This window comes from Centroberyx gerrardi, chromosome 4 (genome assembly GCF_048128805.1).
Source record: "Centroberyx gerrardi isolate f3 chromosome 4, fCenGer3.hap1.cur.20231027, whole genome shotgun sequence".
In the NCBI taxonomy this organism is placed as follows: domain Eukaryota; kingdom Metazoa; phylum Chordata; class Actinopteri; order Beryciformes; family Berycidae; genus Centroberyx; species Centroberyx gerrardi.
Genome location: NC_136000.1, coordinates 12,141,561 through 12,202,508, shown reverse-complemented (window position 1 = coordinate 12,202,508; position 60,948 = coordinate 12,141,561). Strand labels below are relative to the sequence as shown.

At 42.7% G+C, this 60,948-nt stretch overlaps 6 protein-coding genes across 12 annotated transcripts in view; 2 read left to right on the top strand and 4 right to left on the bottom strand.

Annotated features, from left to right (window-relative positions):
* Positions 1–510: 510 nt before the first annotated feature.
* bncr (bouncer) lies at positions 511–903 on the bottom strand. Its single transcript, XM_071897535.2, has one exon. It carries the CDS (start codon positions 901–903, stop codon positions 511–513), a length of 393 nt encoding a protein of 130 aa, XP_071753636.1.
* A 553-nt stretch (positions 904–1,456) lies between these two features.
* Positions 1,457–2,439, bottom strand: LOC139910283 (sperm acrosome membrane-associated protein 4-like). The gene is made up of 2 exons (XM_078283308.1): positions 2,369–2,439; positions 1,457–2,220 (listed from the first exon to the last, which is right to left on the bottom strand). Exons 1-2 carry the CDS (start codon positions 2,392–2,394, stop codon positions 1,725–1,727), a joined length of 522 nt encoding a protein of 173 aa, XP_078139434.1. The 5' UTR covers positions 2,395–2,439; the 3' UTR covers positions 1,457–1,724.
* A 105-nt stretch (positions 2,440–2,544) lies between these two features.
* LOC139910320 (small integral membrane protein 29-like) lies at positions 2,545–4,119 on the bottom strand. Its single transcript, XM_071897592.2, has 5 exons — positions 4,014–4,119; positions 3,545–3,795; positions 3,410–3,435; positions 3,185–3,290; positions 2,545–3,034 (listed from the first exon to the last, which is right to left on the bottom strand). Exons 2-5 carry the CDS (start codon positions 3,689–3,691, stop codon positions 2,981–2,983), a joined length of 333 nt encoding a protein of 110 aa, XP_071753693.1. The 5' UTR covers positions 3,692–3,795; positions 4,014–4,119; the 3' UTR covers positions 2,545–2,980.
* A 540-nt stretch (positions 4,120–4,659) lies between these two features.
* pik3c2g (phosphatidylinositol-4-phosphate 3-kinase catalytic subunit type 2 gamma) lies at positions 4,660–21,489 on the top strand. Of its 2 annotated transcripts, none has more exons than XM_078283071.1 (33): positions 4,660–4,707; positions 5,272–5,801; positions 5,938–6,017; positions 6,508–6,665; positions 7,033–7,147; positions 7,360–7,471; positions 7,914–7,984; positions 8,200–8,263; positions 8,693–8,818; positions 9,130–9,160; positions 9,688–9,871; positions 10,010–10,132; positions 10,473–10,601; positions 11,552–11,666; positions 11,777–11,910; positions 12,238–12,426; positions 13,353–13,446; positions 13,712–13,806; positions 14,217–14,397; positions 14,513–14,620; positions 14,745–14,837; positions 15,158–15,287; positions 15,455–15,591; positions 15,736–15,905; positions 16,049–16,205; positions 16,303–16,412; positions 16,544–16,712; positions 17,657–17,775; positions 17,931–18,027; positions 18,145–18,208; positions 18,472–18,551; positions 18,816–18,941; positions 19,936–21,489. In XM_078283071.1, the coding sequence occupies exons 2-33, from the start codon at positions 5,361–5,363 to the stop codon at positions 20,086–20,088; spliced, it is 4,155 nt and encodes a 1,384-aa protein (XP_078139197.1). In that variant the 5' UTR covers positions 4,660–4,707; positions 5,272–5,360; the 3' UTR covers positions 20,089–21,489. The 2 variants fall into 2 exon arrangements, with proteins under 2 accessions (XP_078139197.1, XP_071753676.2); XM_071897575.2 differs by having other exon boundaries at positions 5,935–6,017.
* A 111-nt stretch (positions 21,490–21,600) lies between these two features.
* Positions 21,601–35,805, bottom strand: LOC139910318 (1-phosphatidylinositol 4,5-bisphosphate phosphodiesterase zeta-1-like). Its single transcript, XM_071897590.2, has 11 exons — positions 35,616–35,805; positions 34,683–34,884; positions 32,576–32,720; positions 32,098–32,250; positions 29,941–30,120; positions 29,533–29,686; positions 28,148–28,264; positions 26,291–26,463; positions 24,107–24,233; positions 21,956–22,105; positions 21,601–21,683 (listed from the first exon to the last, which is right to left on the bottom strand). Exons 1-11 carry the CDS (start codon positions 35,803–35,805, stop codon positions 21,601–21,603), a joined length of 1,674 nt encoding a protein of 557 aa, XP_071753691.1.
* An 18,226-nt stretch (positions 35,806–54,031) lies between these two features.
* LOC139910316 (pleckstrin homology domain-containing family A member 5-like) overlaps positions 54,032–60,948 on the top strand; it is a 78,319-nt gene continuing 71,402 nt past the window's right edge. For all 6 annotated transcript variants that reach the window (XR_013504344.1, XR_013504343.1, XM_078282968.1 and 3 more), the window contains exons 1-3: positions 54,032–54,123; positions 54,215–54,291; positions 55,212–55,269. Coding sequence is in view for 4 of the 6 variants with exons in the window: in XM_078282968.1 (XP_078139094.1) it covers positions 54,032–54,123; positions 54,215–54,291; positions 55,212–55,269 (227 nt within the window). In the remaining 2 variants the exon portion in view is untranslated. The remainder of the gene's footprint in view (positions 54,124–54,214; positions 54,292–55,211; positions 55,270–60,948) is intronic.

The following is a 60,948-nucleotide window of genomic DNA, read 5'->3' as shown; positions in this document are numbered from 1 at the left end:
TAAAGAACTGTCCAAACCTCATACTGTACACACTGCTCGAGCTGCTCTCTTTCAGTGTGACTCGTCTGATGTGTGTGTGTGTGTGTGTGTGTGTGTGTTAGTGAGAGAGAGACAAGCAGACATGAGAATACCCAGAGAAGAGGATGGAATTTGATTTCACATTAAAATATTTATTTAATCATCATTTAAAAAATCTTTAAAAACAGGCTTAGTTGCTTAGATATTGTACACTATACAGTATGTTGAAACGGAAGAAATCCAGCCGTCACTTTGGTGCACACCTCAGTGTCTTTAGACTGGGCATGTCATTCAGTGAGTTAGTACAGCAGGCATCGACTACATACTTCTGCAGACATCAGCATAACTCCATGCTGAGCCTATATAGAGATTTAGGTCTCTCAGCACCGCTCACTGTGTGTTGGCCCACTCAATTCCTTCACATAAGCATGTTCCCCTCTGAAATGAACCCCTTTCTAATGATGCTCATGATAATGTACTAGGAGTCTTTAGTCACAAGCTGCCCAGTATCACAGCCAGAGTCAGTGTGAGTATGAGGGGGAGGGGTTTGGCTGTGACGCAGGGGCAGGAGTTACAGTAAGGCCAGTCACAGCAGGCGTAGCTCATGGTGTAGACGGTTCCTTTGAGGGGGAGGCTGTGCGCCTGGCCGCATTCCCTCTCCGCCATGCAGCCCCGGGCCGACAGGGCGCTGTGGTTGCCATAGCGACCGTCCGCCTTGAAACACAGCGCATCAGGAGGGCACTCCGTCAGGATGAGCCGGAAGGTGCTCTCCTTCTCCTTCTCCTTCTCCAGGATGGGGCTGTAGTAGCAGAGCAGGTTGTCACAGCGCAGCGAGGGGAGGAGGAGGACGAGCCACACGGCAGCAGCATACAGGAGCTGAGACATGTTAGGCCTAGTGGAGAGAGAGGCATCTGGCATTTAACTGAGTGAGGGTTTAACCTGATATTTTGCCCTTAAAATCAAGAAATTGATCTTTTATAACCTATTATCCTTCTCTTTTTCATGTTTAACTTCATTCAGCAAACCACACTTCACTCAATTTTTAGCAGAGTTTTACCAAGTGTCATTACTGATACCAAAGAAACTCAGTGAGTTAAAGCCCTGAGAAGTGATTGAGCTTTCTTAGTGTTACTACTAACGCACAGGTGTGAAGAATTTCTACTGATTGTCAGTTTCAAAATGCTCACTGCGTTTGACTGGAGATGAGATGACAAAAATATGATTTCAGTGTGCGGCATTATAAACAGTATCGACAAGACTCACCTGCACATTCTAAAGATGTTCGACCCCAGTCACTTCTCCTGATAAACACTGATAAATCTCTCTGCTGTTTGACTCGTAGCTCATCCCGCACAGGCCACACCTTCTCAACACACCTGCTCGTAAAACCTGCACAGACCAACCAGTCCGAATGGGAGATTCATCATGATGCCTTTATTTTACTGCATTCATCAGTTACCACACAGGGAATGTCAGCATTTACTGTTCTAAATATACCAGGAGGGTGGCTGGCAAGTCCACCTTTTCCTCTCTGGAGCAAAAATACAATCACAAAACACACTGACCATGATATTTTATTTCATTAACCTAACATCAATAAATAGTTTAATCATCATATATACATTGTGTCATTTTTAGGAGACTCAGGTAAGTGCCTATGGCTAACAGGCCTCTCCCCAGTCCTCACTATTGTAACTATAACTCTCCTATGATGCAGTGGCAGGTAGTGTGGAGGGCCTTGATGATGTGTAGTTCACACATGAATCCCAAGGCTCCTCAGTGATGACATTAGTGAAGTTTCCAAAGTTGGTGTAATCCGGCTTGTCTTTGGTCATTCCCAGCAGCTTCTTCAGGTAGGTGTCAGGCTTGGGCGGGCGGTTACACTGGTCTTTGCAGCAGCAGGTGTGGGTGACGTTGTACCCGACTCCCCGGTAAGAGACGACCTCATGGGAGCCGCAGAGCTGAGCGGCCACGCAGCCCTGGGCGGACAGGACGTGGACGGGGCCGTAGCGGCCCCTGGAGCTGGAACAGCGCTCGTCAGGCAGACACTGGCTGGTGATGTTGGGGCAGGGCCTGCCTTTGTGCTGCAGGGGACAGTAGTTACACAGCAGGCTGTCCAGGCTCAGGCCCGGGAGGACCAGAGCTGTGGCCAGCAGGGTGGAGGTCAGGAACCAGCTTGGACCCCATGGATGGATGTTCAGACTAATGTAAATGCACACACAGTTAAATCATAGTTAAATAGGAATATTAAAGTTTGGAATCATGCTCTCGTATCATAATCGTATATTCTTCAGTTGCAATGAAGGTGTCTTTGGCTTTTAATATACAGGTTTGTGTAAGTGTAGTTCACCTTGGCTTTCTTTGTGATCCCATCATCCCGTATGTGAATGTTTGGAGCTGTTTCAACCTGAGGAACCTTCCAGTAAACCAGCAAAGCCATTGATTACCAAGCAGAAACAGGTGTGTCTTTGAAGCTCTTTCAGCTTAATTAATGAATACTTTTAGATAGAATACACAATACTCTAATAGGTTTTCAAATTTTTGAGTTTATTGCCCCCCCAAAAATAAAGTCTTGCTTTATCCTGCAACACATTTGTACACTTTCAAAAAAAATCTCTCATCTGAGGCAAAAACAGGATTGCAGTGCCACCTCCTGTCTGCTGCACTGCATGGAACGGAAAACACACACGAAGGCAGATAAAGAAGACATATTGAAATATTTGATACACGCTGGTACCAGTTTAATATACATTAAGTGAAACCCAGTTGTTGTTAGTAATCCTCATAAAGAGGCCAGTCTGTAGCATCATTGCATTTGCTGTACAGAATACACCGGCAGAGATCTTTCCCCTCATTGGCCAATGATAATATAAGCAATGATGACTGTGTCCTGGCGTCCTATGATGAAATGACAGGGCAGTGTCTCCAAAATCTTCCCCCTCTTTCTTCCTTGACTTTCTGTTCATGTTCCATAGGCAGAGCTAAAGGAGAGCTTTCCTTCCTTGTACAAAGGCTCCTGTTAGGAAAAATAAAGACATACAATTTGTGGACATCTGCATTACTACCAAAAGTACATGAGAGAAAATGGACATATTGTATATAGGATAGTATTATATCATCATCTATAAAAATGTAACTTTTATGTCAAATCATAGCAGCTACTTACATTCAGCTCCTCCTCCTCCTCCCTGCCTGCATCCCCCCAGTCGTCCTCCTGCTCTTTGGCGTCGTAGTTGTACAGAGGAATCAGCCTGTGGCGCAACTCATCTAGTCTGAAGCACAATATACATAAGAAACCAAACTGCAACACAGAAGAAACTGAACGTTTTGTGCTTAAAATACAGCCAGGTCAATATTGTATACATTAAACATTCCTTGGGAGAGAACCTACCTTGTTTTCCTCCTGATATAAACAACCTGGGGGGAAATGCACCAACAAATACTTAAGAAACAAAGATGCAGATCACTCTAAAATGTAAAATGAAATATGCAAAAGGAAAAAGGTATAAATGAGAGGAATTCTTACCATTGCTACCACACATCCAATGAGTGTGCATAGTACAAAGGGGATGAGGACGTAGTACAGAGGAAGTCCGGCTGTGGGGTTTAGGGGTGAAAAGTGGGGAGTTGTAGTGTTGAAATGCGTTGTTCTCTGCTCCATCCCCTTCTCCATATACTCCCCTCGACTCCACACCTCAGTTGACACCTTTGTGACACATTTAGTGGAGCGCTGTTGTCTTCATTTCCACTTCAAGGGCATGGTGGATATTCTGAACCCTGGGAAGACACATGGTTATTAGTATTATAGAGAGAGCCCAGCAGAGCACACAGTTTACCAAGTCAATTTTAATCTTGAGGGAATCCAGCTCTTGAAGTGTTCTGCAAGTTCAAACGATCTAACTGGAAAGTTGCAGATACTACAGAGAATGCCTGATAAAATGTCCCAAACATTCGAAGCCAGCGGGTGTTAAAAAGTCATGAGTGATGAACCTTACCTGAATGTGAATCAGATGTATGGAGCTGGCGTGTAAAATTGGGTGAGTGTATCTGACTCTATACATGAGACACGCTGACAGAAACCCAGCACTAAAATACCTCAACCTGCTCAATGACATTCCTGAGCAAGGAGGGGGTGTGATGCAGTCTGTCAGTCAGCTTGGTTGAACAGGATAGTTGTGCTTACTTTAAAGAGAGGAAAACAATTATTGTGACATTTAATTTAAGGGCAAACATATTTAATCACAATAAATATTGAAATCCTAGAGGTGTGCCAACATGAGTACTTTGTGCATGATGGTATATTATGGTGACTGCCTTTATAAAGGCCAACATCTAAAAAAATGTTTTAACTTGTATCATGTACATGTATCATGATTTAAAAAAAAAAATCTTTATGACATTACAATTTACTACTCTAATCTCTACAACCTGAGCATGCACATGTATTATTCTCTCCTGTATATATTTCCTCCAGTAGAGGGGATGTTGTTGAAAGCCACAGGGAAAGAGGGGAGGGGAGGGAGAGAGGGAGGGAGGGAGGGAGGGAGGGAGGGAGGGAGGGAGGGGGGAAGAAAGAGGGATGGGAACTTGTCCAAAGCCACCATGATACTAGTCTAACCCGCTGAGCATGGCTACAGTATTCTCACTCTGTCGCTACAAGACGGGACATCTGCTGCCACAGCTTTGATGGTAAGTTCCCAACAAGTAAACAGAATAGTTAGTGAGAAGATTCATTTTCACTTTCAGACCTAGTGGGATTTAGAGTTATTCTAAAATGAAAGCTGTACATATAGAAGTTATATCGGTGTGAGATCCTAAATAATAGATAATGCTTTTGTTATTTTATTTATTAATAGCTTACCAATCTCATATGTGCATATGGATCAGAGTTTTGACTGAGCAGGAATTTAATTTCAGTTAATTTCAGTTTCAGTTTGTCAGTGTAAGCACATGTAAATACAAGTGTAAAAGGCTTAATGTAGGAGTTTTTAGAGGTGGTTTTGTACATATCTTTAATGCTTCACTTTACACAAGGGTGCCATTGTATGGTTGTAGTCAAAGTGGCGCACACTGGCAAATATCCTGTTACCATTTGAAAGTCTGTTAATTATTAGACCAACGTAAATCCTCAGCTTCAGCTATCCTCAAGTCATAAAACAGCAAACTTGTCCTGACTGCAATACAACTCACACCGTAACATAACTAATGCTTCTGTAATCACTCTACAAAATGTCTTCTCACTATACCACATAGTTCAGGATCAGGACTATACCATGCCAGTGCTGTGAGTGTGAAACAGTGGCAGACTGGAGGACTTGCACACCTTTCATTTCTAACATGTAATGGATCCTCCTCAAAGACAACATGAGACAATCCAGAGACAAGACACAATCTTTCGGACAGACCAACTCCAGGGAGATTACCTTCACGATTACCTTGAAGTCTTTTCTGAAAATGACGAAACACATTTGTTTGAGTTCTTTTCGTCTATGGCCGTATCCCCAACTCAACCCCAGCCCCCGGCCCCGGACCATCTGTGGGCTCAGGAGGGCGGAGGTCCTGGGGATCCTAACCACCAGAACATGAATGGGCCTCCTGCTGTCCGTGGCCCCATCCCTGCACCCAGAACCAGGTTTCTTAGTGCAGGTTTACCAGGTAGGCCGGGCCCTCCTCTACCCCCCAGGAGACGGCCAGGCCTCAGCACTAGTCAAAAGAGGTTCTCCTGTGACCTAACTATGCCTGCTATCAAGCTGAATCGCTCCAACACAGAAATAGACCATCATGTGAGTATCTCTAGTAGTTTTTTCCCTCAGCAGAGATAAAAGGCCCTTTATGACTGAACAAAATGATCAATTATTCAAAGTTGTATCATCAGAGTGAAGGCACAAGTGTGGGATTTTTCTTTTTGTCTCACAGCAGGACACATGGAAGATCAAACTGATAGACACTCCACAAGGAAGCACCAAGAGGCTGGCTTCTTTTAGCACAGCAACTTCCAAGTAAGACGGTACACCAAAGTTATTTTATGTGTGGTTTCGGTGTGGTTCTGTTAAAAAATGAGATCCGCCATTTGAAGTAACACCTACACTCACAAAAACAATTTGTAGTATTCTAAAGTATATGGTAATAGGTTTTTGGTCATGAGAATGCTAACTTTTTCTAACGGATCATCTACATTTTGATATTTAGATACTGAAAATTGGTCTTCACATGATGATATCTTCCAAAATGTAACCTATGTGTAGCATTTGCCAACAAACCTATTGATGAAGATGTTTTCTGCTTATATTTTGTCCTTAGTGAACTGAAATCAATCATTTTGACATCCATCTGAGATTAATTACACATAAAATTCAGAGAATATTTGTCGCATTACTCATGTGTTTGCTGTGCAACGTAATATATCATCATCATACTTTCATTTTACACATTCAAAACTAGTTTCTCTCCATCCCCCCACCCCCCCACCCCCCACCCCCTGTGTGGCAGACTGATGTCCCGGTACCGGCATACAGACAGTGTTCATAACTCAGGTGTGGTGTGGAGTCGAGTGTTACCCATCCATCCCGCCCTGCTGCGGCAGGCTGAGGTGACTGTCAGTGTGGCCACCGTCTGGGACAGCCACCAGCTTCCCTTCCCCACCACATGTAAGATACTTATTTACCAATCCCACACCCTCAATCATATATACATACACTAAGAGTAATCTGTCGCCACACAGAGCAGAATGAAAAGGCTTTGGCCTCATTAAGAATTTAACAGGAAATGTTCTAATCAATTTTTCATGCTTTTGATTCAGTGGGCTTATTTTTTTATGTGTTGCCATGATACAGTGCATGTTGTTTGTAATATGAACCGTTTTGATGTTCTATATTTTCATCCATGCTTGTCATGTGCTCCAATAACTCATATTGTAGACACAGGCAGTCCAAGTCATCCTGCAAATACTGCAGTGTTGCCCGGTCACTGTTGGCCCTCAGCACATGGACTCTAACACTCTCATCTTTCATCCAGTGAACAGGACGGTGAGGAGCCTGATCGATGCACTCTTCCACCTGCTGGACCTCAACATCAGCACCAGCGAATATTATGTTCTGAAATTGTGTGACTCGGAGGAGTATCTCCGAAAGTAAGTTTGTCGCTCTGATTTTATCACTGTCACTAAACCTCCCAGCTAGCCCAACCTTCAAGCTCTGTCTCTAACTTAGCCTTGACTTGTGTTTTTTCTAAAAATGACTTGGCTTGAATTCACTACAGAAATGAAGGGTTATTTACTAGTCTATCATCCATCTGATGTTCCCTTGTATACACATATGATGTGGTATTTCCTTTTCCCCTTAGTGAAGAACTCCTGGGCATGCATGAGAGCATTCAGATCTACCACAAGTTTAACCTCAAGGTCCCCCTCCGGCTGCTCCACGTGAACAACCTCAAGCACCGATTGGCCAGGGATGTAAGTCATTTCAAATTGCTTCTCTGTTCCCACCTAAAGGGTTTGTAGATCATTTACCAAGAAGGGTTGGTCGTCTGTCTTCAAATGTTTCACAACGGTCCGGCACAGTCTACTTGGCCCTTGGCCAGCCTGTTGTTATCAGGGCCATTGTAGCTGTAAAAACCTCCACCCTGATTCCTTGACTTTGTTCTGTTTACCCATCACGTCATGGCTGGCATTTAGCAGCAATAGGGAAATGGAATAGAGGTGAACATGCCTGGCTTTACATGTGTCCCTAGAGTCAGAGTAATAAGAGCTAAGATAATCGTTAGTTTGCTGTTTTATTGATTGATTCTACATGCTTCATATGAATTCTGAATGTTATTTACCTAAAAACAATACACAACACAGTCCCACAGTCCTATATAGCAAGCAGTATTTCAACTTGTGTTTCTTCTCTGAGGGGGAGGATGACAGAGCCCCATGCCATCTGTACCGACTCCTGGGCTCTGCCTGTGTTTTCAACACCTCCAGGTAACATCTTCAAGTCTCGCATTCAGCCTTATAACTTCTTCGAATGCTTTCACTAACAAAGACAACCGGCAACTGGGTCACGTGTCAACTGGTGTCTGTTGTTAGAAAACATGAGGAAGCTGCCTTTACTTACTGGCTCCCTACCTGTTTGTCTGCCTGTCTGTCTATCTGTCCGTGTTCCCTGTCCTCTTTCTCTCACCCCCCGTCTGTCTCAGGTTGAGCCTGCAGGATATGCTCAGTAGCTACACCAAAGAGGTGAAAGAGCTAACGAGAAGTAAGGTCAGTGTGCAGTCAAGACAACTCTTACTCAATTCCCTATCTCCCACTGACTGTTCATAGAAAACCAGTGGGACATTTATATAGTATTTGAGAGTAAGTTTTAGTATTTGTTTTAACCTGCATGGAGTATCAGGTGGTCCCTTTATTTGCATAGTCCAGTGCTGATACTCAACTGCCTATCAAGTGATTATAATGTGTCACTAAAATGACTACTGAGTTTCAAGTGATACTCATAATTGTGTGAAATGTAGTCTAGAGATATCTACTTTTTGTCACCTGATAGTTAAGAATCAACACTGGACTATCCAAATAAAGTGTTACCGGGGTTTACCAATTTACAGTTTGGACAATAAGTTGTCAGAGAAAAGTATTCTAAACTGACCTGCTAATACTTTCCCTCACCTGGGTCTGATCTCTCCACGTCTCTAGAGTGGGATGAATGTTAACGTGCTAGTGGACGAGGTTCGCACCATCAGCAGTCTTCTGTGTGGACTCTCGTCTAAAGAGCTGGAGGAGGCCATTGGCAAGCTCAACAGAGTCAACCCCATACCACTGGTATGAGATTACACATAGTCATGGTGCCTTCCTAGGGACGAAGGGGTACAAATGATCATGTGACATAATCCAAACATCCTTTATGTCCTGTGCACTTTTAGTCCTTACATCCTTTTGAATTCAGCTTTAAGCTACATTTGTCTTTTTTACTGTTTATCCCTTTTTATATAACACCATGTTATCTCATGATGAATCTGCAGGTTTTTGTGATACTGCGCCTACACTGCACCACAAAAATGTACTGTGCAAAAATGCCTCCGCATTCCATTGAGCAACAATACAAAGCTGTGTTTCCTTATCTTTTCTTTCAGAGTCATTATGAGATGCGCGAGTGTGAGATTGGTAAGTAACTGTAACTGTAACAGAGCCGATCACAAGGCCTAATTCTATTAAACATGTGGCCAATAAGGCATAGCATTTACTGGCCATGATTCAGCATTTTCTTGCTAATTCTGCTCCACTTAAACAAAACCCATGCTTCAATACACTCCTCGGACTGCATTCATAGGAAGTTGTTCTTTCCAGTCCATGCTTCCTGTACTGTGACTGCACTATTGCATCAGCCCAGATGGGCATTGTCTGGAAAGTTCACTTTTAGTTTTCATTTCATGTGCTAGAGGCTTGAATTTTATGTGCGTGAATTTCTTGTTTGACAGACAAAAGTTGTTTGACAGACAAAAGTTGTTTGACAGACAGAAGTTGTGTTACAACATACCGATTCTGTTCCACTGTATTACATCTAAGAAATTCTTTTCTGCAGTGCAAATGCTAAAGACAAGACTGATGCAGGATCAGGAAATTGTACAATAACTACCACTGTACATACTAACACTTGGATTGACTGATGATGTTTACTCTCTGTGTCCTAGCCATGGCCATGCTCCACCAGGCGCTGATAAAACTACTGCAGGTCTTCTTTGGCAACTTCCAGTCAGACTTCAGAGGTCAGGAGGTCTTCCATAACCCCCAAACCCGCGACGTTGAGCACAACTATGATATCGTACAATTCAACATCGCTGCTCTCTACAAACTACAGCCCAGCTGGATCAGCAAGTATGTACACACACATACAGACACACATTTTATACATACTGTATATGCAGGCATACACAAACATACACACACAAACTGAACAAAGGCTTGGGAAGAGCACTGGGATATTTTTGCTCTCTCTCTCTCTGTCATTTTTAGTTTTGATTACTTCTCCATTTCCTGTGTGTTGACGTACGGAGGGAAGAAGATCTGTGAGGCCGGGGTCTCTGAGAATATCAGCGCCGCCTTGTCGCTTGGCAACAAGATCCAGTGCAACCGAATGTAAGGGCATGATCTGATAGATTCACCTAGATGCTATTTTGAACCACATTCAAGTTCCCCATAGTCAACTCTCCTTTCTTACGTGAGGGTGCAAGTTTTACATTAGCTTTGACAAGAAGAGTTAGTATGGTATAAGCTGGTTCAGCAGAAGTCAGCTTTAAGACTGCTTACTGTCCTTACTACTTTGAGCGGTCATATAATCCGGCTGTGTGTCCTTACATGTGTGTATTATGTGTGTGTAGTATGTGAGAGATAGAGTGTGAGAGGGAGAGAGAGTGTTTATGCCTGTAAGTGTGTGTTTGTGTCTCTCATATATGTTCTTGTGTTTCTGTGATTTTAGGATGGTGTTCCCTGTGCCGGTGAATCAGCTGCCATATGAGTGCATGCTGACGTTTCGCCTCCTGGGCTCTAAGCGGGGGAAGAGCGCTGAGCTGTTAGGCTGGGCTGTGCTGCCTCTTTACAGCAACAGGTAGGCTCTCCGCAACACATTTACACCTCTATACCGTTTCTTATAAAATCCCATAACGTTTTTGGAATGGTTTGATTGATTTTTGACAGTGGCGTGACTTTTGAAGAGAGACAGTGCAGTCTTGGTTTCTACAATTTAAAAATATATAAAAATATATCAAAATTCAAGTCGTCTTCATCCTCCACAGATCTCGAGGTCATCCGTGCTTTTATCTCTTCTTGCTTAGACTGCTGCAGCTCCCTCTATTCCTGCCTCAGTCACACTCACATCTCCGGCTGGTTCAGAATGCAGCAGCTAGGATTATAACTGGTGTCAAACAAAGAGACCATATATGGCCCATTTTAACATCTCTCCACTGGTTACCAGTTGTATTATGTTGAATTGATGAGAATTGATGAGAATTGATGACGATTTTACTGATTATATGTATAAAGCTCAGCTAGGTCTGGCCCCTAGCTGCATTACAGACCTCTTAGTTCCCTATGAGGCAGGCAGGCCCTCCTGACTGTCCCTCAGCCTAGACACATGACTAAATTTGACTGTGGTTTTCATTTCATTTCATTTCAATGTTTATTTGAATAGGGACAGATACATAGACATAGAATATTTAAACGAAAATAGTCTGATGTCACATATCATAACATCTATAGCCTAAGCTAATTTGCAATGTTTGTCCCTAGATGGCCTTTTATAAAAACACTGTTAAAAAAGAGACTTGCAGTCTTGTTTACATGTAGTTGTTTTTGATCTGTTATTTCTTGTGTTTTCTTTTTGTTGATTTCATTTTGCACATCTATTTATTCTTCTTTTAATGTGTTTATTGTGCTTCTTAGTTTTGTCTCCTCATTAAATGTTTTGCTGTTCTTGTTTTTATGCCTTCCTGTAAAGCACGTCATAAACTCTGCTGTTAGATAAACTCCACAGTCTGTGTGTATACTGCTTGTGTCTAGGACTCTGGTGAGTGGGACTGTGCTGCTCAGTATGTCTGTGCTGGTCGAGCTGCCGGCTCCTCCCTCCCCTGCCCTGTTCGACAGCCACAGGCAAGCCACTGGGGTCATACTGCAGGTCAGTAGCATTGGATAACTCTGCCCCCTATTGGCTAAACTATAAGCAACACCCCATTACCTGCTGTGTCTTAGTTTGAAAATCATTCATGGCTCTCTGTCTTGTCCCAGCTGGAGTTCCAAGATCAGTTTGAATGGAAGTATCAGAGGCCCCTTGCCCTCCCCGGGTCAGCCGTATTCACTCGTCCTTGTGAGGAATTGCGAAAGAAAATGTCAGACGTCTCTAAGAAGCATTGCCTCTGTTTGTGAGTAGAATAAAACCACTAACACCCATGACCCATGACACTCCAAAACATGAAAAACCTACAATGAACTGTTATGTTGTTATTATGGAATACACTTTTGTTTGATTGTGTTCACTTTCATGATACCATGTCCTAGGGGATGGGCAAAAAGATCAATTTCCACAGAAATGGGTAATAAAATTCAGGGTTTTTTTTTTCAGGATTTAATTTTTTGGACATACATCTCCCTCTCATTTCTATTTGGGAGATTGCTGTTTCCCTGTTTTTTTCCCCCCTGCTTTTGTGTCCCTGATGACACCCTTCTGACAAGTTGCTCTTCTTCCCCAGTCTGTCAGAGAATGAGAAAGCTTTCCTGTGGAGTAAGCGCCACTGCAGTGACAAGGGAAGCACCTTCCTCCACCTGCTGCTGGGTGGAGCCCCCCGGTGGCAGCCTGAGGACCTGACAGAGATCTACACTATTGTAGAACAGTGGCCCATCCATCTACCTGAGGAGGCTCTCTGTCTGCTCAGTGACAGGTGGGTTGGCTGGGGTTCACATACAACAAATATAGAGGTAGGCTATAGTTTAAACTCTTGACCCAAAGGTTTACTATAGAGTAGGCCAGCTATGTAGGACCAGCAAAAAGAGTTAATGCATACATGGAAAAAGGCTTTTTTTTGTTGCTGTGCTGTTTTCATGAACTGTATCTTGGTTCAGATACAATCAAGTTGTTGTTGGATATCTGATATCTTATCTATCTTATAAGAGGCTTATTGTGGTGTGATGTGATGTATTTCAACACATTATACAAGGTAGGGAATATCACAACCCCCAACCCCACTAGCTTGTGGCCAGCAGTCTCCTGTCCATTCTAGTAGTGCTAAATCTTTTTGAGGTAGTTTACGAATGTATTTGAATGTTCCATTCTTGGTATAATTTCATTACACAAAATCATAAAGTGTGATCATAAGCATGTCAAAATGCTCAGATGTGACTAAATGTTTCCATAATGTAGTAAAGATTCTGTAAAATTTCTGAGAAATTCTGCACTTTAAGACTGAAAATCCTGCTAATCACATTGAACAATTGCTGCTTCTCACTGAACAATTTGCTGCTATTATTACTATTGTTTCATATCAGGGCATGTTGCAATTTGGGCCCACTTGGCACCTTGTTTATTTTTCAGATTTTTACAGTCTTATTCCTACCTGTCCTATCCTCACACTTTGCTCACTTTATATTTATACTTATATTTATATATTTATTTACTTATTTTTATAATGGTGTTTTTATTGTGTGCTTTCTTCTTGATTTGATTATTGCTATTACCTGAACCGGGACCTGAGTACCTTATTTCGTTTCCTTTCATGTACAACATGTTCTGGAAGGACAATAAAACATCCTTATCCTTATCCTTATCCTTAAAGGATGTTTGGTTGATGTAATATGCTTTCTTATCCAGTTTTCATGACCTGACCGTGCGAAGAGCAGCAGTGCAATACTTTGAGCAGATATCAGATGGAAAACTGGAGGAGTTTCTGCCACAGTTAGTCCAGGTAAAGAACCTAACACCCACCAGCACCTGCTGACACACTCTGTAGGGCCAAATAGATAAATAAAGATTCATACACTCAGTATTCACCTCCACTGTATCCTAACTGTATCTGTAAAGTCAATATTTCAGTACAAGACCTTAGTCAAGACATTTAAACAAATTTTGAACTATTACATTTACACAGACATAAGCCACCAGTTAGAATAGGCAGCACATTCTGTAGATCCCTCATGGCCGGTGGTTTGATCAATCGTCCTGTCCTGCAGGCTCTGAAGAGTGAGTGGGAGTTAGATGGACCTCTGGTGACGCTGCTGTTGGACAGATCCTTGAAGAGCATAAGGATCGCCCAGCAACTCTACTGGTGAGCAGTTTAGCTCATATTTCAAACAGAGGGAAAATGGCATTGGGGTTCAAATTACAACTACTAATTCTGCTATTACTATTAGTTTTCTTTTCTTTTTTGTTGTTGGTGTTGATGATGTTGATGTTGATTAATTCCAAAATATCTTTCATTTGAAGAAGTTGATCCCTAATTCCACATAATGATAGCTGGTGTGAAAGTAAAACTCTCTTGTGAATATTGTTGAAGTCATTGACTATAGTAAGACTAATACTGAGCACTCAACATAAAGTAACAATGTTTTATCCAACACGGATCTATGCCTTTCCTTTTCAGTGATTTTGTGTGTTTTGATGTTCAGCGTTTTTCACCTAAATATATGTTTTGTCCTTTGTTGTTGTTTTGTATGCTTCTTGCCAACCTGCTGGCAGGCTGCTGGTGGACGCCCAGGATGATGCCCACTACCAGAGCTGGTTCAGTAAGGTGCAGGCTGCCTTGAGGCACTGCTGTGGCCGGGCACTGAGGCAGGAGCTGGAGCAGGAAACTCGCCTGGTCGCCCTCCTCACACAGGTGGCTGAGAAGGTTCGCAGCGCGGACAAGACCCGGCGCAAGGTCATCTACCCATTTATCCATCTACTCGTTCATTCATTGACTTATTATGGCTGCTACTGTGTGAGTGATGTTTATTGTATCTCAATAGTCCCAACTTTCATGGTTTTGACTGTAGGATGTTTTGAAGAGAGAAAAGTGGAAGATCGATGCCTTCTTCAAAGATGGGATCAGTTGCCGTCTACCATCGGACCCTGCAGTCCATGTACAGGCAGTGGATGTGGATGTAAGAATAAATTGCTCAATACATTAACTGTGCTTCTCTATGATCTCTGTGCTTCACTATGGTCTGATAAGGCATGCTATATTACTTTGGAGAAATGTTTAATCCTTTGTAATGTCTTCTCCAGGCCTGTAAATTCTACAACTCCAACGCTGCTCCTCTGGGAATCTCGTTCATCTGTACCGACCCCCTGGCCAGGAACATCAGTGTCATCTGCAAGGTTAATAATAATGTGATACTTTATTGATCCACAAAGGGAAATTCTCTTTTTGCTCGTCCCCTTCCAGGGAAATCAGAGCGTACGGCCAGTTACAGAACAGCATCCCTCTAGCTGGAAGGGATTCAGGGTTTGCACAAAGACACAGAGCGGATGCTTGCAGACATAGGGGCTTAAATCTGGCTGAAGGACGGTCTCTCTAGCAACTAGGACACCCTGCTGCTCTCTTAAGCTCCCTTGCCAGAGTCACATTGCAATTTTAAGCTATTTGGTAGGCAGTTGATTATACAGTTGAATGTGACATAGTGTTATGTGTTGTTCAGACAGGAGATAACTTGCGTCAGGACATGCTGGTACTGCAGATAGTCCGTGTGATGGACAGGGTGTGGCTCGAGGAGGGGCTGGACATGCGCATGGTCACCTACAGGTGTCTCTCCACAGGCAGAGACCAGGGTCAGTTTGATGTGTTTGTTCGTTTGTATGTTGTTCGTTTGTGTTTTTGAATGCACATTAACAGTTGCCTTGCTTATGAAGTTTCTCATATCTATTAGAAATGCAATTACTTATTTCTGTGTGCTTGTCTATGTATGTATTTCACTGCTTACCTATGTGGTTGTCAGGCCTGGTGGAAGTGGTCCCAGAGGCGGTGACCCTGGGGAAGATCCAGCAGGAGTGGGGTCTGGGTGGGCCTCTTCGTGAGGACACCCTGGAGAAATGGTTCCACATGTGGAACAAAACTGAGGAGGACTATGAGAAGGTTAGGACCATGCCATATAAATAATCTATGATTTCTTACCATCATGACTGACCATAGACTTGAATGTTTACTTTTGTTGTCGATGTTGTCGGCTGATGTTTAAATGTCTTTGTTGCATTGTGTGACATTCTCCTATATGTGCAGGCTGTGATGAACTTCCTCCACTCGTGTGCAGGTTGGTGCGTGGCCACCTTCATCCTGGGCATCTGTGACCGCCACAACGACAACATCATGCTGAAGCACAGTGGACACATGTTCCACATCGACTTTGGCAAAATTATGGGCAATGCACAGAAGTTTGCAAACATCAAAAGGCAAGTCAATTGCAAGGCAAGCAGCATTTTGAAAGCGAAAGGAGTGATGGTTTGTTTGAGTAGCATGGATATCAAGAAAAGTAAAAGCTAAGACAATGATGTGAATGAACAAGAAGACATCCTCTTTTTTTATGCAACGGTAGGGACCGAACACCATTCGTCTTCTCATCAGAGATGCAGCACTTCATCACAGGTGGGGGTAAGAAGCCTCAACGCTTGCATCGCTTTGTGGAGCTCTGCTGTGAGGCGTACAACGTAATCAGACGCCGCACTGCATTGATACTCAGCATGTTGCAGCTGGTAAGACCATTACTCAATACTACTACAGTAGGAAATAGATACTATTGCATAACACAATACCTTTTCATGCGTGCACGTGTGTATATGTGGTTTCCAGATGCTAGGTGCAGGAATGCCAGAGATGAAGGACATCCATGACTTGCAGTACGTCCAGAACAACTTGAGACCACACGACTCAGACCTGGAGGCCACTTCTTACTTTACCAAGTACTGTGTCAATCACATGAGTTTCAACAGTGTCTTTAAAATATCCCATATTTAAGTGTTTACAGTTGTATTAACCTGAGATCCTCTCACCATGCAGCACTAACAGTTTCACTGTTTCTGTCATGAGCTAGGAAGATCAAGGAGAGCATGGTCTGTTTTGCAGTGAAGTTTAACTTCCTGACACACATCATAGCTCAAGGGAAAAAACCAGGACCACTGACCCAGTCCCACAGCCCCGCTCCCAGCAACAACATCCAGGAAGCAGTCATCCAGAGATACACCGTCAAGGGCAAGGATGTGGTGAGGCTGCATGTTGCTCTTTGTACTATGCTAGTATGGTCTGAAAATGTTGGCATCAATGCTTTACTGACATATTAGGTTCATTTTTACCATGAAATGTCACTGAGAGATTTTGCCTGACACATCTGAGGCTCTCTGTTAGATCCTCATAGCTGAGGGAGTTGATAAAACATTTCATGCCACAGACAGCAAGTTCAAATTTGTTCTGAGAGGAATATCCCATGGCAGCCTGCTGACAGTGTGTGTCTTGAGCCTGCTGTCTGTTGATTTGGGCAGCCAGACAGGGCCTCCTAGGCAGCAGCGCTGTTTGGAAAGTCCTTCCCAGACTCCCCAGAGTTGAGTGAGGAGCATTACTGCTGGTTGTTGGTATTACGCCGGTCTTTGATCAGCATAGGCTCCCTGTTGTCAGGGTAAACTGTCCATCTGTTGGCAGGCAGGGAGGGATCACCTTGTCTGTCACAGCAGCACAGAGATGCGCCCATTCACTCAGATTGGGCTTGTAGCAGGCTGGAATGACAATTGCAGCAATTTCCATCTGGGGACTTAAACACATTTAACTATGTAAACAGTTAAATAGAAGAATGCTGTTTGTGTTACTGGTGTTACATTGGACTCTGAATTACTCCTGGGAGGGAAAATTGTCTAAAGGCTTACTAATGGTTATAGCAATAAAACCACTTGAGACCTGAGTTTAGTTTGCAAGTTGGGTGGACATTTATGGGTCTACAACAAAAACAATTATTATAATTATAGAATCACTCTGTTTAGGTTTAATTCACTTGTGTATGACTACAACGATTCTTTAGTAACTCAATTCAGACCCTAGACCTTAATATTTATAATAGTTGATGCTTTATTGATCCCCATAGGGAATCTCCTCATTAAGTCACCCTGCCACCATCCCAAGTCACCCATTGATATGAATCGTTTGGTTTGATTTGCAGACCTATGAGTTGAGAGTGACCATCGATGATGGCTATCTGAATAGTGAGAAGACATTTGGACAGTTTGAGCTGATCCACAAGCAGCTGCAGAAACACTTCATAGAGTCGACACTGCCACAGTGAGTGATGAAACACTTACACATCCAACTCACATTGTAGCCAGAGTATTGTAACCAAATGCTCATTCTTCTACCATACTGAGGTAAATTGATTTATCCCTTCCCCCCCACTATGTCTTCACTGCATCTCTCTTCTCCTCCTCCCTCTCCCCTAGATTCCCTAGCTGGTATAAGATGTCGTTCACCCCAGGCAGGAAGATGTCTTTGCTGAATAAATACCTGAAGGAGCTTTTTGAGGGACCGTGCAAGGGAGTAAGTGCCTCAAATCATTACCATTACACATTGCTCTCTGTCAGTGGTTGATCTTCCTCGAATGATTTCTGTCAACTGGCCACGGCTGACAAGAGTGTCCCACTCTGTCATCCGCAGAATGAATTTGTGTGTAGCTTGTTCCTGGATGGCCCCAAGACAGCCCAAGACAGTGTGGCGAGAGGTAATTTTCTGCTCCTGAATAAGAGAAGACTGTATAAAAATGATTATCAAAGATTTCTGGGGATGAAGTCATGGCTCAAGGCAATATTCTTTTCTTGATGGAGAAAAGAGAGGAAAGATTGATTCTGTGCTATATCCTTATGAAATTCTTTTGATAGTTCTCCAAGAAGACTATATCGTATTTGTTCAAGGCTCATATAAATTGTAAGAGACGTTATGCTGTTATTGATTGGCACTGATGCTTAGTGAATCCATCTACTGCAGAAGAGCGGCCTCAGATCCAACTGTCCATGTCTTACACAGACTGTAAGCTCTCAGTCTTGGTGAAACACCTGAAGAACATCGTGAGTACTTACTTTTTTAGTTTGCTTCACTCCATTATTCATAGCACTGATCATATTGACACCTGATACATGGCAACAGTTACTTAAGTACTGTTTTGCAATGACAAAAGAGGAACGCATACACAGTGAATTAATCATAATGAGTCCTCTCCACTGTCACTTCTGTGTTCATTTATATTCACAGATGACCTTCTGTGTCCTTGCGTGAAATGATTTTATGATTTATGCTCATGTATAAGCCTGGCCTTTTTCTTTTTTCAATAGAGGCTGGCCAATGGCTCCAACCCTGATGCCTATGTGGTCACACGTCTGAGGCCAGACCCCAACAACCGCTCCAAGAGGAAGACCAAGGTGGTCCGCAATAATGTCAACCCCACCTTCAATGAACTGGTACAACAACCTCCCTGCTACCTTGTATGAATAAACATGCTTTGCGTTTTACACAAGGAAAAAAGGTTTAGGTATTCTGAGTAATAGTTAGAGAAATAGGCCACACCCAGTTTTTCATTGCACAGCTACTGCACTGTACCAGCACTGGACCTACTATGGGTATGGTACAGTCACAGCATCCTTTGGTTTTCCATTGGATTACTGAGCAGGTTTATGTAGAAGGTAATGGCAGTGTCCCTGCTTCTATATATATCTTCTGGCATACAAGTTGAACTGAACTAGAACTGAACTGAACACAAAATAAAATTAACTTTACTATACCAGAATGGGCATGGTATGGTAAACTAATTCAGTGAAAATATGAACAAAACAAACTCAGGATGTTATAGAGCAGATACTTTTTCCAGCTTATTTGCAGTATATAAGGTAAAGGAAATGCGTACAGTGTTCTTGCAGTTTCACACTATTGATTAATTTAACTAATCTTTTATTCTACTCTGACAACAGCCCAAACAGACTTAAACATTAGTTGGATTAATAAATGGTGTACAAGATGAGAATGTGGGATTTTCTTATGTTCTTTTTCTTTTGCACATCCAAACCTGGATAGGGTGTCCAGGCTTTCCTGCCACTCAAAGTTATAAATATTCATGTCATGTAATGTTCACTTTAATGTGCTCTCTGCCTGCTGCACCGCTCCCCTCACTGTTTGAGTCTGATGTGATCTTTGAGTGCTGAACCCAGTGGACTCTGACCAGCGGCTCTCTACATACTTTACAGCCTGTTACCGCCCTTTATGGAGCAAAGTGAAGTCATAATGGAAGTACAAATAGAGAAAAGCTTTCTGTCTTACAGTTGTGACAGAAAGTTGAAACAAAAGCCTACCTGTTGCATGGAACTTAACTGAGGCACTGAATAGTATAAATGCCCTTCAATTACTGTTAAATGCACTACTGTTTCTAAACAGTCTAAAATATCTCATTCCTATTCACAGCTGGAGTACAGTGATGTCCCATCGTTGCAAGGAAAGGTGCTGGAAGTGACAGTGAAGAGCAAAAAAGCTTTTGTGGCTGCAACCAATGTTAAGCTAGAGAACAACTGGCTTAACAAGGAGCAGTGGTTCCCGCTGGGGAACTGTGCAGTCTGACGGCAGGGAGAAGCACTGTGAGCCTGCTGCCACTAGGGGGTGCAGCCATAATGGAAAACAAAAAAAACCTCCATATAGAGATTTGTCTGACTGTATACTGAGGGAGACAGCTTCACTTGAGAAAGGGAACCGTGAACTCAGTGCCATTTATCAGAGGAAACTTATCCTCACTCCATAGCTAAATACACTAGCAATGGATGGGGTATTTGGATGATGTTACAAAGCTGAGTCAAAGCAAGACTCAGAGAATGAGAGACCGTTTACTGTGACTGTGGTTGTCATTCTGCTCATAATGTACTTTATCTGTTCATTCCTACATGTATATCAAATGGAGAACATTTGTTAATTAAGCCTAGTATAGGAATGTAGCCTTGGTGATGGATCATATTTGCACTTTCTTTGTACTGTAACTATGTAAAATTTTGTGTTATCCACATTAGTTTGCTTCACTGGGAGCCACAACAGTCCTTGCGTGTGTGTGGTCGAGATTTTAGATGTGATAGATTAAGAAGGAGGTGATGCTATGCTATCTTAAGCAGCCTGCTTGTTACCTGCCTAGACGGAGTGTTTTTGTCCCTTGGGCTGTGTCAACTGGATGTCCTTGACCAGTGGATTTGGACGGGGGGGAGGTGTGGGGCGTGGGGGGGGCAAGGAGAGTGTGTGAGCTGGATGACAACTCTGCTTCTCTCGCCTGAGGAGCTGGGTTAACACTCCCCCTCACTTCATCCCTTGTCTTATCCATCAATATCATTCTCAAATACATGCACGAACACGCAAAGGCACACGCTCACACACACACACACACACACACACTGGGCTGAGGCAGGTCTTCATGTAATCTTAATGCCATCCTCCTCCTGACAGGGCTGCTGACCCGTACTCCGGTCTGACTCATTCATAGGATTTAGTGATGAACGAGGGTGGAAATAGACTGCCCTGCACTGGATTTGGTTCAATAATGTATACCTCTGTGAACGCTATTTATATTATCCCCTGCTGGCTCTCTCACAGGGAGGTTGGCTTAGGAATCCAAGCTGGCTGCTAGTCTTTCATAGTATCATGGAGTATTAATGTACATCGCTTATCATTTTCATCCCTCATATGAGAGCCAAGTCTATTGTTTTATCATTAATGATTAATCCAAACGCAATACTATGTGCAGTCATCTCATGAGAATCGCATCCACCCCTAATAATTGTATTAGCATCAATGATTAATTCTGTAAAAAGAATGTACTATCTTACTCCAGGGCTTTCTCCACTACTCTAGTTGATTTTAACTGCAAGCAGAGAGTCGTCTTTCAGACCTGCTGAAACCTTCCGGTCTTTTCCTCTGCAGCACACAGTGCAGGCAGGAGAAATATGGCACATCTATTTTCTGACAATAAAACTGGTATTTATATCTGAGGAAAGGGGGCTTTTTATTTTTTTTTGTATTTTATTTTTGCTGCTGCGCCAGCCATGGCCGTCTTTCTGCAGTGAGGTGTGTGTGAGTCTGACGTGAAGAGCTGTTTTAGGAATACCACACAAAGATGAAGAGGGAGGCTGGGTCCAGGCTGGATCCGTCTCGGGACAGGAGGGGCACCCAGCGGTAACCTGGGGGGTGGAGAGGGGAGGGGGGTTCTCGTAAAACTGCAGGTACACACACACTAAAACGTGTGCAGTAGCTGTGATATGAGCATCACACAAACGTGCACAGAGGCATTTGCACATAAACTCACCCGCACCAAGCAGAGACCAATCATAGGTAATGCTGACACAGTGAATATGGGGAAATACAGTAATGGTCACGCAATGTCGCCTGATGTAATTTAGCTCTCCGTCTCACACCCGACCCCCTTCTCACTCTCCCCGCCTCTGTGTCTCACCTTTCTTCATGCTGGTGAAGGGCAGGGTGTACTGGCCCACAAACTCACTGCTGAGAAGGCCGGTCTGGTCTCGAACAGAGAAGCGGATGAGGCAGAGCTCAGGGACACTGATGCTGAAATTCATGTCAGCATCCCAGCGAGGACTCAGAGCTGTAAAAATAATAATATTAATAACAATAAACTCTCTTTTCAGAACAGGGTTACAAATGATAAATAACACATTAAAAAAACAGCAATAAGATGAGTAATATAAATGCCAGGTATGGATTCAAAACAAGGTTACATATGTTTAAAACCTAAAGCATCAGTAGACAAAAGTTATATTAAAGCCTATCTGTAAAAATATGCTTTGAGAAGTGATTTTAAAGATGTTAAAGATGATTTTAAAGATGTCACTGATTAGTCCGTCAGACACTTAAAGTACCACAGCCTCAGCTCTCCAAGGTGCTCTGAAGTCAAGTGGCCTTCACAGCAGAGGACACAGGAGTACAGTTACCATCACCAGAAACACTTCAGAGGTGAGGGTCTATTATTAGCCTGCCATGATACATTCATTCATTTTCTTTACCTGCCTTTTCCTATTCATTAATGGTTTAGTGTTAGAAATATTTAGAAATAGTACAAATAGTTTGGGTGCTGTTTTGCAATGACAAAGGAGAGTGTATGTAGTTAATTAATAGTAATGAGTCCTCTGTACTTCACTCCTAACTCCCTTTCTGATTCAAAACAATGTGCTCAAGTTCCTCTGCTCCATCCAAGTTTTCTGCTACATCTACATTCATTTGTATTCACCAGTGACCTTATCTGTTTCCTAGTGTGAAATGATTTTATGATTTATGCCCATGCATAAGCAGTCTGCACCCTCCCAGATTTCTCTCTCTGTCTCTCTGTCTCCCTCCCTCTTTGTCTCATCTCACTGAGCAGCAATACAGCCTTGTCCCGCCAACCTCGTATCTGAATCCACTCTAAATCATCTGACACATGTTTTGTTCACAAGTTCATTTCCATGTTTGCTATAGCTTTGAAAACGCCAACTCCAAATGGAAGGCGACATATGATCAGGGGTGAACACCAGCTGAAATAGGATAAGTCTGTCGAAACCTCCATGAAAAGACCTCAGCAAAAGCAATTACGCTGCAGAGGGACAGCTTTCACACTTGGGTGAAAGTCTGATGACGGCTAAGGGCGGTTCATAGCAAATTAAGATTGAATGAGGCATTTTCAGGCATTATCCTTCTAAACAACCATAAACAAAATCAAGGGCTTTGTCATCATGACTGAGATGCATTGTAATTGGATGTGTGTAAAGCTGTTCTTGCACATTTGGTGATATGGTAAAGGTGACACATTTGGACACACACTAAATCTGTGTAGGTATGAGGATCTTAGTGATGCATAATTACACTGTAGCACTAAATCCCGTGTGCAGTGCAGTGACTCTCTACTCCAGTACTCTATGTTTCCAGTCATAGCAGTGGTGCATGGCAGATTCCTCTTCAAAGGCAATCCACTTCTACGTTTTCAAGAGGCTCATCAGCACATTTCACCTCAGAACCCCAACAGCAGCCATCCGGGAATTGGATTCAAAAGGAGGGAAAAAACCTTACAGAAACCGCAAAATACTGCTGTCACAGAAAAAAAAAAAAAACTCTTTGGAATCCAGTTTTGGTGATTTTCATGTTTTTACTTGAAATGAAGGTTTACATGGTCCTCTGTAGGTAGAGCAAGTATCATGGCCCAAGGGCCATGATAAAGTCTCAAAAATGAAAGCAAACTGAAAATAAGGCTGTTATTCTTAATTTCTGGAAAGTGGACTTTTTGAAAATACAAGGCTTTCATCCTCTGGAGTGGAGACTGTTCCTGCATCACAGAAAAGGCTGACTGTCAGTGATTCATACACTAGTCCGAGTATAGTTCATGTGAGTATTGATGCATCTTGGTTTGAACTATTGTTAGACGCAGCACCCTCTCATCAATATGTTTTGTTTAATATAATTTCCTCTGATTTGTCGTCTGTGATCTTGTCCTCGTGAGTAGCTTCATTTTGAAACATTTTTGTGTTGTGGTTCCTGCTATACAGTGTATTCCTGTGTCCTTGCACTCAGTTTACAGTCTCAGAGTGTACAGGTGAGTTTGTAGTACAATACTTACAGTTGTTTTTGACAGTGTCTGTGTTTCTTCTGCGGGAGTCAGATACAACCCCCTGGATCTCCACTCTGACAAAGGGGTCCAGAGCTTTGCCACTCCTTGGGACAGGAAGGTTGGATCCACTGATCACCTTTAGACACACATCAAAAAAAAACACACACACACACACAAAATTGGTGTGTGGAGAGGAGAGGAGAGGAGAGGAGAGGAGAGGAGAGGAGAAGAGAGGGAGGGCTGTAATTACACTAGTCTGGAGAGAGGCAGCCTTATCTGCAGTCCCCTCACACTGAGCCTCCCCTTCCCCAGCCCTGATCAAAGACAAACCTGCATGCACTTATCTGGACATGCCCTGCTTGGCACCGATGGAGCTTTACAGTGTCCGGCCCAAAATGCAACAGAATGGCCTACAATATGCACGTTAAAAGTTGCGATGCTGATGTGCTGTTCCTTCATGCTTTTGAGTGCACAGATAGTGAATGAATGAGTGCGTGGTTTGCAAGTTGTCAATTCATGAGAATTTGTTATAGAAAAACAGACCATCACTTAGTTGACAGTTTTATGCAAAATAGGTTCATGAAGCCTCGAGGGGAAGTATTGTTTTCCGAAGCAGATGAATAATTTACTATTTAATGATTGAACACCAGAGCCTACCTAAGTTCGAATGCTCAATGCTATTCATGATTCCAACAGAGTTGAGAGTCGAGTCAAGATTGCAGGCTTTTCCCTGAAGTGATCAAAAAGCCCAAATAATACTGGATGATGACGTGAATAAATAGAGGTAGGGCTTTTTCCCTGGGCATCCCAAAATGGAACGCACCACATTTATATTTCATGCGCAGTGCTGGGAAGATATATTGTGTGTGCATATTCCACTGGTAGACAATCTCACTTGTGAATTTATTTAACTGTTGAGAGTCTATACATTCTCATGAAATGTTATCTGATCCAGATTTTTTTTTCTACCACGGGTAAGGGAGTCATTTATCCTTTTTTGCCACTGATACATTTTGTCGCCATATAAAGCAAGCTAATGGAGGTGTATCTCTCTAGAGTAGCGTTTTACGCAGCACGGCCTATCCAGAGTTATGTGTAGTTTTCTCTCTCCTTCCCTTTTGGAAATGGCTGTGAATGATGACAGTAACCCAGATAATTGGGGCAGTATTTAAAGCCCCAGATGGCATGATGTGAATGCACAGATAACGCTTATCAAAGGTGTAAATAGTTACATTTATAGTCGGCATAATGAGCCAGGTCAGCTGAGGAAATAGTCCTGGATCAGGTAGAAAAATATAAATACACTCAGATGCATAAGATCTGGTAATGCAGGTAGTATTATCCTCAACTAACTGTTGATAAAGAGGGTTTACACTATGGTTCATATCTATTCATAAGAGTGATACCACTACAATAAATAAGACTTGCCCAAGCATCCCTCCATTAAGTCTCTATCAGTCCCATGCGTTCCCAGGCAATTCCACACATTGTCTTTGCTGTACAAAGCCCCAGATATCTCTGAGTCTCATTGGCATGTTACACACACAAAGAACAAATTGCTGTATCTCTCTAATTGGGCTGATAAGAGTTAGTGTGTGACAGTATTACTTATGGCTCTACTAAAGAGATCATAGAGGGTTGTATTACAGTTCTAAAAAGTGGACTCCTGATGTGACCATGCTCTCTGCAGCCTTGCCATTTGTCATGTCTCTGGGATGCTATACAAGTGCTGATATTACTTGCCCCCAAAGCACAGATTTTTCTGAAATATGGAAGAGAGGAGGTATATCCATTAGACCCCAGGTCTAATTGCATTGCATCAACCCCCCTCTATCTCTTTTTCTCTCCCGCTCTCTCTCTCTCTCTCTCTCTCTCTCTCTCTCTCTCTCTACCCCCCTCACTTTCTGTGGGAGATAATCGAATTAAACGGAAACACTCTCAGGGAGTTTTACATCATTGTTGGTTCACAGAATCCAGCAGGAAAGCACTTATCTGGAGGCAAAGAGTAAGATGAGCTCAACTACACAGTGCCCTAGATTGGGAGGCATGGTCACAAACATACGTGCACACAAAGCCATAAAGCACACACTCGCACACAGATACACACACACACACACGTCCTGTAACATGACACCTTAATCCATAAATCCACCCAGAGTGGATTATTGAGAGTTCAGCAATCCAGCGCAGTACCTTGAGCAGCAGGTGTGTGGGCCTGAGGCTGTGCTGGCAGCAGTTGGGATCAAAGCTCCTCTGACTGGACCTGAGCACCGCTGGCTTCAGGATGTACCCACAGCCACCATTGTCCTGGAAACACCCGTTGTTAAGGTCCATAGGCAAGCCCACAGACTGGAAGTTGAGTGCCACTGCAAAACATCACAATACAATCTTGCAACAATGAAAAAGAGGTGCCACAGAGCAGAGGCAAGGATTTGATAGAAACAAAATTGAAAATGCCTGAAGCCTTTTAAAATAAAAACAAGCGCCATGAATTGATTTTGCTGCATTCCACTGATACCTTCCATTTTTCATGCTCCTGTTCATTTTGCAGGAGGGAGCTACACTATACAATGACTCAAAATGTTTCTGCAACAATAGCGTACATTGCATCAGGGAGGCATTCTAATTCACGAGGGAAGCATTCCAAATCACACACTGTGCAATGAAAGCATCTTCAATGGCCTTTGCTATGGTGCAAAGCTATGGCTTGGTGTGTGTACTGCATAGTCTTCAGTGTATACGCGTTTGCACTATGAATAGATTGGAGGATAAAGAAAGCAGCAGATGTGATCCTGCCGATAGATTTGAATTATGTGCTCTCCCAGGCTGGATTTGGCATCGCCGGTGAGTCTGGAATACCACAGATCAGTCCTGGTTTTTGCAAAGAAACACCTGCTACTATTGTGACTCCAACTTCCTGTACCAACACATTGCTCTGCATCTTTCTGCATTCTTTCATATACTCTTCCTCTGTGTGTGTCACAGGGGCCCCGGTGAATGTTCTGCTCATCTAACTGTACTCTAATTGATCCATCCAGGCTTCTTTGTACTGCGGTCTCCTGGAGCTGTGAGCAGTGCCGATCTCCATCGGCACAGCTGCCACTGAAGCACGGAGAGACAGTCTGCTCACTGATCAGCGGGGAAATCAGTCCGCGTTAAAATCAGTGCCTGACTGACTGAAGAGATGGAGAGGTAGGAGGAGGCTGTGTAAAGACAGGTGGACTGACAGGAACACTGGCCGAGATGGGACCAGACAGATTAGATTTGTCAGGTTGTGACTTTAAGTCCGTGGGCAATCTTGAATGGCTGAGGGCTTGAGGAAATCAAGTGTATATATGGTTCTTTGAAGCGTAGCTGGGATTTCTCTGGGTCCTTGCAAACTGGTTATGACTGTATTATGTGGTAATCAGACACACAGACACACTTGCATACTTGCACACTCACACACGCACAAAAACAGACACACACCAGCATGTGATATAGAGTAAAGCCTACTACTCAGGCTTGACTCCAAGGAAATTATTACTGAATATAAAAAGCTAAGCTCTGACCCAGACAAGGCTTTAGTTTATACAAAAAAAAAAAATCCATCCAGGAGGGTGCAAATCGATTTAGAAAGGGTGTGATAAGGGACAGGAGAGGACTTGCTCCCAGGAAAACACAGATGAGGTGGTTCAGACTGCGGAGTGGAATGAAATGTTCTTTTCAGTGCTAATCGACAGGACACTCAGCCTTGCTGTTCCCTTTGAAGTTTCACAATCCAAGTTTCTTGAATGTATTTCCTTCCATTTCAAAGGCTTACAATGGAGTGTGGTTGTTCAGTATGTGTTGACAACTTTTGGATTCCTGTCAAAAACGCTGACACAAAGGAGATTTATCTCCATGTCCTTAAGCAGTTAAAATGATCAGGGTTTTCATCTCATCCAAAAAAGAAACACAGTTAACAACAAAGCATTTGGAAAAGTTCAAACTAAAATGTGAAAAACAACATTGCTTGCTAAGATGTGTATGTGCCTACATGCATGTAGGCACATGCTCCCTCCTACCCACCTAGCTGTGAGCCAACGTTCCAGAACTCCTGCGGGTTGTAGTTGGAGGAGGACGTCCTGGAGCCTGCTGGGTAAATCCTGCTGAGGAACCTCTGGTTATGTTGAACAAACTCTGGGCCTGGGACAGAGGACACACAGCAATGAGTGATCAAATGTCTCCTCTAACACACACTATTTAATGAGAAAATCACTGATGCAGAATTCACAAATGTTATCCTTATGATCCTGGACATTTCAGTCTGAATTTCTGACTTGGGAACATCCTGGGACGTCCTAAAGCTAAAAGCTAAAAGCAAGAGAGCCAAGAGGCTCTTCATGGCGTCATCAAGAGAGGGACCCTGTAGCTGCACCACTGACAGTGATTTGGAGACCACCTTCACTGATGCAGTGACAGCATCCAGGGTTAACAGTAACAGTTATAGCAATGTCAGTTTCCCATTTCCAATGTCAGAGGAACAGGTCCAGGTTCATGACATCACAGATATAATTCTTGGTTCTTGTTTTTTTTTTTTTTTTGGATGAGAGTTCAAACATATGCAAATCAAATTGTCATTTCAACCTCATGTCAAATGCATATTAATGGAAATGTATTCTGTGAAGCCACAAGGGAGACTTTTCTAGAGAGAATAGTTGAAGCAGTGTTCAGTGTGTGAAACTATGTCCTGATCAGGTTTTGGTCGCTGCATAATTATCTTCATCCTAGATAGGCTGTAAGGATCAGCACAGTGTTTCAGTCTCCATGTGATCATACCATAGCTGTGTCTGGAGAGTGTCATTTCCCTACAGAGGTTGGGGATGAAAGTGTATATATGGTTCTTATAGCTAGAGCGTAGCTGAGATTGTTCTTGGTCCCTGTCACCCAAGCAAACTAGCTCATAATATAGCTGTGTGTCTGGAAAGTGTTGTTTCCCCGCAGCAGGAACAGAGCTCATTTCTCTGCATCACTCTGTTTCTCCAATATACTGCCACACAGCAGCGTGATGACAGTTTAACTGATTATCATTTGATTCAAACCTCCGTGGGCTCTTTCCACTGCCCCAACATTGAGAGTACAAGACACATTTCTGAGCTTTTGCTGTTATGTTCTTTTTGCCTTAAATAGCACTCCCCTATGTAGCATATGTCATGTTCAATATGCTTTCTCTATTATGGAGCTTTATGGCCCGGGAGCTCATTGCATTTCCAGTCATAAAAGGATCTGCAGACACTTTCCCTTTGGGCTCTATGTGATTATAAATCATCTGAATCATCAAAATGATATTTTCTGTGTATTTACATTTAATTATGCACATTCTTGATCATTTTAAATCCATACTCTTCCCTACAATTGAAGACAAACGCTATGCACCACTATTTCAACTCCATAAAAGCCATTGTCCACTTTACCTGAGGCTTTGGCCAGCTTGTGTGCCTTCTTTTCTCCCATGGACGTGTTCTCATAGAAGTTCTGGTTGTCCTTAGAATGACTGAAGCTGATAAATTTGACAGACCTGGTGTAGATGACCAGGTCAGACAGAGCCTCAGCCACCACCACCTTCTTCTTCTACTCATTATGGGCGCAGAGAGGGACAAACCAAACAGAGAACATTCACCAAATTGCCACAAATACTGTTGAAATACTAATGAATGCAAGACTAAAGCTTTACCTTTTCGTCCCATCTTGGCTTACTGCTCTCTTAGTCAGTCTAAATGTCTCTCCAATATGTATGTGTCTCCCCTTAAAAGTAGTCTATGGCTGTTTCAGTATCTCTTTGAGAAATGTCTTCTTTAATCTAACTGAGACCCCTGACTTACTTTCTTCTTTGACCCTGTCTTTTTGGGAGACCAGAACTTTGATTTGGTTAGAGGCTCCTCATCCTCCTCCTCATCCTCCTCCTCATCTTCGCTCTCCTCTCCCTCTCTTCCTGCTATGTCCTCTGTCTCACTGTGAGGCCTCAGCTTTTTATTCTTGATGAGGATTTTATACTTCAGGTTCTGTCATCCCCAGACACAGAATACATGCACACACACACACACACACACACACACACACACACACACACACACACACACATACATGGATGTACACATGCATGCACATATGCATGGATACACACATTAGTCTCAGTCACACCAGTTAAACAAATTCCCCACACAAGCTGCCTGCATTGTCCTTCTTGATCAGCATCCTCAAACTTAGGAGACAAACATCAAAACATTCCCTTGGCACAAACCGCCTCCTCTCTGATTTGTCAAAATGATGCTGTTCTTCAAAGAATCATTGAGTGGCCACATCCGCATCAGTGAGTACAAACACACAGCCAAGTTTGACAGAAGTGTTATATCTAAGTGGATGGAAAAAGCAGAGGGTGTGCTGAATCACGCATATGCCTGCTGCTACATTTCAAAGTAGTATCAATGTCTTGGCTTTGATCTGCTTGGTGTCCAAGACAGATGAGCAGCAATATGTTTAAAGTTAAAACACTGTGGTTTGGCTTTGGAAACCAACAGCTCCATGGTAATCTGCATGAGAGGAAGTCACCCTGTCAGAGTTAGGGATGCATACTCAAAATACGCTAAATACACAAAATAATTACAGATCCTCCAACATTCACAACCTATAGCAGTCCATACAGTATCAATCTCCTGCTGCGAATAGATCTGCATATCTTTCACACTGAAAATTATAACTTTCACATTGAAAATTATAAGCTTCAGGGCTTCCTTTGGCACCACACTGTCTCATTTTTCATTGCGATTACACGAGATGATATACTGTGGGCAGCTAGAACGGAGGCTTTACTTATTTAGTTGTGATTTATGGCATCATGTGAGGCCCTAAAAGAGAATTACGCTCATGTTTACAGTAATAAGTGGAGTAATAACTTGTTAATGAAAGATAACTTATTGCTAATCCTGCAATAACACTGGCTAATGTAAAACAAGAGACAACATAATTGGGTTTTCCAGCCTGCTCGTCACTTTGATGACTTGGTAAACAGGTTTAAAACCTCTGTCTGCTTAGAAGGGAGTATATACTAAACAGTTGTGATCATTATGATGGCAGAGTAGAGCATACTGGCTCCACTTACATAACTGGATGTTAAGCTGGATGTTAAGCAGCATGAACGTGACAGAACCTCATGAAAATTGATTCAGTGTACAAGTAGCTGGGGGTTAAGAGTCAAGATGAAACCATTAGTGCTGAGGCTCCCATTTAAGCCCGCACCTACTGTGCCATAAAGATGAAAAATTGATATGGAGAAGAAAATCATACATGCACACTCAGGACACATCACAACTCATTTTTCTCTGCAGCACTCTCCACGGCAGTAAAAGTCAAAGGCACAAAAGAAACCCCACAGAGACAGCACACATGAATCTACATACCGAGGAAAATCCTTCATCCTCCCAGTAATATTCAGTAGGCTGGAGTGACTGTGCCAGCATCTTTCAACCAAATCGCTCAGTCATGAGTGGCGGCAGATGCTTTCAGGACCCAAACAGGCTAATCTAAATGAACAATCAACTCAAGTGCCTCAGCACTCTTAAAGTGATGGACACTTCTCAGGAACAACCCCATCCGTTAGTTTTTTGTGAAGATTAAAGAGCCTTGCAAGTGCAGGAGCCTATGTATCCCTAGGTCCCAATGGAAGAGAGAGGCAGAGGAAGTAAGACCCCATCTATTATGGGCTGCTTCAGAGACAGGCTAACAAGGTCCTCCATGATGACTAAAAAGTCTGACTCTCTTCTTGTTCTGCTTTGGTACGACAGAGGATGAAGGGCTTCATACATACAAACACTGTAATCTCTCTGGCTTCACCAGCAGCACTAACATTAAACACAGCCTCTGCTTCTAGATTTGAACTCAGATAGTCAAGGTCTTACTCAAAAATAATAAAGTTTGAAAAAGACTATAGCTGACTTTTTCTGTACTGGTATGCACAATCTAGTGCTAGTAAAGATTCTTACGTTTGGGCTTGGTAGTTCTCCAGAGGTAGGGAGATCCAAGGGGGCTTTCAGCAGCTTCTCCCCCAGGATGGAGGTGAGGTACTGGGCCATGACCACCTGCTGCTCCTGGGAGCAATGGTTTTCCAATGACAGGATCACTGGGTAGGCAGACACCTGGCACAAAATAACCACACCAGCAAAATCATGATAAAATCCATATTTTAATTAGCGTCGACCTGGATATTTTCAGTCTCTCTGTATGCAAGGTCTAAGAGTTCCTCCAGAAACATCACAGGGAATGGCTTAACTCCCTGAATCAAAGATAGCCTGCCAGGCAAAACATTGCTATTAGAAGTGTTATTAATTACAGCAAATGCAGATCAGTAGGAGGTCCTGGAGCCTACAGAGCCAAGAGTGAACATGGAGGTAGTCGCCTGATGCACCACTCCAGGAAATGCTCTTCACACGCCATGTAACATACTGTAACATGCACTGTTACCTCGAAGGCATGTTGCTCCACTGTGGTGATGACATCCTTGAACAGGATCTTAGTGGTCAGGGTGTAGCCATGATAGACGACAGGCTCCATGTCTGGCCCATCCCAGCAGTCAATCTCTAGACAGCGGCAGCCTTTCCTCAGAGCACTGCGCCACATACACACACACACATACAGTACACACATACAAGCACACACACATGCACACAAGCACATACACACATACAAAGACACGCGCACAAATACACATTGAGCTGTGGCAAGACTATGATAAGCACATAGAATGAACCGCGTGAGAAATGGAAGACGTTGGAGGAGGAGTTGAGGCACAAACATTTCTTTTCTACACGCAAGATCTGTCAACCTTTCTCAGGAGCCAAGACACCACGACCATAACAGATTCCATCCAAGTGATAACAGTTATATAAATTCTTATGAATAATTAATTGCAAATTGCAATGTAATAATTAATTACAACAGCCTCTATCCAAATAATGACATCTTCTATCCAAATGAAATTAGACCCCTGGGTGGACCTGTCTGCTGTCCATCCAGCACCAGAAAATGGTGAATCTTGTTTACAACTGCTCTTAGCACTTAATATACTTTTATACTTGTTGTTGGTGGTTGACAAAGATGATACACTTTTACAGACTGGATGACTGGAAGCTCTATCTTTTAGAGATATTCAATAGCAATATCATTAGTTTTACATTGTTGTTTTTTTTCCAGGTAATATATATATAGGAAAAAAACATTATCTGGTAAGATAATTCCCTATAATTAGTCATATTAATGAGCACTATGAATGTTTTCTCTTGGACAATATGTGTTTTTTGGTATGTTGGTGCTGTTCATGAATGCATTCTATCCAGAGATTTCAGAATTAAATTCTCATGTACTGCATGTATTTATAATTTTTACATATAGCAATAAAGAGAACTGTACAAAAATTAAGTGAATAGTGTCTGGGGACCCATTTCAAAACCATTACAGCCTTTCACAACAAATATACCACTGTCTATGTGGTAGGCCATATGTTTTTTGTGGTATATATTTTTATGTTTTTAGCATGTGTGGATGTCTTGTCTTGTCATGTTGCTTTACCAGGTAAATCATCCTTTCCCCTTTGTTATTCTCCCACCTGAGGGAAAGAGGGATCACTAAGAGGTGACCCACCCCTGCCACTATCTCCTCTCTTGATGATCCTTTCATTAGCAAGTAAACCAGAGCTCCCAGTCCACTAGGTTAGAGGGTTCTGCATTATCGGCAGGCCAGGGAGCTCAGCGCTTTCACAGGGACCATAAATGCACCACTATTGCTGCCATCAGCCCCTTTTGTAATCACCTCCATTGTCCCATAAAGGGACCACAGCGATTTCACTGTCTGCCTCAGCACATGAGTCGGTCAATGAAATCAGAGGAAAAGAGAGTATCCAGAAAACACACATTATGTTCTTGTAGGTCTGGAGGAGAGGCTTTAAAGAGAGGATAACAGAGTGATGAGGGGTATTTTAGATGTGTATCTATCAGACCTTGGTCAAATAGCATTTTAAAATAGGTCTTATCATTTATTTTTTACATAAAATACCAGATGGTTGGGGTTTATAGCATCAAGACACAAGTATAATAAACTGGCTTTCAAATGACATTTGAAAACAATTTTCCAATTTTTTTATGGCATATGGCAAATCCCACCCATGTGGCACCTATAGACTAAAACAAACAATGAGAAAGTACTATTTAACCTAGGTCTGGTGTCTAATGGCAATCTCTGGTGTCTAATGGCGATCTCCACAATGAAGGTCATGTGTCATGCAACTACAGGGGCAGCTGATTATTGTGAGCATATTCTTGTTACGTGAATGTGGAAACATCTTCAGGTATTATCATACAAATGTCACCATTTTAAAAGTGCCATTTTTACATTATTGCACCTTCCCTGCAGGTGCATTTTGCAGAGGTAAAATGATTTTCTTTGGATGCTTAATCATAAAATATTGGTTCTAAATATTAGGACTACACCTCTTTTTGTCTTACAGGGAAATTCGTTTTTACTTTCTCTGGCAGTGGGGGTGAACCCAGAAGAAAGTCGGCAGTGTATTACCTACCTGACATAAGCATCCAGATGACTCTTGCCTATCAGCTGATCTCCAGTCAGGTAGGTGTTGTGTGATGAGGAGATGAAGTAATTGCAGAGAGGCTGGTCCAAGTCTTGGTACACAGAGGTGTGGGACTGGTCAAACACACAGCAGTCCTTGGACTCCATGTACCTGAGGAATCCCTCAAACGTCATGGACCTGCTGGCTCTGGCTGCCAGGGACAGGAGCAGAGTTACATTATGTCAGCGACAGTCAGAATCAGCATCACTTTCATCACCAAGTACAAAAAATGTAGAGGAAATTGTGTTGGTGACATTGGTGCAAGCATCACTTGACTGTGGCCACAACAACAATGTGTGTAATACAAAATACAGCAAATAATGTACTGTAGCAAGCAATGATGCTGTTGACGAATACATAAATACTGTAGATATCGTAGATTGTAAAACATGTATTGAATTTCATTTTGATGCCTCCAAAAGCTGCTCCTTGAAACCCCTCCTCATTCAAAGATTATACCACCGAGTGAAAAAAACTGGGCCTTCTGTTCAGTGGCAACGCAGCCTAGTGTGTAAGCCTTGTCTTGTTGCTTCCCCTGTTTTGTAATTTGTGATGGAGTGAATCAGCTTGCAGCACACTGGGCCCTAGGCATCATCTGGTCTGCTAGTCCACTGATGTGCCTGACTCTTCCATTTTCCTTCTGTCATTTCAACCCCCTGCCTCTGGGCTTACAGCAAAACACTTTGTCAGAACACTGTGTCTGACTTGCATTTAAAACCAGCAGCTACTGGAACGGAGGGCTTAACTTTTGACAAAGCTAAATAAGTATCATCATTTGACAAAGCTGAATCTTGCTGAGGCCTTGACGAATAGAGCCATGTGCTTTACCAGTAATAATGAGCAACGAGCAGTGACATGATATCGAGTTCTCCCTTGTCTCACCTGTCTCTTCAATCTCATATCTCTCAATCAAACCCTCTGCTGTCTCTTGATTGGCTGTTAGCTCCATCTGCTCCATGTGGAGGAACCTGAGGAGGGCGCAGGCAGGCAGAGTCGTCTGGCCTGAGGCGTAGCATTGATAGATATGCTGGATCTCAGCCCTCCTGGAGGAGGGGGGCTTGTTTTTCTTCATCCTCCCCTGTACACATCAATTTCATCAGTGTCCTGGATCCTGGAGGGTAGTCATTGTTTAGTTTATGTAATTCGAGAACCTCAGTGTCTATCAACTTGGACAAAATCAACTTGCGATTCTGAGATGAGTCTGGCATCTATTGGTCATTTGTGTCTTTCTATAGAAGTGAATATCATTGTTATGACAATGTTTGTTGGAAACAAGCCTTGTTGGATTTAAGTCCATTTACATCAGAATATTTCAGACAATTGGTTCTTTAAGTAAGTAAGAAAATGTTTCAAACACCTGTAAATGTTTCAAAAGCTCAATCAGTAGCTATCCAAAAAGACACACAGGGAATAGTGAATAGAAATGTCAACCTAGTCTGAGTAGAGATGTATCCCAGCATTTACCTGTGCTCACTGTTAAAATGTTCTTTTTCACTCTTAGCACGACAGAGAATAAAGGGGAAGACAGGGTGTTCACTCTCAGCGAAGAGTTCTCCCATCTTCTGACACTCTCCACCCCCTGCATCCCTCCCTCTCTCTATCTCTTGCTTCCATCAAATACTGAGGCAATGTCTTCTGTGACTTTCTCATTTCTTTCCCCCTCCTCTCCCTGTCATTCCTCTCAAACACTGAGACAAAAGTATCTGTGGCTTTCTCTGGCTTTGTGTGTCTCTCTCCCTCCTCCACCTTTCATCTGTCTGTTCTGCAGCCCTTCCCTGTTCAGACATAAGCCTAAGCCACTTGCTGTCACAGAGTATCATGCATTGAGCTGGCCTCCCGCTGCATCCGTCGCTTCAGTGTGAACACAAACCAACCTGCTTTGCCATCATCTTCATTAACTTTTTATGTAATTGCATAAACTGTTTATATCTGAGTCAAGATATACCCAGCCACGCCTGCATAAATATGGCGTGTAAAAGGGTGTATAGCTGGCCATTAACCCTAGAAAAGTAACTGACCTTACATTAGATGTGGATCAATACTGATCTCTCTTACACCCACTTTCACCTCCAGTAAGCCATTGCAGATGAGGAGGTAATTATATTCAAATGACAGAGTTTCTCCCTAGTGGGATTGAAATGTTACAAGTCCAGCCTCCACTGAAAACAGTGTAGTGTAAACAGCAACCTACCTCAGATATTGACTTCCATGGTCTCTGAGCTCCTGCAGAGGTGGCCCATGTTCATATCCGCTGAATTGCCAGTAAACAGAAATCAGAACTGTATGAATAATCTAGGAACACTTATTATAATCACAGGAGTTTATCAACAGGTTTCTGGAGAAGTATGCAAGTTGTTGCCACTGTGACAAGCATTCCAATTCTTGGGCATTGTTGCATAAAAGAACATCAAAGATCATAGTAGTAGAACATAATTGCATTTCTATAGCTCTATCTGAAGTGTGGAGGAACAAGATTAAAACTTACCCTGTACTCTGTCTCCCTTCATTTTCATGGGCTGTGGACTGAATGAGGTATATATCATTCCGTCAGTGTAAAATACAAAGAGAATAGGGTATGGGGAGATAGGGCTTTTTGTCTTCAAGTGACTGTCTCATAAATACTCGTCTCGGTTCTCTTTCATCTTTTTGAAAAAGTCATTATACCTCAATGTGTTTTAAAGTGAGACCTTAGAACCCCCAAAACTAAACATTTGCTCATCCATGTGTGGTCAAACCAAATGTTTTGTGTAAAACCAAATATAGAGAGACATGTAAATCCAGTTTGGTCTGAGTTGAGTCAACACACATTGCGTCACCATATGATCTGGTCCAAATGACTACTCACTTGTGATTTCCTACCACGGCATGGTAAATGCCATTGACGTCTGCACTATCTGGTAGAAGTGCTGCAGGGTATACTGAGCGGCTCTCTGAATACATCAAGTAGACAAATGTTGATGGAGCACCAGGGATTAATTTCACTGGATTTTATTTCATGGAATGAAGTCCACATTCACAAAATCTCAACACCAAAGTGGATGAAAGTGTGAATACATCATCAAAGCTACTCCATGCAAAAGTCAATCATGCTTTTACAACACGGTCACTGATTCTGTGTTAGTTGTTTTAGTGACGCCGACAAGAACTTCCTTCCTGGTTGTGTAAATCTGAATGTTATTGGTGTGTTGTGAACCACTGGTGCACAACAATGGTCACTGCCTAGTCATAGTCCAGCACAGTCATTCCTGTCTACACTAAGCTGTAGTGGTCTGGCCTTGGGCTTGTCAGAATCATTGGTTATACAAGTTTGATGTGATAATTCCCAGGCAGTGAACATGGAGCCCTGTATATGGCCCCTGTCTCTGCATCACTGCACCTCCCTCTGCATGGATGGTTAGTTGGACTCTTTTGGGAGCAGAGAGTGTGCATGTGAATGTGTATATGTAACTGTGGGTTTCTGTTTCTGTATGCCTGTGCATCTGTGCATATTGGAAAGAGGGTCGGTGGTGGATAAAAGATCAGCAGATCAGCGTGTGTGTGCATGTGTGTGTGTGTGTTTGCGCGTGAATGCAACATTGCACATGTGGAGCTCAGATGCACCAGCACATTACTGCACTGTCAGTGCTGCTCAGTGTGGGGAAAAAACAGACCAATTCACTTTGGATCACAATGTGAACTGCCAGATCATGGTTTAATCTTTAACCCAGTGCTGAAATTATACACTGTGGCAAGGCACAGTCAAAATTGCACCTGCTCAGATGTTTAAGATGAGACGAACTAAGACTTGCTCACCTGTTTGAGCTGTGGGTCTGTACTTGTGTGAGGGGGAGAAGCAGACCATGATTTCCTTTGACTGTGAATTCCCAGCTGGATTTCCACCGGCTCATTTGGTATTCATTGGCCCGCTGGAGCTTCAAGTCAGGCGGCAGAGTGCCAGTGATAATGCCTGATGTCAGGGGATAGCTGGAGAGGTGAGCAGCTCTGAGTTTGTGAGACAACCAAAGCTCAATAGCATATGCTTGTAGCACATGCTTGTAGCACATCATCTAGACTGTTTAACAGCAGTATAGTGCATGAAGTCGAGTGCATTCGCTTATCACACATGCACACATGCACACATGCACACGTGCATGCACGCACACACACCCACACTCACACTGGCACACACATGCACGCTGGCAGAGTTTATTGCCAGCTGGCCCAGGAAGATAATAATGATGTGCTCATTATTATGAGCAATTGCTTTATTTACCGGCTCTCTCTACTTCTCCACTCTCCTCTTTAGGGTGCCATCAAAACTTTATCATGTAGAAATCCCCAGACTCACTTCAGTTTGGGGAAACTACTGAAACCACAACAAACAGAAAAACAGGGAAAGGTCTTTTCTAACTGTAAAACACACACATTTATTGCAAAATTAGAAATCTGGGCAAGGAATGAGAGGCCTGTCGATATTGCTCTTTGCAGACACTGAATCAAAACTCATGGCTGCTTAGTATTCTTCCTGTTCCATTCCAGCGACATTGCTATAGCTCTGAGCAAATCGCCATCTGTTGGAGAAAATCACTATCCAGTAGCATGCATGTTGTTGAGGCATCAGAGTCATCTTTCTCCAGCAGTGCTGGTGAATTGTGAGAGAGGTAGGCAGTAGGTGATTAGGAGAGATCCCAGCCAAGGGAAATCAGTGAGTCATTTTGTAAAGCAGCAGGCAGAGATGTTCATTTGTTATTCAGCTCAGGATGAAGAGATTGATACAGATCTAGATCCATTCCAAGGAATGGGAAACATAGAATACATGGATACATTATGCAAGGGCCTGCCTGTTGTGACAAGTGCTCCAGACAAAGCTTATCCCACCAAAGGGAGATATTGCAGTCACACAGAATCAGTTTGACATAAATAACAGAAATTCTGTGTTCCATGGATACATTTGGTCCAGCTTTCGGGGCACTGCTAATTCATTAGCAAAGCTACCAGTCGCTCTTTCATGCCTGTTTGCATTGCAAATTTATTAATTTATACCATTTTACAGTCTGTTGGCAGCAGAGATGGAAAAATCTGTAAAAGCTGACATGGCTAACTTCATGATGAGCTATCATGGTTTATTCTCATTAAGTTACCATGCAATTGGTCAAAATACTCCAGTGTCAACTGAAGTGTTAGACTGAACTAACTATAATGAAATAGACAATACACTGTATAGCTCAATATGTGCAGAACAGTATAGCTACAATTAGTCATCACCTTATGAAGAGTGCTAATTTAATTATTGCTGTTACAAATTACAGCATAATTGTCAAACTTTTGCTGACTGCAGCTTTAATTATGGTTGGTTCCAGCCATTGTGCAGTGATCCCCAGCAAATTACATGCCCTCTTTCCACTCAGTGTGCTTTGCCCATCCATTTCCTGCGCCATCCCTGCCCCATAATAGCCATGGGAGATTAATTGGTGTCTTTTAGCCTCACTGACTGCCAAGAGTGATGTGTGGGATGTGCGTCCGCCTGACAGGGGAAAATTGAACCATTTAGCTTTTTATCATGGTTCACATAGCCTCTCCATCCTCCCAACTAATTCATACAGCCATATTAACCTATATAGAGTAAAGCCGTCCCTTACAAAGATCAGAGCTCCAATTCCTATTGGACTCTATAGAAGAGCAGCAAGCGGGAATTGATGGAGTTTGGAATGAGTCAGCTGAACATCTGTGTGTGTGTGTGTGTGTGTGTGTGGAGTCCGCTGCCCTGTAGAAGCACTGGCAGAAAGAGGGTTGGAGATGTACTGTGCATCAGCCAAGGATGGTTCAGCCAACTGTCATCATGTTGCAGAGATGGAGAGCTTTATCAACTCATATGGCAACTTGTGGCAGAAAACAGCCAAGGCACATACACAACGTTTCTGGTCTCCATCTCTGTCTCCATGTGTCTGTGACAGATCAAGAACTACATGCATGAACAATGTTGGGTCTCTTCATTTTTTATTTCTACAAGTTGTTTCCTCCAATAAATCAGAGTTCTGATGAGGTACTCAAATACAGGCACAAGGAGGAGTTGCATTAGATCCTGTGTATTGGTAAATAACATAATGACCAGGAAACCTAATTCAACTTTTTATGATAAACTTGGCAAACCACCGTGGGAGCTCTCAGGAAGCGTGAATAACAGAGTGAAAAGGTGTCACACGCACACACTTTGCCTTTTATGCTTTCTGACAGCCTGTCAGAAAGTCCAGATAGGAGGAAAAAAGGCTTGCCTAGCTCCCTGTGAAGTGTGAGATTTAAGTAGGGACAAAATACAGACTGTTATAAGAAGTAATGATATCTAAGTACCCATGAGCAGTGTCAGAATGGGGAGAGGGCAAAGCATTAACAGTAAGAAAAACATACAGTACGTATCTCTATGATACAGCACAACCCTGTGACAAGAGGTTTATCAATATCTACTGCTAGTCATGCATCTGCTTCATTATGCGATGTAGCTTCACTGAGACTGGCTTCAACTGAACTGGTGTCAAGTGGCTAATTAGAATACATCAACTGTATAATATCTGCAACTCTGCCTCATAACCCATTATTTTCTAGGTTAATTGTAATCCAATTTCACTACTGCTGTTAGGTCCAGTACAATGTTTTTGCCAAGATCTCCCCATCCCAGTTCAGAATTTTGACAAAATATGAAGGAAGGACACTGTATATGATTACATGCAGGGATTAACCCACCTCCCTATTTGACTGAGCAATAGCAGGCTACTTCTAAAACATTGTGATCTCAGTAGTAATAGTAATAGTAAAAACATTTTGCTGACATTGTTGTTGACATTAGAATGTACCCACAGCTGAGTACATTTTTTGACTTTGCGACAGTGAAAAAAACAAAAAGTGAAGGGAGTAACCAGATTTCTCATAATTGGAGTATGAGTTTTCCTAACGAGCTATGACATTTACATGCACTGACCCAAAACCTGAGTCACCATGTTAAGAATACAGTTCTCTGTGCATGTAAACATAGCCACTGTCTCCTGTCACTTCCAGGTGCAATTAAAGTTCTGTGTTGTCTTAAAAGTCCTCATGCATCTAGTCTAGACATTATTCTCTTTAACTGAAGTGGTAGAGAGGTAGTGGACTCCCCAGAGAGCTGGGAGGGAAATAAGCTCTCCCATTCTGGCTGTCCTAATGCACACTCTGGAGGCTCCGCTAATTAATCAGTTGCTTGGCAACATCTGGCAGGGACATGATTTATGGCAAACAATCTGCACACCTGTTAGGCTGAGGCAGGAATAGGTGGAAGTGGAGAGCGACGAGTCATTGTGCAACCCGACAGGTCCTCTCACACTGTGTAAATATCTGCCAGCCAAATTGAGTTTGATTGGAACATTTACATATTTAGGCCTCCCTGCCCCGGGACTGGAGCGGTTGATTGGATTTGTATTGTAAAAGAACACAATAACCTCAAGGATGTTTCAACTCGGCCTTATTTACATTTTTCCCCAGCATCACACGCCCATTGTGGTTAAGTCAAGTGCATGCAAGATATTTATGTGACTACAGCTGAGATAAATAGAGGATTTGTAGGTTTATAAATGCTTCCCTCACATCCTCAAAAATCCCTCACATCATTTTCAAACAAAGCTTGACTACCAAGCAGCGATTCCTAGAGGGAACAACATTTTTTACTGAACCGAGGCCTGTTTTCCCCAAAATCCTGATGTAGCTTGCTTGTACCTGCAGAGACATGACAGTTTTCCAGGGAATCATGTTGTCTCACATTTTTCAGAGTGTTCCCTTGACACCTATCCGTTTACAAAAACAAAGATATTCTGTGCCCTCTGCATACCACTCTGCCTGACTCATTCCAAACAATAGGCTCTTTACCTTATGTTTTGACATCCATGTCACCTCATAGAGCTCTCAGAGTGACGTTATGCTGAATCTGTCTGGTGATCCCTAGCTTCTTTCAGAGAGCTGACAACATTTACCTTTTCACTGTAAGAATCACCAGTATTGGTATGTGTTTACAATCAATTTGTGACATTTTCCCTTCATTTATGCACAAACTTAAGAGCATTTCCTTGAATAAAAATCTGTTTCTTTCATACTCTCCTTACAATTCCTCACAGAGAAAATGACTTTACTTCCTGAAAGAAGACCATATGATGAGCCAGGGAGGAGTTAATTGCAGCCTGTCTCGGTGAGCTCAGAGGAACTGGTTCATCACAGCTCACTAATTAAATCACGAATCCATTAATTGCGTTTCACAGCAGTCATGATCTGCAAATTAGGATTCAAGGAGCTCATTTTGCAGACTCTACTGTAATTGCATGGTGGTCACAAATGCAATTATTCCAATCGTTTCAGCCCTGATTCTTTGCCAGTTTCACTCTCCCCATGATTTGCTTAACGTTCTGTCAGGTAGGAAATATTTTAATAATTTTTGTGGCACTCTCCACAAATGAGCAAAAAAAAATGTCAAACTCAGAAGTTCATGTGAAGATCAGAAGAAATATTGGATAACATAGTGTGTCATTTTAAATTAATGTTCCCTTTCAGTCAGTTCACCCGGTACAACCCACCTATGGGGGACTGCATCCTCACAAGACCCACCTGAACACCCTTCTAATCAAGCCTATTTTAATAGGCTGATAGAGATGGTGACGCAGGAGGCTCTGCCCTCTAGGTATATCACCTGGTGCGTCAGGTACATCACCATCCCCATCCCATACAATTAAATTGCTCTTCATCTCGCAGAGGCGACCCCTCACACTGATTTGAAGAGTAGCTAACTAGCCAGCAAAACTATTCAACTTCACTGTCCTGTAGGTTGGTGAGCGTGCTGCCACCTTTGGGTGTTGTTTGTGAGTGTTTAGCTTCAAGCTTACTTGAATACCATGGCTATTCTTCTACACATTAGTTGAGACGAAGTAGAGAGATAAGCGGGCCAGGGACAAGTTGACTGTGGATACACCATAGCCGAAACAAATATCCACGACTCCTGTCTGGTTTGTCTGGGCATGGTCCATGGCTGCCATTACCCAACCTGGATTGTGCGCACACTGTCGGTGTCTCCAGAAGACAACATCGGAGAGGAGGGTGGATTTCCTCGCTTGGCTACTCAGTGACACCGCAGGGGAGAAAGACCCTCTCCTCTCTGACACCGGAACTTGCGATGCAGAGCCTTTCTCCGGCCGTCTACGCAGTTGTAAGCTGCAGCTGGCAGTCTTGAGATTACTTTTGAGAACGGTAATGCTCTCTCTGTTCATGAAGATGAGGACGATAATGTAGATGCTATTTCTCTACATGCCAGAGCCGGGTTTTCAGAGAATGTTTTAGATGATGAAACACTTGAATATGGCCAGTCTGTCTCTAGGGCAACAGAGCTCTCTCCTGACCCCCGAGAAAGAATCCAACGCATCCTTCATCTCTCTCTGCCAGTGGACCACTGGCCGGTTTAACATAGCCTGGCCTGCTTTGCAAGCGTCGCCCAGGCACAACAGGTTTGGTGGCAGCTACCTGCCTAAAGCCCCGCCCTGGTAAAACATCGTTATGACACGTTATGGAGGAGCTCAAATCGATGTGGGATGGGCTTGTGGATAATAAAATCTCCATGTGTGACTTCAAGCCCTTCTTGGAGTTGGAAGGCCAAGAGGAAGTCAGTTGAATACGTAGGCCACCTATTGAACCTGCCCTGCATGGCTAGCTACCTAGCTCCTGGGGAGAATAATGGGGTGTCTGAGGCCTCTCCCTAGCCGCCTCTCTCTAGCCCATGCCGTGCCGTCCAATCAATGCCTACAACTGCTTCATAGTAGATAAGTATTTGTTCTTTGTGACCTTGCTGGTATGAACCATCCAGTAATAAACACTGCCTGCGGAGGTCAGGAAGAATGAAATAGAGTGAGAGTTACGAACGTAACTACAGTTCTGTGAATTCTGGATAACCGTCAAAGTTCACAGTCACTTGGAAGCTTGGTAAGAAGATTCTAGTGGAAGAGGTTCCCTAATAACACTGGCATATGTAAGGGCCGTTGTGCCCTATATAATCAGTGGTCATGTTTGACATTGTTATATATAATTTGTCAACCTACGTGTGAGGAGGACAATATTACCCAGTGCCTCTGGTGGTCATTCAGAATTCATAGAACTGTAGTTACAATTGTAACTCTCATTTTCATGCCTTGGCTTGTTGCGATTTATGTGTTTGTAATGACACTGTTTATGGCGTGCCCTCCACTGTGTGACAAGTTAATTGTGCATTTTTGGCTTTTGGCAAAATCCTGTGCTTCTGTGGCCCTTTTTTGAGCATTCCTGTAGATTTTCGAGGGGCCACTGGGGTGTGGTCACCATGCAACTCTCCAAATAGTAATGACTAGTCAGGGGATCAAAATATGTCCTCAGTCTAAGGAATTACGATTGGATGCATATGTAAATGTTAGAGCAGGAGAGGGGGACAAGTGATATATTGGTGGATGTTCAATATTCACAGCACAAAAGCTCATGCAGGCAGTTCTATGGCAGAACTCCCCCACTTTCCTACTCCCCCTAAAGTTTTCTGTTAGTGAGCCCTTTGATCTCTGGGCTAGAGAGAGAAGGTGCACATTTGCATGTGTGCATGCATGTCTGTGTACTTATGCTCCTACTGCTGCCTTATCGTCACTTTTCAAATAGGATCATTGTGCTGCATGTACCATATTGCCATTCCTCCACAGTAACTCTACCTGTGTGACATTAACCTTTTCTGTCACCTGTCTGTTGGTCCATTAATGGAAAGGCAGCCTGGTGACCAGTGTGACATCCCACAAGGCTTTGAATAGGGACATTGTCACCAAAGCAGCAGTCATTAAAGCAGTCTGGTCAACCATCCATCTGTCCATGTGGCCCTTAGTTTAGAGGGCAAGCGCTCCCTTTATTTATTTTACCTTTCTGCTGAGCACAGCAGCTGCAGTGAACGCGTGCCATCCAGCCGACAAAGCACTGATTAATTGTCTGCCTGCAACGAGAGAGAGTGAGATCAACAGAGGGAGGAGGGTTAGAGATGGAGGGAGAAGTGGATAGCAAGGGGATAACTGTCCATAAGAGTTTGGAGGAGTCCAATCTGAAAAAGGTCACACTCAGTAATGTTTAAGAAGGCATACCTGGCTGAAGTCATTGTGTTTGTGTGTCCTTTTGTGTGTGTGTGTGTGTGTGTGTGTGTGTGTGTGTGTGTGTGTGTGTGTGTGTGTGTGTGTGTGTGCGTGTGTGTGTGTGTGTGTGTGTGTACATGTCTGTGCATTTCTGAGTGTGGATGCCTATCTGTCTGCCAGCCTTGTGCTTGTGTGTTTGTAATGCAGTGTCTTCCAGTCACAGCACAGTGTTTACCCTGCTGACATCTCTCCCTCTCTCTCCCCTCACTGCAGAAGGGGGGATGTGTGACATCCCATCAGCCGGGCTGCATTTGAGATAAGTGGGGAATCAATACTCATCGATCAGGGAAGCTGCCACAAGAAACTCTTCCCTTTCCCCTGCCTGCTATCCCTCAGCCTTCTGGTATGGAAGGCAGATGGCCAGGCATGCCCAACGGTGCTCAACACACAGGACATGTTTAGTGGCCCACACACAACCTCTCCACAGGACTCAGCTGTGCCCTACTGCTTCTCCAACCACAGCACAGACTAACACAGATGCAAACTAACACATACACAGACACACACAAACATACTGTGGCACCCTCTCATGGAACTCTGCAAGGGATATCAAGGGATAAAAATCTTATGCTGATAGGAATATGGTGAAATGCTGTGTAATTACATATGATTAAAATGTTACTTGCACTATTGATATTTTTATCTTTACTTTTTTAGAAAAGACATCCCTCTATGGTGAGCACAAACCATGCTTTACATGCTCTGTGTGATGTGTACAGTAAATGCCTGAATGTCATTCTGTCTGAATGTTGATATACTACCCTTAAGCTTACTGGACCCTGACTAGAGAGGAAATGAGCTCAGCTTTCCCACAACCCATCACTCCCACTCATTGATTCAGAGCCAATTTACTACCCCAGCCCTTTTTCTGTTGCTGACGCTGGTCAGCTTGCCATATGGCTCTACTATAGGTAAGTGTTTTGTGTTATTTGTTTGTGTTTGATTTAGAGGGGAGCTCACATGGAATCCAATGAACTCACTGCACCTGAACAGGTGTAGAGTGGGAGGTAAATGCCATAAGCTGTCTCAATGATTCAGCACAATGAACACAAGCAAAATATACCACCAATTATCTTCTAGACCAAAAAAGGAGAGAAGCTTTTCATTTTTTGTTCATCTCTGGTTTGTACCAGCTAAAGGAATGCGGTCTGATATGAGATCCAGAGTGAAGAAACTTGTATTGTTTTCTGTGGGAGAGTTGAGAGGTTGAGATCTCAATCCAGAGTTTCTGTAATCCTGTCTGGCATTAAGACAAGAGGGGGCGTTGAGATTCCTCATTCAGCAGACGCTTCCTCCTTCCACACACACACAGTGGTAATTACTACAGCAGCACATCACAGATATAATTTCAATGCCATGTGCCAAAAAAACATTGTGGCACGAGAGAATTTTCTTGTATGACTGACAGGGTTCATAATAATTTATAATAAACGTGGGTTACTAGTTCCAGACATAACTGTTTATGTGTGGAACTGTACCTACGAATACCATAGTTATCAGATATACATGTCCTCATGCCTCACGCCAACATATTTGGAGCTGCAATGTTCTATTACACTCTTACGTTTCCCATCTGAACCTGTGACCCACGTTTATTTTTATTCTGAGGGGCATATTCCAGTGAATGAACACATTGTGTGGGAGTTTTAGCAATGACTTATCTGCGGATTGACTGAAAAGCCCCAGTATTGCTTGGGTTGTTTTTATTAACATACAATATACTGCAAGACTTATGAGGTCTCTAAGGACAGATCATTTTCAGTAGGACATTAAATGCTTGCACAACAAGTCTACATAACATGATAGTGGGCTGTATGCTGCTATGGATCCTAACTGCACACTTCATTGATCAAAGGGAGATCCGTCCTTTTAGGGAGTTACTATAGAATAGTAAGTGGTCTCATAAAAAAAATAAAAATTAAAAAGGAGGCAGAGCTTCTCCCACTCAGATCTCTCTCTCTCTGTCTCTATCTCTCTCTATCTCTGTCTGTCTCTCTGTCTCTGTCTCAGTAGCGAACTCATTTACTCAGTGCTGGAGGATGTGGGTCGGGTTGTAAAAAAAAAAAAAAAAAGAAAAACAGCCGCTGCTGTGGCAGAGAGACTTTTGCTTGAGTGGATGTAACTCGCGCAGTTTCTCTGAATCAACTCTGTATACTCCCCACGTACGCACACACTCATCTGAAGAGCATGACTGAGCACACAAACACAGCAGACATTTACAAGAACTAACACTCAGGAATCATTTATGGAGACTAAGAGGGTGACTTATTTTGTGATGAAATCCAGGATTTCACAATAACTGTTCTATGGGATTTCTTGTAGGACTTCAGAATGATGACGATGAAGAAATGCCCCCCCAGGGAAAAGAGGTGCCACAAAACAACTTTCCATCCAAGACCAATAAGGAACTGATTGAAGAAATAATGGTACTGTGATCATGCAAAGTGTTGTGCAGATCTTGCAGTTTTTGCATGACCTTGAATGTTAAAACTCCAGGGCACAAATAGCCCCAAGCAGAGCAGATGTTCATACATAAATATGTGTACTGCCTCGTCAAAGGCTAGGTCATATGTTTCCTGCAGTTTTTGGAATGTTTAATTTGAACTTCAAGGGTTTTGACATAATTAATTAACTTGGAAATTACTCCATCTCAACTGGATAGTGGGATAGGTATTTTGGAATGAGGTATATTGCTCGTGTTTACATTTTTTCAAGGCCACCAGTTGAGAGAGAGTAAGTAAAAAAAAAATCCATTAGGCTGATTCAGCATGTAAAACTACTTATGTGTTTCTTATGATTCATTTCCTACACATCTAAACTTAACATTCTATGCACATGGCTTTTCTTTTTGCTGTGTTTAATATGACTGGATCACATCTATCTATGTGCACATCCTTTTGATTTCCAAAGTTGATCTCAATCAATACAGCTATAAAGATAGGAGTATTTTCCTTCTTTCATAAGCAAATGCTATTTAGAAAGTTGTACTAGAAAGTTGTCTGTGAATACGACAGTAGTTAGTAAACAGAGTGAGAGGGTTTGTTGATAAGTTAATCAGGAAATTCACTGATTCTTTGTGCTTGTTCCAAACTCTGGGATCATGTGGGAGATGTCAGTGTTGTCCGTGAGGACTTCTTGCTGTCTGCCATATAGGAGTATTCCTGGATCAGTGCCTTACTTACTGTCCTCGCTCACATGACCCTGGCTGCCCTGAGAAGATACTCATGACCTGTTTGTCACACTGCTCTGCTTTCCCATCAGACACAGGATATGTGTGTCAACAGGGGAGGACTGCATGTTGAGACATCCTGAATATTGCAGAACCAAACAGATGTTGTGGTTACACTGTCATACACGTCATCAACGTCTGTGGAAAAGGCTGATACTGTTTCTATTCATATTGAATACCTATAGTAATTGTTGGTTTCACATTCACACTTGAATTAACGCCTACATCAGTTCAGGGAGCTAAGATCTCTACAGCGGGCCTGGGTTAACAGAGTCCCATCCACTCCCATAGGACCAGATAATCCTGCCTTTGGAACGCCACATTAACGTTAAACTAGCACTTGGCCTGAAGTAGTTCTCCTGGGACTGATCTATAATCTGCTACTTAAGCATAAATATACTGCAGGGTGAAGGCATAGATTTGCACTCATGAAGATGAAGCCACAAGGAGCCGCATGTCAGGATTTGTGATGTCAGCACATCTGATGAGCCTTAATGAGCACTGCATATTGGGGGATCACACCCATGACAGGTTATTTATGTATTATGCCAAAGAGGAGCTAAAGACGCTGATCAATGTTAAGCAGTCCTACATTTTAATTAATCATCTACTCCATTACTTAAAGGCCACAGAGGGGTCTTTAAGTAATGATGCCAGACTGCGATCAATATGCAACCCGCTCATGTTATGTGCGGATGAAGTCCAGTGCGTTTACAGTAGCACTATGTGGTGCTTACTAAGGAGTATAGATAGCAATTAATAATGTAGTTTATGAGGCAGAGAGAGTTGGAATGAAGAAGGTTCATTTGATAATGTATACATGAAGTTCCTTGTCTGAACTAATTGAACAATATTCCCTAAAGAAAACACATAGGTAAGGTCTACAGAATAAACACATTATGACTTTATTTAGATATTTAACAGATGCATGAATCTTGGACGGCTGTTGAGCTTTGGCCTTCGCCTATAGCCCTATACTGTCCCATGTGACATGACCTTTTCTGTTTGTCTTATGGCTGGGATCTCTCTTCTAACCTGTGACTTGAACTTAGCTCTATGGGAAGTAGCTCAGTCTACCATTTCAATACTGAAATATGAATAAACTATCACACTGAATACAATTTCAGCTCTGTTTTTACTCTCCATAGTTAAGTAAAACCAAATAGGTCTGGGGAAAATAAACTTTGCCTGATAGCTTTGCCACAGCAGAGCTGCAATATAAATCTAGTCTAATTTCCTCTCTCTATCATTTCAGAGCTGACTTAAACCACTTATAAGATTCCCTAATTACAAAATAGAGCACCCACTCACTCATAGTCTTAATGACACATATCACTGGTGGAAATCTCCTAAAACCTGGAAAGAAAAACATTTGGACTGCACCCAAAAAAGCTATGGATCCAATGAGGTCATCATTGTGTGGAAGGGAGAGCCATTTGTGGGTTGGGTTTTTCTCAGGCTGTGACTAACAATGATTCAGGGAAGCATGTCTAATGATTCAGAGGTGACTTGTGAGGACTAGACTGAATTGGGCTCTCTATCATTTTTTTTCTGCAAACTTTCAAAACACAGTGACCCATAGACCCATCATCTGTACTGCTACTACTGCATACTTCTGCCACATACTTCTACAACTGAATTAAGTGTGATACCATTTTTCCAATGTTGCCTATTACCCTCGCCTGCTGACTTGACTGACCCTAATAGCTGTGTTGGTTTGTGGGTTACGCATGCCAGTCAAATGATACTGTGTGTTGAAACTGGAGAAGCACAGGGGACTGAATCATGTTCACATCATTGAACAATGTGTAAAGAATGGGATATACCATAGGAGGTCATTGTGCCCAGTTTTTTCTCAACTTATATACACTGTACTGTGGGCTGAAAATTGCCCACCTGAGGCTATCTCACCTGAGGCTGCTTTTCGCTATGTTTGTCCTATATAATTTTGTTCGCCACTTTTGATAAGTTAGATTTAGTGAGGCTCATTCTCTGTAAAGTCCTCTGAGACATGCTTGTGATCAAGGGCTATATAAATAAACAAGCTTGAACTTGAACTTGAACTATCGTAACCGACTACCTCTCACTATTTAGGTGGCAGTGGAATAAAAATGCCCACACTCACACTCTCAGCTCATTTCAAAACATTGTGCTTAGGGTGGAAGACGGCTGCATCTGCGCAGTCCTTTGATTCCTGCAGATGAGAGGTCTGCACAGATGCAGAGTGGCTCCAGTCTTAGAAGGGAGTCCTCCCTCTTACCTAGCACAGACAGGCACGGGGTTACTGCTGAGCTGGCACCAGAACAAAGCTCTCCAACAGCTGCTTGATAATATGCAACCATTAATTACATTCTGATGCCTCAAGTCTGGCCTGTGTTGCTGAACAGAGCCCTCCTCTTTCAGAGCATGGTGCAATTATGTAAGAATGCATTGCACAATGTCAACCAGACACAACACTACAAGCTCTTCATAATTATTCTTTCTCACTCTTTTACTTATTCAGACCCTGAGTCTTCTTTAATTGTATTCAAATAAGGACATTTATCATGGTGCATATAAATAGATTCTTTGTGTAGCTGGTTCCATTGTTATTCAGTTATTCTCTATTCTGTTATTCTTCCAGCACTAACATATGTGTGGGGTATACAGTGGACTAATCTTGGCAAACAGCAAGAAAATATTGATATAAGATGTCTGGTCCTTTAAAGACTCTGCTGAGTCAATTTTGAATTGGATCACAGAGCATCATGTAGGCCTATCACGTTATCACCAAAGCCGTAGTTAAGGATAGTGTGACATTTTGTGGAAGCCAGAAAAATCAGTGCCTGGCAAAATGAGTAAACAGCTGGAACAAATCTGCAGGGGTCAAGGCCTTGCTGGCTCCAGATCTGCTTCATCATTCTGTTTGGTTTGTTCTCTGTTTATTTCCGTTTCCTATTTCTTCACACGATGCTGTTGCAGGGAGTTTATGAGTATCACATACAGCACCATATGTGTCTTTTTTTGTACATATTTTGTCATTTAGGCCTTCACTTAAACTAAATGGTATTCAGTCAGATAGGATTGCTTCAGTGCTGATGATTGGCTAGAAGAGTCAAGCATGTATTGTTCACCCCAAAACAGGATCCAAGCAACTGTGGACTGCACTTGAGAAATGTCTGCTGCTGCCAAAAGAAGAATCACTGACGAATAGACCCAGAGTGCTGGACTTTCAGTTATGTCAATACTGCCAGGCCTTGGAATAAAAGTCCATCCAAACTCTAATATTGACCAGTGCAGCTGTGAACTTTTCAATCAACCTTGCAACCCAGGATCCCCTGAAAAAATCTGTTAATGGGAAATTGGATAGTAACAAGTGCTTCCGTAAGCACAACTATGTTATACACAGTTTCTTGGTTTTGTCTAAAACAACTTTCAAAGTAGACTGTAGCCTTTATACTATATAATATTAACTTAATGCTTGTAGTAGTGAGGTACTTCATTACCGGAGACTTCTCTGCTTCTCTAAGCGCTTTGTGTGTCAAGTTTCAGGTTAGCCCATAATCCTATCAGGCACAAGAAAGAGTGCCTGTATTTTTCCCCTTTCTGTTTTGAAAGCTAAGAATAGTAAGAAAAAGGCCCATTGATAAGACTCTGAGTCTTTCATTGGAAAAATGAGAAGCAGGGACCTTGCCTCTCAGACACTACCTCACCTTCAGATCCCACGGGTATATGAGCACGTACAGATAGTATCAGGCTTTGATCCAACCAATTCCACCCTAATTGACCTTGATCATGTAAGTTCTGCACAGGATTAAAACAAGAAGGGAAAGCTGGGGGAGTAAGGTATGAAACCTCACTCTTTAAAAAGATACCTTAATCTCTCAAAAATAATCTGAATTTTCGAAATCTTTTGATGGATTTGACCAAAAGGTTGGGGACCACATTTGTGTCGAGTTGTGCATTTTGCAGCATTGCTTCTGCACTCCCTCTCAAATCAATAAAAGGCTAATCAGAAGGGCACACCAAGCTCAGCTTTGTTGAATATTGTTGCCATTCTTGTCATGCACCAGTGTCTTACTAGCTGAAAGAAACAAGCAACTCTTTTGTCAGCCAGGTTACCAGAATGCTGTGCCAATCTGCCCCAGGTAAGTAGGATACAATAGGCTCAATGTTTGACATCTGAACAAGCGAGGCATCGGTGGCTGGACTAGCTTCCCCTCTTCTCATTCACCAAGGCGGATGACCTAGCAGTTGGCAGATAGGGTTAGCCTCCCACCACAACCAGCCCCCTTAGAAAGCAGTGGCCTACCATGTGTCCAGGACACAATGCAACACAATGCCAGCAAACAGGCCAGGCACAGAGGTGTTGGATGACTTGTCTTTATATTGTGTGAAAGGCTGACACTGCAGTTTTACTGCACAATGACAGGAGGCGGAGACCAAGCATCTAAAGGTAGTGTTGGAAGTGTGTGTGTGTGTGTGTGTGTGTGTGTGCGCGTGCGTGCGTGTGTTTGTTTACACACTGAGTGTCCTCTGTTTAAAACAATATGCATCCACAACCATTACAGATAAGGCAACAATAATAAAGCCACAATGAAATAATAAACAAACACATAGTTCTCAAACGAGACCACTCAGTGGCATTATGTCTGAGAACGTAAAGCCCTAATCATTTTTTTAACCAAGCTGATTGAAAATTTTAAGTGCATTGGTCTGAATGCAATTTACCACAAAACAAAATAATTATTTTTCATAATCTGTCTGATTAATTAACCGATCAATCAGACAAAATGAAACTACTGTACCTGGACTCCCCCTGGGCTTTTGCCCTCCTCTCAACCATCCGCCGTTGCCAAGGTTTCCGTGTACGCGCTGCGAGAGCGGAGACGCGCGATTGCCATACAGTATTGCCAGACATGGCGGCGGATCTACAACCCGAGTGGATTTCTTGTCTCCCTTCTTCCTGGAGTTATGGGGTTACTCGGGATGGACGTGTCTTCTTCGTTAAGTAATTATCTATTGAAAAATGGTTTAAGGCATTTCTATCCGTTTCTAATTCGAACAAACTCATCGTGTAATGCATTTCCCTTTCTCAACAGCGAAGAAGCCAAGAGTACAACCTGGTTGCATCCAGTAAGTGGCGAGGCAGTAATAACTGGGCACAGAAAAACTCCAGGTAAGGTGTCACTTACGGCAGTCAAGTTTGTCTATTATGTTTAACGGCTTGCATGTCTATACGCATCATATAAACCGTCCGTATTTCAAACCAAATACTTACCACACATAGCGAGGCTGTGACTGAGACTGAAAACCATGCTGTGATTTCTGATGCATGAGTGGGCTTTGGCGCTCGTGCTGTGAAAAGTGAGTCCTCTCGTGCCCACCTCTGCCCGGCTCGTGCCACTACCCGGTGATCCTCTTCAAGTCGGTCAGTCAGTGAAGTTGGCGAGTTGATGGACGTTACAGTCTTGTGAACTTTAATAAGACGACGATTTAAGAGACGCTATATGTCTGTTTTAATAACAGCTACAAACATGGGAATTAATTTCGAAGGTATTTATTTTTCTTGGAACAAACTAATAGCATCTAGTTCACCTGATAGCTAGCTGGTCAACTTGGCTAGGTCGCTAGTGTTAGCCAGCGCTTAACGTTACCAGCCCACTAACCAGCTCGTCTGGAGCGGCAGCATGATCACTGATTTGACAGGTACCAAGCAACAGCTGCTGTGGATTAAAGAGCTAGTAAACGTTAGCTATAAATCTACAAAATTAGCTTGCTCTACCTCACCCCTGCAAGCGATTCCGTAGGAACCAATATGTGTTTTTAAATTCTAGCTATTTGTTGTATGGTGAAATTTGCTCACTTGCATGCCGCGCAACGCATTCAATTCTAGTGACGTTTCGATGTAACTAACGGTGCCAGCCTCCTCCATAACCAAAAGTCACTGCAGAGTCACTGACGTTTTTTAGTGGCCGCTGCATCTCAACGTGCAAGTTGACAGCTGGCAAGGCATCACGTTAGTTAATTTTACACACACTCCATCTGTTTGCTCCGCCGCTCTGTGTTCATGTGTTTTTGTCCAACCCCCCTACACAGACCTACCGACTGGATGGGAAGAAGGATATACTTTCGAGGGAGCGCGGTGCTTTATCAAGTGAGTCTGAAAAGCCCACCCACCCCCGTACCACCACCCCCTACCCCCTGTCATAACTTTAGACCATACATAAGGCAACATGGATTTGAAATCAAAACACTCCCACTTTGAATACCACCATGACTAGAGCTCACCTTAGTTGTAAACAGGAAATGTATTTCAATTCCCCCCCCCCACAAATGAATAGCCCATCCAACTCCAACTGAAATAGTGCCTGGCTGTTAAGTTGGAACCTTTACTCCTTATTTGCGTACAGTATATCACAAAAGTTAATGATTACACAGGGACTTTGTACAAATAGATAGACAGTGGGCCAAGTGTGGTTGCTGTCTTCTTGCAAGCCGTTTTTTATTTATTCAGACTTGCCCTCTCCATAGTTGAGCCCACTTAGAGAGCTGAACTAAAGTACGATGTGTTCTTTTTTTCTGCCAGTTATTCCCACTGTTTCAGTTATATGGTCTACTCACAGTTTGAAATGATACTTGTCTTGATTAGACACTGGAAAATATTTCCAAGTAACATGCCAACCTATTGCAGGATTTGAAGAGGCTTCATATTTAAATTACCCCTCCATTTACTTTGTTTGAATATCACATCCCAGTATGCTCATTTGTTGTGGCTGTGTGGGCAGGAGAAAATGTGACATATCCTCCGTGTCCACTAAGACACATGAACACTTTGGTTTCTTCAATGTTTGCCCCTCTGTTTGAAGCAGACCAGGATCTACATGAGCTACATCAGTAGTATGTTGGTTAGTCTTTGAACCGTATTTCACATTTTCCCTCTCTCTCCTCCATGGTAGCTTGATACATGGGCCTAATCAAAAGCGATCACTTAAGAACTTTCATTCAGACAGCACTGATTCATCATTTGCTGCTGCTCAGAATGTGTTAAATCCAAGGAGATGAGATGAAATATTTTGTTATTTTGCATGTCCCAATGAAATATTTCTCAGGTATAGGCATTTTTAGCCTCAGATGCACTTCTTTGCCAAAATACATGAATGCTTCTAGAGTATGATTGAAGACATTGCAATATGCAGGCTAAGAATTTAGAATATTATGCCTTATTATCCTCACTGAATCCTCTCTCCTTCTTTGACTTCCTCATGAATTTGAGGAGCTTCATGTGGCAGGCTGCCAGGCAGTACAACTGAAAGGCAGTAATTTGATATTCCAGTACTAAATCACTAACTCCCCAGTGCAAAACAGACTCAGGCGACCACATTCATTAATTGAACACTGTGCCACAGTCCCATAACATGATAACATAGTCTATAAAACAAGTTACAAACAAGGCAACAGTAAACATGTTGTTTCACATGAGTGATGCAGTCTCTGTCAGGAACCAATATGTATCCTTTTTTTTTTAACCTGTAATAGCTGTAACAGTTGGCATTTGAAAATGCTAAAAGACAGTAGTGAGATGCATCATGCCCCCAAGTTTAATCAAAATCTCACCAGCAGTATCTGCTGGTGAGCCCATTACGCGACACATGGTCGCGTAATGGGCTCAAGCAAGTAAACAAATGTAGCGCCCGCCCCTTTAGGCCAATCCTTACAATTTAAAAAATGCCAGAATGGAGCAATGAGATGCACCATTCCCATTTATTTTATTTAACGCTACTACCGGCAGAATTTGAAACTTAATGACTTTGGCTACCCCTTGAGTCCTGTAGTAGTATTTTATGTCAGCTGTCGCAAAGAGACTCGCCACTCCTTCCTCCCCTCTGCAGATTGCAGAGAGAAGACATATGTATGTATACAGAACAGGTGACATGAAATTATCATGATGTAAACTGAATAATGGAATTCAGACTTGCCCTCTCCATAGTTGAGCCCACTTACAGAGCTGAACTTAACTTGGCCCCCCTTAGGCCAATCTGTGTAATTTTGAAAATGCAGCAACGGAGGAATGATGCATCATTCCCTAAAGTTTTGTCAAAATCTAATCATGCATCTGAGATATTGTGCATGACGGACGGATGGACTGGGGCCGATCCATAGTCCCTCCCCCGATTTCATTGTGGGGGACAGCAACATGTTGATCCAGTGTAAACAGTTAGAAGGTGCCAGAGAGGCATGCTTTCAAACTCTTCACAGACTGTGGAAGAAACTCTGTGAGAGGGAGAGGCTGACCTTGGTTTGACCCAAAGAATGTAGGACCATACAACCTGATGTGACATCACCATCAGTATAGTGACCAGAGATGGCCTAGGCATGACAGAGGCTGCCACAGGCTGGCTTCTTTGGACTGTTTTCTGTAGACACAAAATAAGTTTCTCTTCTCGAAGCTTTTCATTAGGATTCTAGTTGGGGGACCAGTGCTGTATGCACTTTGGTGGCCAATGATCCCAAGTCAAATACTTGCTGCATGCACTGCTAAACAAGTGTGGTCAAACCAAGCCCCCAGATCAGCTAGTCAGGCATTAGTCATGAAGATGTCCCTGTGATGTCCTTAAGCTTGAGTAATTGGGCTGTTTATAGCTGTGCCTGTAAATTTAATTTTGTCCCATTGTTTTGACATAGTGGGTGATGACAAGTCCATGTGATAACTGTCTTGGACAGTGCTCGGGACATTTTGAGGCTTTGTGTCAGGCTGCCAACAAAAGCCTAAAAGCCTCCAAAACCAAAAGCCTAATGACAGCCGAATAAGTCTGTACCTCATCTTTTACAGTATGCTGTTGTTACTTAATCATCAATTTAAATTAATTTAAAACTTAAATTTAGGTTATGTTTTTATATTTTTAGCCTACTAAGTGCAAACTTAATTGCCTACTACTGCCTCTTGTTTTCAGACATATGAAAAAGAAACCAGACCTAATCAAGAGGAATTCATTCAGATGTGAATCAAGCCTTTTTTAAGCCTAGTCTTCAGAAGGATCTGGCTCATACATAAGCTTGCTGTGTGGCTTGGCTGTTACCATCGGGTTACACAGTATGAGCAGTGTGAGGAGCAGATTATGCTGACGTAGCCTGTCCTCTGAAGGGATGTGTTGGGGAGGGCGGGGTGCAGGTTGTTGGTGTGATAGTGTGGACTGGAGGCACTGTCCGTCCCACAGATTTGATTATGTTATGGTATTGTGAGCTCTGAATGAGTGGAGGTCAGTGCAGATGTTAATCGAATCCGTCACGGCTCACTGCTCTCCTCAGACTAAGCAGTCCACTTCTGAGTTTCCGGGTCATTTGCAGGTGGCCCAATGCCAACATGGCCTTTAAGCCTTTTAGTTTGGAGAGCTGTGTGTCAACTGCCAGCACTTGCTCCCCACCAGTGGAGAGCGAATGAGATCATGAGGAGGTGTAAATCTGTAACTATGAGCTTGTTAATTTCATCCACAGGCAGACATGAATAATCAGAGGCAGCGTGTTGTGACTGCTTTGTTTCCAAATCAGTCAGGATTGCAGGCAGAGAAGAGTAAGCTTTCCTGCTGTTAAGTTTACTGCAGTTATAAACAGACTTCCACAGATGCAGGGCGGAGGTGTGCTGCTTATCTCTCAGCATAGTCAATCAGCTCAAAGTGAAGTCTGTTAAGTTTGTTGTTGTATTTTTCTTTTTAAACTCTGGTTGTCTGTTTCAGTCACAAGAACACCATCTCCCCATCACACCCACACTCACACACAGAGAGTTCTCAACAGCTTCACATCAGCTGTGGCTCACTGGGGAGAAAGGAGAGGGTCAATAGAGCCCATTAGTCCAAACACATTCAAGGTTTTAAACCAGTGGCTTTTGGCCGTGCTCTCGCCAGACTGCTCAACTTGGTGAACAGAGAACTCCCTCCAGCCATTCTACTGGTTTGATGCTCCAAGAGCTGATACAATAATCCACACATCAGAGTAACAGACACTTTGGCCTTTAAATTAACCTGTCTGCAACTTTACATGCTACATCCAGAGTTGGGGGCTGGGAGACTAATCTCTTATCGAATGCCACCCAGACACCTCTTAATAGGGATCCAGAGCTAGGCTCTCTGATGCTGAAGATGTTATGTATTTTTTAATGAATGATGTGCAAAATCCACTGCATGGGCTTAGTACAGCATATATATAGAGTTAAAAGTGAACATTTAATTTTCATAAGATTTCCTCTTAGGTTTGCTAGTGAACTCCACAGCCAGTCTGAGCACAGAATCTGTTCAATTTGTTTTCTTTTGTGACGTAAACTGTTGGCGAGACGCCGTGCCATCTGACAGATTTGTGTTCCCCAGTTAATCTCTGGGGTACATAATCCTACATTTTAACTTAAGCGTCATTTTTAATGAGACAGGGGAGATGATTTGGGCAATCTAAATAGTAGTTCTTGTCTGTAAATGTCTGCTAATGAGAACTCTTTGTTGACCCGTGAGGTGATGAACCTTTGGAAAGTGTGTATCAGGATAAACGGGGCGCGCTCAGATTGAGTAGAATACGGGCTGGTGCTAAAATGGTTTAATAATATAGTAGAATAGTGATGACCCTAATCATGAGTTGGTTGCTTCACGGAAGGAAGTGTTTACAGCAATTATGTTTATGAATAGAGAGATGTACGTCTCCTCCGTGTTCCCTCTCTTTATTCTTGCTATCCCTGTCTCATTTTATTCTTTTGTCTGGGAAAGGAGGGAAAAAATAACAGCTGAAGTGAGGTCTAATTGCTGTAAGTTGCATAATAAGATAGTTCACATCTTGTTATGAAGGCTAACCTCTGAGTAGCCTAATAAGTTGGGGGCTCAACCAGTTGACCCTCACAGCCCCAGGCCAAACGTGCAGCTAGATTGTTGTCCAGTAATTGATATTGGATCTAGTTTGATGACATTCTGTCAGTGTCCTTTGAGGGCATTTTGCTGCTTCTGAGTGCCCCTGACTGTAAAGTGCAACATGGAACATAAATATTTTACTAGCCTGCTCTGCAACCACCACTTTCATTAGGCTGCTTCATTTCTACTGCTGCATTATTCATCGCACAGAACAGAGGAAAGCATGTCAATTGAAATTTGGCCAATTTTGACAAAAGTCTCTCCAGTGGATCTCTGTTTGGCTGCTAGCTCATGCTGTGCTTTGAAGGCCCACACACTGGCTGACTGCACATGTAAAGTAGGACTCCTCGGTTGCTCTCAGGCTACTAATTGTCACTCAAAGCTGAGTAATTGAATCATGCTTTTTGATGACTGTTTGATAACCTATTTGAGGTTCTGCTTGTCATTATGACCTGTTATAAAAAAAATTAAACTACTCAGAAGCATTACGTTTTGCATGACTAGCATTCAGTATAATGCCTCACATCAAGGCACTTGTTTGAAAGAGACATATAGCCTATCCTTGAACCCAAGTGATTCCCCCCACTATCTCTCTTGAACCAGACTGTGACAAGTGCCTGCACTGCAAAAAAACTTGAATTAGTCTTTTCTGTGATTGGTTTATATCTTGTCACTCACTGTCATACAGAAATTGTGTTTATAGATATAGTTTTACCTCTTGGGAAGTATTGTATTCATATATAACATCCTGCCATTAAAACTTGAATGATTCAAAATCAGTCATACTGAAATAACTCATCAGTAAGTACTAGGAGCATTTGAATAGTTTAATTCTAAAATTAGATATCAAAAATGTACTCCTACTCCAAGAAAATGATTACTGACATGAAAGTAAAGCACATTGTGGCATACTATTAAAGCTATGAGTCATTTGATTACAAGACAGTTCT

Coding starts and splice junctions, on each gene's coding strand:
- LOC139910283 (XM_078283308.1), bottom strand. CDS start 2,394: ATGATGGGATCACAAAGAAAGCCAAG. Junction 2,221..2,368: donor GGATCACAAAGAAAGCCAAG/GTGAACTACACT, acceptor CATTTACATTAG/TCTGAACATCCATCCATGGG.
- LOC139910320 (XM_071897592.2), bottom strand. CDS start 3,691: ATGGAGAAGGGGATGGAGCAGAGAACAACGCATTTCAACACTACAACT. Junction 3,291..3,409: donor TATATCAGGAGGAAAACAAG/GTAGGTTCTCTC, acceptor ATTGTGCTTCAG/ACTAGATGAGTTGCGCCACA. Junction 3,035..3,184: donor AGGAGGAGGAGGAGCTGAAT/GTAAGTAGCTGC, acceptor TTTTCCTAACAG/GAGCCTTTGTACAAGGAAGG.
- LOC139910318 (XM_071897590.2), bottom strand. CDS start 35,805: ATGAAGAAAAACAAGCCCCCCTCCTCCAGGAGGGCTGAGATCCAGCAT. Junction 32,251..32,575: donor TGGAGCAACATGCCTTCGAG/GTAACAGTGCAT, acceptor ATTTTGTGCCAG/GTGTCTGCCTACCCAGTGAT. Junction 30,121..32,097: donor GAGAACTACCAAGCCCAAAC/GTAAGAATCTTT, acceptor TGGGGATGACAG/AACCTGAAGTATAAAATCCT.
- bncr (XM_071897535.2), bottom strand. CDS start 903: ATGTCTCAGCTCCTGTATGCTGCTGCCGTGTGGCTCGTCCTCCTCCTC.
- pik3c2g (XM_071897575.2), top strand. CDS start 5,361: ATGGATCCTCCTCAAAGACAACATGAGACAATCCAGAGACAAGACACA. Junction 11,667..11,776: donor CCACTGGGGTCATACTGCAG/GTCAGTAGCATT, acceptor GTCTTGTCCCAG/CTGGAGTTCCAAGATCAGTT. Junction 16,206..16,302: donor TACTCAGCATGTTGCAGCTG/GTAAGACCATTA, acceptor TGTGGTTTCCAG/ATGCTAGGTGCAGGAATGCC.